A 61,343-nucleotide genomic window follows, 5' to 3' on the forward strand; every position below is an offset into this window, starting at 1 on the left:
AAAAAATATGTTTTGGTATATCAAGGCTAGTTGTTTCATTTGGTGTTTTGTGGTGGTTTTTTAATATCTTTTTTTTTTTGTGTGTAATTGATCAAACTTTAACTTTACATTACTTTTTGTTCACTTACATCACTTAAACATAAAATAAAAAAACGCACTGGTTTCGGAAGTAACATTAATAACCCTTGGGAGCCATTTAAAACCTTTTTTACCTTTTAAGAACAATATTAGTTTTTCCCTAATGACTTCATTGCATTTCAGTAAAACTTGGATAACAAATTTCCATTGTTCACCAGAATTTCAGGGTAAATAAAAAATAAGAAAATAAAAAAATCACAGCACATGAGTATCTGTGACCCAGCACACTCTATTATAAGATAATATAGGTGGCTAACACTGTTGTCTTATATCTCATTTATTACTAATAGAGACAAGCTCATGAAAACGTCCTCGAACTTCGATTTCTGGCGAACTAATTTCACGAGGATTTTACAGAAGGATTTCAAATGCGGCATTCATTCATGCAGCCCTGGGAATCCTCCTGTGTGCGATCCCCGGGCACTAGAGGTTAATTAACCTCTAGTGCCCAGGCATCACAGTGGATTTCCAGGGCTGCATTCATTAATGCAGCCCGGGGACTCCTGTGTACGATTCCTGGCACTAGAGGTTAAATGGGGACAAGTCTCCCTATTCAAAACCTCTAGTGCTTTCTGATTGGCTGAGGAATAGAAAATCCTTTCCTCAGCCAATCAGAGAGCACTAGAGGTTTTGAATGGGAAGACTTGTCCCCATTTAACCTCTAATGCTGGGGATCGCACACTGAGCTGATTAATGAATGCAGCCATGGCTGCATTCATTGATAAGCACAGCCCGCAATTTTTTTTTAAAATAAAATTCTATCTCGTTTGGCGAATTTACACTGGCCGTTCTCGCTTACAATTTCAGTAAGCGAGAACAGCAGAATTCACCGCAAGGTCGAGTTTTAAAAACGCGCTCGCTCATCCCTAATTACTAAAAAAGAAAACTCAACAGCTAAGGTCTGATTGTGTGATTTTAGCACAGTGCACAAGGGTGGAAAACAACAAAAACAATTAATTGGTGTTAACCCATTGGAAAATCAAAAAGGGGCACGGTGCTCACACTTGCACCCATTGAGTTGATGATAACCATGTATGCTGGATATATTATTTGAGACGATACGATTATATTTGCTAGACATTTGATTTATGAAAGTCTAAAAAATTAGATTGATGCAGCTACCATAGTGTGTCCTTCTGAGGAAGCCTTTGGGTAAAACGCGTCAAGGACGCTAATATGGAAAATGTCAGAAATTAAATTGATAAATGTCTGCATATGTAATGTATAGTGGAATAATTAAACATACATATAGGCATATCAGGGGTGTAGTGCGAATGTTAAAATGTACCCAGGTAACATTTTTTTGGTTATTTAGAATATAAAAATTCATTTATCATGGATCCCTCTTTATTTATTGTAGTACTTTTTTGAAAAGTTTAACTCCATGGATAAAAAAAACGCATTTAATTTTACCAAGACCATCAACACAATTTGTTTAGTTGACTGAATAATCCCTATTATTTTGTTTGTGTATAGGGATTTCCAATCATTTTCCATGGTGTGCTGGGGAAAGATGAACGAGAAGGAAACAGTCCATCCTTCTTCAATGTCTCTGAGATTGAGGTTCTCATGTCTTATCTCAAGTCTCTGCTAGAGACACAGAAAAAGAAAGGAATAGCAAGGATCTCACCCAAGGAAATTGGTGTAATTTCCCCATATAGGAAACAGGTACAGTCAATAGGCTGGGAGTAAATTGACATCTTATTTATCAGCAAAGTATATGCTGTCCGTTTATGCCAGCCTTTTGTTGAATTTCTTTAATGTTCATTAAATGCTGGAGAACTATGAAGGTAAAATGATCAGTTTGAACCAAATATTTTGTGTTACAAAAATGTTATTCAACAAGGGTTGTCAGTCCTTTTGTATATAAGGTACAATTTAAGTTGTTCTGCTAGCAAAAATGGGTCCAGTTGTGATGTTAATTAGAACCAGTGATCTCTTTAAAAACTTTTACAAGAATTCACTGCTGTGCTTTGTGTACTAAAGGGGGTGCCTCTTAGGGGGGAGTTACCTTTTTGTACTCCTCCCTCAGTTCCATTGCCTTTAGAAATTAAAAAACTTTTTTTGGTGCTACTGAAGAAGTACTTTTGTAAAAGGCTTTTTATATGGTATAGGTGGAAAAGATTCGGAAAGCAGTAGACAAAGAACTTAAAGCTGTTCCGGAAGTCAAGGATCTTAAGGTAGGACAAAAATAGCATTATTATGGAATGTTGCAGCATATTTTCAAACTGCCAGCCCTCAAAATTTGTGCTCATGTATATGTCACTTTGGGGTCTACCATTAGAGGATGCTAATGTTCTGCATATTATGTGGTGTGGGCAATATTTGGAAACTTGTGTGACATACATTTCCCCCCCAACAATGACTTTAAAAGAATGTTTTTTATAATAAACTGAAGTATAGGTGGGAAAACATGCTTTTAAAGTTGTAAAATGTTTGGTTTATTTACTGGTAACGTGCTCCCATAGGTCTCTTTGATGATCACAATTTTAGTGATGTTACGAAGCTTGGAAAGGGCAGCTTTAAAATGTTTTTTTTCCAGCTACATTTTAATTTTGATTTCCAGAAAAACAGCCTCATTTGTTTTTTTGTTTAACACGTGCACAAAAATCCTTCTGGCTTTCTTCTCTCCAGCAATTTTGGTGACATTACCATAATTGGTGGCATTGCAATTAACTTAGTTGGCTTCCGTACATTTTTCTGCAGGATAAAAGCTGGTCTAATTTTTGTAAAAATGTTGGCATTTATGAAAATTAGGAAACTTGAATTCTGTATTCTTACAACAGGTTGGATCTGTGGAGGAGTTTCAAGGTCAGGAACGGAAGGTGATTCTCATATCCACAGTACGAAGCAGTAGGGATTATGTCAAGATTGATGAACAGTTCGGTCTTGGTTTTCTGACAAATCCTAAGGTAGATATCTATGTTTTTTTTGTCAATACAAGCTGTGCTGCACCTGGTTTTCTAGGATGGGTATTTTAGCAAACATTCTAAAATAAAGTCAATCATCCTAATGTATTCATAAAATTAATTATGGTTAAAAAATTATTCAGAACAATATTGCACTTCTTTAGTTTGTTGAAATCCATTGGTGGACCCACAACCTCTGATTTGCTATCACTGAAGTAGTTTTGATTGCATATTGTATGGTTGGCTTAGTTCTGTGTTTTTGTATGTAAAGAAACCTACATACCCCAAGATGTTAATGCGAGTAAAGGAGATGAAAAAGGAACTAAGAATAAAAGGAAAACATGGATGGAAATACAAAATCTCATCTAAAATACTTTATTACATATACATATAACAGGTTGAATATTCTATTTACCTACAATTTTTTTTTTCTTTTTTACAGAGGTTTAATGTAGCCATAACCAGAGCAAAAGCCCTCTTAATTCTGGTGGGAAACCCAGTCATACTTAGCAAAGATCCGTACTGGTCACGGTAAGTATTTTAGATGCATTTTAGAAGCTAGCGGCTAGCACAATAACATATAGGTGAGAAAGTTTGAGGACTTCTAGCCCCCTAGTAAATTTAGCCAAAATGTCTTTTCGTGCTTTTAAAAGTTTTTTTGTTGAATCATTTTTGTTATACAGTATGATTTCATAACCTTTTTTGTATATGTTTTTTAAATCTGATGTATTTCTGGGGACAACTTTAAATATGTATCCCCAATATTTTAAGGGGTTTATTTATAAATGATTTCCCTGTGAATTTGTCAAAATTGTTTGCTGAAAAAGGTTCATATCAGTCTACTTTACCTATTTCAATGCATATTAAAACAATGACTTTTTCTGCCACCTAGTTGGTCAGTTGTCAAAGTGCACAGAAGTCACAATAGTAAATGCTGTTTTCCAGTGAATTATTGAACAAATTTAGGTCGAATTTTCAGGGGAGTCAATGCTCCCTTCTCTAAGTGTACATACTAAACCCAAGGGCTGTTTTATTTAGAGCTGGAATACATATAGCTTGGACCAAAACCTAGGGCCCTGGTGGATGTTCAGAAGTCCCTGCCACAACCTTCATGCTTTAGCAGTAAACCAATGGCCTGTTATTAAACACAAAGATACGCTTGTTAGCATTTGGTATGTGATGATGATTTTTATTTTCAATTTGTCAAAGTACTTTTTTTTTTTTACTGGGTATCTTTCAATATGTTTTTCTAGCCATATTATTTGTTTCTGGGCTCAATGTACAGAACTTCACCTGCTTATTTTTTCTAGGTTCTTGAGATTCTGTTCAGACAAGGGGGGCTATGCTGGCATCCAGGATGATATCTTTGAGGATATCAATGAAATAGAGTTTACAGAGTTCTTTAGTAACCTTAATATAAACGAGCCACCACCTGGTAAGTATGAACAAAGTATTCAATATTTATTTATTTTTCTTTTCCCAGTCATGCCAACAGGGAGACAGATCTTTGTAAGAGATAGGATACCTAATGTAAACCACTTGCCAAAGGCAGCCTTTTTTCACTCAAGTAATAAACTGCACAGCTGTCCAAACAAACACAAATGCACATGAAAAATCTTCCTAAAAGGGTCCGCTGTATAGAGAGAGATTTATAGGTTTTTAGTGATGACCTCTTTTTAAACTTCTACCTGCCTTGCTTTCTTAGGCTGCAATACTTTCACTAAACCAAAATATTTATTCAGCCGTAGAAAAGAAAGTAAAGTAAAATGTGCTCAGATGCAGTGAAGAGATGCACACAATGCATGTCAGACTATAAAGCGCATGCAAATAAAACAAGTGACTGGCAGATGTGAGCTGATCATTATTTCATGACCACGTTTCTATTTGCACAAAGGCCTACCTTGATTGTGGTTTTCCTTTTAGTGATATCTACAAGTATTTTCCTAACCTTTGTTTATTTGGATGTTGGTACCTAAATTAAAAACTGTAGTGGCCAGCAGAGGGAATATATGAAAGTGTTTTTGGACTGGTATGGTTTAGCTGGACAAGAATTCTTTAAGTGAAATCTCTTGAGACAGAACTGCCTCTTTGACTCTCGGGTTAAAAACCTAAAAATAGGTTTTGTACCTTAAAAAACAAAAAAAATGAATAGTTATTTCTGAATTGTTTGGGGCCCAGGTAACTAAAATTAAGGACCAATTTGTTGTGTAGCAGTCTGAGACTGTTGATACTAAGCCCCTTAACTCTATAAATGTCATATATGTATTTATTATGATTTTGCATGTGTATCTCCCGATATACACTTCAATCTTCATTGTATTTTACAGTGGAAGAGAGTGGTGAGAGTGCCGTGCAGCAGCAGGCAGAGCCAGCCTGGAGGAGTGAGCACTAACCTACCATCCAAGTTACTCACAGAGTACCTACAGAAGACACCCTGAACTTGGCTGCAAAAATATAATCACAAAGTTCTTCAGACAGCTGTCCTGTCATTGGGACTGCTGTTTTTATTTGATGCAGATTGTCTCCTGATATTTGAAAAACTTGAAGAAACTATTTTTTTTCTGAACAATCTTAAAAATGGCTCAGGCAAAACAATGTAGGTATTTAAAATGAGGATGGGTTAATGATGTATTTACTACATAGAAGAACATGTTGCAACATTGGGGGTAGGGGTGGATACAAGTAGTGTTGAGCACTGATTCCTAAAAACAACATACTCTTGGCCTTTAATCATGCTGCACACACATTCATTTTTATTTTATTTGCACTAGAATAACCTTAGGTGATGGTAAAGGTGTAACCTAGGGTAAAGCACCAGGGTAATGGCCTAAGCAGAAAAATTTCATGTTGATTGTTGCCACTTCTTGCTCTGTTTTTTTCTTTTTGTTTCTGATTCTTTTCATGTTGATCAATAAAGCCATCCCCTCCTTAAAAGGGGTCTCCTGTTCATGGCTTTATTAGAACCAGTTTGAGAATTCACCTAATGCATCAACTGCAGGGTATATAATCCATTTTCCAATGTAGACAATTCTTTTTTGCAGCATGGTAAATGGAGGTACTATCCCTGCCTTGTCACCACACCTGGTTGTTACTGAAAGCACTGTTTATATCAGAGCTGGTATGTAGCCCTGCACATAATCACAATTGTTTTTATAATGATTCCCAGCTAGCTAAGAATATCTCTTTGCAGAGCAATGGGGCCATTATATGATCCAAATTTTCTCCTTTAGTATTTAATGTAAAATTGATGCACTGATGAAAAGCCATGTAAAATCTTTGTGAATAGGTTTCTGTTATAAGTTTATCTATTTTTGTTTTATCATTATGTGGTACCATTGCAGTATCATGAAAGCCCATAAACATTACTTTACAGTGTATGTCCATCCATTTTTTTTTTGTAAAGACCAAGATAGGGTTAAAACCCTAATATTAACCCCAAGTTATTTTTGTGCTGTCCCTCCACTGTTGGGGAAAATGATCTTCCTATCCTAAACCATAAATCTATTATTTCCCAGTTAATGGTTGGTGCCCAAAACATTTGGGGTTTCTCTTACTTATTGCTCTAATGACAGACACTCTTTATGTAGAGATTCTGTAGACAAGGAGTCCATGCTTATCTCACAGAAGCATTATTATGTTATCTTTTTGAGACTCTTGTCTGAAGGATGGATGGCGAGCTTACCATGACCTACCATGACATACGTCACATGATCACACCAAGCCTGAGTCTGGACAGCAATATCTAATCACCAGGGTAGTTTTTATATTTTGTACTGCATTTGTTCTAATGTAATTTAATGTTAAACACCCAATTATTGGTATTTTTTAAATCTATGGCAGGGAATTGAAAATAAATGTAAAATAATATTGAAATTAAAATATTTTGTAAAATAAAACTAAAAAGTAAAATATTTGTTGTATACTAATAATCTGGACTACCTGGAAGAAGACACTTTTTCATTGTTTTTGTTTGTGGCTACATTGTATGTAAAGTATGGGTTATAAGGCTTATTTGTTTTCATTGTTATACTGAAACTTGAAAATACATTTTTATATTTGTGCAAATTAAAGAATAAAATTAATATTTGTTATTTTTGCTGAGTTACCTGTCTCAGTACAAGACATACAAGTATTTTTTTTTTTTAGCTGACGTTATTCCTGAGTGATATCCCAATACAGTTTTGGGTTCAGTCTACCACATTAGACTGGTTTATTATTTCCCTGAGGATCAGCTTTAAGATACAAGACTTCAATAAAGCAGCTTGAACCAGGAAGCTTTAAAGAGCTCGATGTATACAATGCAAAAGATCCAGCTAGGACTTGGAGCTCTACAAACAGGTACCACTCTCCATCTTTGGTTTTTCTGTGTAGTATTTGAGCGTTTTTAGTGTTATGGGAATAAGCTGATGGGCACACCATTTTTAACTGGTATTACAACTACAAATATCACAAAAATAATTGTAATGACATTTTTCTTGCATTAAATAAATAAAAAAAAAAGAAAAGCAAAATGTTGATGCTCATACGAGAGAGAGGGACCAGAAGTTCAGGGCACAATAAAACACTGGCTGTCAGGGCTGGAGAAAACTTTCCATCAGCATCAAAGACAATAATATATTATACATTTTACTCATCTGGAAGAGCAAACACAGGATACAACGTTTACTCTATTAACAAGGAAACAGAATATTTCAAAAGCTCTAGTACCATCTAGAGGAGATTGATGATCACTGTATACCGGCCTTCTTAGTGGCTGTTACTTAGTAAAGTGTAGAGACAAATTTATAATCCTATTTCTGTGCTATTTGTAACATAATTAAACCTTGGAACTCAAACATTCCAAGGCGCACATGAGATTTTAACATTTAGGCAAAGCAAAAAATATCAGGATTTAGTTAGTGTTACAAATTTGTGATAAAACAATGCAAAAGGAAGTGCAGGTGTCCAGGTTTATGGTATCGATCATGACTGCTCTTTCTTTTTTTTTTTGGATATGCTACTTGCCTCTTGGAAATTGAATACTTGATGGTCAGTGACAAAACAAAACAAGACAAACAAAAAGTCAGAAGTCCTTATAGCTATTCCTGTTCCAGGTGAAGAGGATTGCCATATAAGCCATCCAGTTCTAAAAGAAAGATCAGAAATATAAACATCCGTTTGTCACAGGAAAAGGTTCATTTAAAGGAAATCTTAAGGTTTATAGGCAAGGACATACTTGACCAGTGACAGACCCTGCCAAAAAGGAAACATTTTAGTGCCGACCACCACCAGTGACAGAGCTTGCATCGGTGTCAGAATAACCCCACAGTGCAGAAACCATAAGTGATAGACTACTCATAGTGACAAACCCCCTTTCAGTGACCTTACATGCCTGAACCTCTGTCCTAGCACTGATTCTCAACTTTCCCTGAACTATTGGGTGCTTTAGCATGATGTGGAGATATTATTAGGTGGGTAGGGCTAAGCTAATGATTTTTAGAAGGAAATGAAGACAAAAGGTACAATAACATACATAGTAAATCATCCTTTTTGCATTAGGTCTACTTTAAATCTCTCTCTAACTTGAAGACAGTTAAAGTAGAAGCATTAGTTATATAACAGAGTGTTCAAAATGCCTGCAGCCTTTATGTCATGGCCAATTCAGAATTTAATTTCTAGTGACAGATTTTCTTTTCTTTTTAATTGTATTGATTTAATTACAGATCTGTTTCAGATGACTGCTCTCCTAGTGTACAGAGTGAGTGCAATGACAAGGCTCTTTGGAGATTTAAGCTAGGTACACAGGTGCAATAATTGTCATTAGAAAATGAATGACTAACGATTATGCGCGATTATTTTGAACAATCTATTATTGTTGTGCACAATTCACAATTACTATTGTGCACAATTCTGTACATGCTGTGTCGATACAATAGTTCAAATATAACCCACCAATAATATACACTCGCTAGATAGGATCGTTTTAGGGATGCAGGAGGTGACATGTAAAGGAGAAAATGTACTGCAGAACAACCCACAATCACTGAACAAAAGATTGCAAACAATCATCGCCCAATCAGATCCGCTGGTCGGTCGTTTCCAGAGACATTTCTCGTTCATCTGCGTCGTTATGCGCTTTTTTTGTTAACGATTATCGGACGAACAGTCGTTAAGTCATTTGTTTCCAACGATAGTTATTGCACATGTGTACGCAGCTTTAGTGATGGCCCAATAAAAGTGATCAACTGCACAACCATTACATGTAACCCCTATGAACAAAACTAAACATATTTAAACCATTGTTAGAATTTGTTATATCTGTTTGCTGCAAATGAAAAAAAAAACAATTGTTGCTCTTGTCCTGTGTCTTAACAAAACTCTTGTGAGTAGTACAATAGACCCTGTGCAGGACTAACACTGCTTAGTCCAAAAATATGTTGAGTGCTGTCAACCCACAGCAGTGCTTAAAGTGCAAGTAAATTCACCTTTCCTTGCTCCCTCAACATCACTTACATATTATCTGGTCCCCTTCTGGGTTCAGGATCTTTGGCCACCTTGACTTGCCAGGCTGGAACTCCAGAACTGCTGCACATATGTGGGTTATTTATTTTGGCACTAAGAATGTATTCCAAGAATGTAAAATTGGCGGAGTATGTGAAGCTCAGAAGATTGGAACATACTGGTAAGTTTGTGGTACCATTGAAAAGACATAACATTTAAAGAACTTGCTTGCCACCATTTTTTTTTTTCAAATTGAATTCTAATTTAACCTCTCTGGTGGTATTCCCGAGTGTGGCTCAAGGTGAATTTTCCATACCCAAAGCGGTAACCCCAAGCTACAGTCGTAGTGGAATTGCCAGGTAGTTTAAAAGTCCTAAATGGTTCCCTTGTTCCAGCGGCGTTCTCCAGCAATGCCTATCATCTTCTTCCCCCGGCGTGTGAACGTTGGGGATGCGAGGCCAGGGGAAGCAGATGCTAGCTGGGCATCTGCTCGCGAGTGCGTGGCTAGGAGGTGGGAAATTTGAAATACTAAGTGTTTTTCAATGTACCACTTTTATATTTAAAAATACTTAGTATTTACACCACCAGGGAGGTTAAGAACCAAGACCCACCAGTTTCTGCAATTGCATGGGCTTTATTCATGTCCATTGCTGGCACTGCTTGCCTGGTCCAGCTGCCTTCTGATGACATTCTCATGGTGATCATTCTTCTGCAAACTAAGAGGATCTCAATTTGGACAGTCAATTGGAAAGTGTGCACATCTCTGACCAGGCACTCTGCTTCTTTTCCTTACAAAGAGGACTATTGGTCTTCTATTGTGTGACCTGCAACCAAAGTGAAAAAAAACAGAGAAATGTGCATGTATTGGAAATATGTACTGCGTATACTATTGAAAAAAATTGTTTATTTTTTGCTGCCTGTGTCACAATGAGCCAATTTTACTTCCTGCCTGGTGCACAGGGGGGAGACTATAGTCAGCAACAAAAACCTACATGGGTTTAATGCTTTTATATTGTAAACATTTTTGACTATACATACACAAATCCAAAATGTATCGATTCATCCAATGGTACAACTAAATACAGCACCCATTACACCAATCCTCAGCTTTGGAGTCAAGTAGCTGCAAATGCAGCCCTACTTGGGCTTTGGAAATAAATGCCAGTGAGCCAAGGCAGGCACCTTTTGGCTTGGGAAAAACACTAACCCAAACATTAGATACATTCAGCTTGATTTAATAAAACTCGCCAAGACTGGAAAGGATTTACTTTCAACAGTGAAGCTGGGTTCGGGTAAGGATTTAAAACATTTGCTTACAAATAGCAAATGACTTTTAAGGAATCTATTCCAGGTTTGCTGGATCACCCAGCTTTGCTGAAGAAAGCGATTTATTAGAAAGGGAAGATTAAATGCCTAAAACTAAAGAAAGGGGTTGCAGATTTCCTCATCTGCAGATTTCCTAAAAGGTAACATCCAGGGAGTTTAGGCTTTAATATAAGCCAACAGTACACAAGGACATAAAGCAATGCTCTATAATACTGTAATATTTTATATGTATTATTTTACCCCTTGAAATAATTTTTAGGTTTTGTAGAGTCCCTCCTAAAAAAGATTGTACTTTAGTGCTCATGGTACAAGATGCAGTTTTAAATAAAAGAAACAACAAATGTGTGCACCTAGTATATCCAACACCCAGGGCATATAGATTTGTTGGAAAAAAGTATTTCCAATAATATTCAGAAAAATGTGGTCTGAGTAGACGGCAGTGAAATTCATTTTTTTTATTGTGTTTTCGTCATTCCCTGCTCTTTTCTTAAGCAAAGGACACACAAACAATAAGAACTTGGTATCTTTCATTTCTACTTCTGCTATGTATTATTAGGCCACATAATCAGAATAGAATTTGCAGAATATTTTATTTTTGATCAGCTACAAACTCTAGTTTCTAGTAACTATGAGAACTCAAGTTAATATACCCCTTAACCAGAGTAGTTTAGGGAATAACCTACAGCCCAATCTAGATATTTTTCCATGATGTCATGAGAGTGGTTTTTCCTCAGGGCACGCAGTGAGAAGAGGGATTGATAGGATTATTAAATTTAAGGTTCAAGCAGATGTAAGGCTAGGTAAACACGTGCAATAGTTATCATTTGAAAATGAACGATCAACGAATTTTCTTGATTATTTTGAACGATCGTATTGTGCACAATTCTGTACATGCTGTAACGATAGGATCGTTCACAATAATCCACCAATAATGTACACACTAGATTCGATCGTTCGAATGCAGGAAGTGACATGTGCAGGAAAAAATGAATAACAGAACATTCCACAATCACTGAACGAACGTACATACAATAGATTACGAACAATCGTCGCCTAATCAGATCTGCCGGGACGGTCATTTGTTTCCGGTGAGATTCCTCGTTTGTCGGCGTCGTCGTGCATTTTTTTTGTTAACAATTATCGAATGATCTGTTGTGGATCGTTTGTTTTCAACAACAATTATTGCACGTGTGTACGCAGCCTAAATGTGAGGGAGAGATATTCGAGCCAATCAGATTTCTTGCATACACATGTGGTGACAAAAAAGAAAAGATAAAGTCATCAGTCTTTTGCTGCTCCTTGGCATAATAATCAATTCCAAACTGTATTGAAGTTGTGTAGTTGTCTTTAATGAGTGTTTTGAGAGTAAGGTAAAAAAACATTTAGTATTTGTCAGCATTAAAGTTTTAACTGTTACTACTAAAAGACAGGGCAAAGTCTAAAATGATGGTGGTAGGTTCACCTTAATCAATCCAGTTGTTTCAGCAAAAGCTGGTAGAAATTGCTTGGAGTCAACATCTTATTTTCCTTTAAAACCCATTCAAATTATTATGTTGTGGTAACGTGGTGCCATTATTTTTGAATCACACTTGAATACACCTCAACAATGTGATTTTGTGCTGCCAGCATCACAAAAATAAAAATTGTGACTTCCTCTTGTTTTTATGTGCATTATGGTGTGTTGGCTGTCTGGATAAATGGACCACAACTTAGTGAAGATGTAAAGAAGTTTTAAATGTCATTTGTCACCCCAAATAATTCTCTATTATTGCTACTCCCAGAACTGCAAGCCATATAAAGAAGTTTACATTTCCACCCCTCTTGTGTTTAAACTTCATGTCGGTTTGGTTTGCAGCACAAATGTTGCTCTAGGAACCCATCCATTGAGCAAGAAGAAACACACAAATTAAAATACCAGTTTGCATTTATTTTTTCATTGTACATAGGTTTATTTTTCTTTACATTCGAAAAAGTCACGTGTGTCGACTTCCATCTTTTACAGGCAGTCAAGGCAGAAAACAGAATACAAAACGGACAGACAAACAAGTAAACAAAAGTTATCTTACAATTAGAAGCTTTATTTTTATAAAGAAATTTCAAAAGGCAAAAATTGTAGGACACAAGCTGAAGGTCTCGAGAAGATAAAGCTAAATCTGAATTTGTTTCTTTCAAAGCATGGAAAAAAAGAAAAGGAAAAAGAAAAAAAAACTTTCAGTAGACAAAGCACAGACAGGTGGGTTTTGCAACACAGTAAAACCATCTATCAAAATGCTGGTGTATAATGTGTGCATTGTTTAGCAATAGTACAGGGATAAGGTTTGTTTTCACGAAAGCAGAAAAGGGAGGAAGCAAATGGTTTACAGGACAAGTCTGATAAATAAAAGAATAGATGTTACCCCCCTCCAATATTATAGTGACTTAGACGCTGGTACATGAACATGGCAGAAAAAGTAAGTAGGTGCAACTGTACCTGTGTGTAAGAAAAGCCTATATGGCCTAAATATGAAAACTCTACAAGACTTCAAAAAAATCATACATCCTGAATATATTATTACATCACCAATAGAAAAAAATCTTGTGCAGTGGTGATTGTGGTAGTTACGATAGAGGTATTAAAGTCAAAATTCATGTCAATCAACTTCTTGATTGGTTTACTAGGGGAACTTATATAATTAATTCAAAACACAAACTTGTACAATGGAGATGATCAAGCTTCATGAATGGAAAGTGAAGGAAAGGAATATAACCAAGATGCCGTGTTCTTTGTTTTAATCAGTGCTAAAAAGACAAGTTGAAGTGCTTTCTTATGTACTTAAGACCGCTCTTTCCCCAAATCTTTCTATATGAAGCCCTTTGTGAGATTTTGGCACAATTCTGTTTAAATAGCAACAACATGCAAAGAGCCTAGACTAAACAATTAAACAATTGCTCACCCATGCAAATTCATTAGCTTATGCACACACTTATGCTAAGTAAAATTGTTTTATTTTTTTTCATCTTGAATTTGTTTTATCATGATGGTTGTAATGTCCATTACCAAAAAAATATATATGTAGTGAAAGTGGTGCAAAAGGGGCAACTTCAAAGGTTATTGTTGCAAAGTGTCTAGAATTTGTTTTGAGGAAACCAGGGCAAAAGAACGCAGCTTCTTTTAGTAGCATCTCATTGCTCTACCTACAGGCAACATAAGTTTACACAAATTCCTATCACTGGGGTGACTATAGCTGTACCAACACAGCAAACAGGTCCTTCCTAATCTGTTTTAGAACGTGCTGGAAATACATACAAAGAAAGTTACAGTGATTGCCGAATGAAGACCAGCAAGACACATTCTTTGGCTTTGGCTTCACTGAAATGATAACACCAACACTTTCTTCAAGAGAATCAACTGCACCCATTCACAGTCTTGGTCAAATTTAATTTCCTTCAACTGCACCCTTTTACAATCTTGGCAGAATTACTTTCCCCTAGACAGTGTGTGGAACTCCCAATTTCCTGCTTCTATTGGGTACTGAAATGGGATCCCATGCATCAATTTGTCATTGCACAGGAGGGCCCAAAACACATATTTCAAGAGATTAGGTATAGTACATACCTGCCTACTTTAAAATACCAGAAAGAGATTGTGATATGCTATATGGGGTCCTGCCCTATAGGCTACATACCTCCCACTTAAATGACAAAGCTACACAACACCATCACGATAATTGTCATTATGCAGGGTAATGCCAAACAGAAATTATGACTGGAGTAACAGAATAGTGCAACTTGCTTGTAGATAATATTGTGCTATGGAAGAATTACACATCATGTACACACATACCTACGAGGTCTACAATGCCTTAAGGAAAACCTCGCTCGATTGTAGTTTCTATTTGCTGCCATACAACACAAAATGGCATGGAGTCCTAAACCAGGCCTTTGGGAAGGGGATTTTTATGGAAGGTGTAAAAGATCTAAAGGAGATCAAGAATATGGCACGGAAAAATCTCCCAAAATCCTATATGTGCTTTTCACTTCCAGAAAGATATTTTTTTTCAGGAGTTTGGATTAGTAGCGGGTGCAGGAGGCACTGCATGTACATTCAATGCTTCCTGAAGACTTTTCCGCACACCCAAACCTGCCAAACTCTAGATAGATGTTTAGGTGTGAAACAAATGGAAAAAAACAAAGAAACAAGAATACATACATTTACAGTACAAACGGTGCATATAGCTTGTTGCTGCTGGAGTCTCTGGCATCAAATAGCAGGTGCTGCAGCAGCAAATACAGCTATGCGCTTTGTTCTTCTCTTGGTCTTCCCAAAAGGATCTAAGACTTTGCTTATAGGATGGAACAACGTTGCTTCTTCCTGTGTTTCCGGACTTGCAAGGCTGCTCGTGTTGCCATTTCAAATACTTCTCGCACACCATCCTTTGTCTTGGCAGAGCATTCAAGGTAACCAAAAGCATTAATGCGGTTTGCCATTTCCCGTCCATCTTCTGGCTTAACAGGCTCCTGAAAAACCAAAAGCATTCATTATTTTTACTCAATAAATAGATGTTTACACTAGTTTCTTACAGTTAGCAGTCTCAATAAAACATCAGGCCATTAAATAGGTTCTCATTTGCTGCCATTGTCCTTTGCTTTGGACAAAATGGGGAAGGCAAAGAACTATTACCTGTTTTTTTCTGCAGTCTTCCAACTGAGGGGAGCACTCTTAATATTCCCTTAGTATAGGAAGCTATTGAAAATTCTTCCAGTAGGGTGGGGGTTTTTTGTTTGTTTTTTTATTAAAGAGGTGAGACGGTAAATGCTATTAATATTGATATAAAATCCACCAAGTCTTATACACACAGAAAAAGTAAGGTCCAAGACACAAAAAAATAAAGCCGATATTCTTGGATTTACCCACACCCGCTTGTTTGAGTGGATTACTGTCCATGTAGGGAAATACAATTTTTCTCAATTGCCTTTTGTGATTTTGTAGGAAACAGAGAGGTGTAGCTAACATGTCATAATCTGCCTGTATGTCCTGGTTTACAAGGATGTTATTTTAAAAACACCCATAATGCTCATTTAGCCTACAAAAATGCCAATTCGGAGTCAATTCGTTTTAAAGGGACACTTGGTGGTGTTTAAAAAAAATGAATGGGTGCTTTAGAGTGACCAAGGGTTGCATTATCTTTGAAGCTCAAAAACATCTCTTTGTGTACTAGCATATTAAAATCATTGAAAATTTCTACATGGTCATTTAAATGCACTGGGCCTCAGTGTTATCTAAACATGAAGTGTACTGTTGTAGTCACTTGTAATGGGACCTTACTCCAGCAGAAATGTGCTAAAGAATCAGTATGTCTCTGTGTTACGAGTATTTACTATCTAGCCAATCAGCAGGCTTGAGAGGTCTTCTGATGCATGCAGGGAGATGTATTATTTAAAGTGCACCTAAACCGAGAAAACAAAAAACATTTCTTTAGTTTAAGCACTAAACTACAGGGTACTTGCGTTGTGTCTCTTAGAACCCGACTCTGTGTATGGTGCTGCTGCACACAGAGCCAGACGCTGGGGATAATGTACACACAGGAGTCAAGTCATCCAAACAGTGAAGAAGAGAGCGGTCTCCAGAGAAGTCGGCCATGGAGCCAGTCTGTGAAGATGGCTGCTCAAATGCCTGCAGCAATGACAGTACCTTCGTGGGCGACTGCGCAGGTTAAATATCTGCCATAATAGGCAAGTACGCTGTTGTGCTGGTCATCCCTCGTAGCTTTCTGCCTGGTGAGAATGCTCTTGTAAGACCTATCTATCTTTCTCTCAGGCCTTTAGGAATATGGACCACAGCACCAGGATAACCTTGTTATGTTGCCTCTTATTGATGTTCCATGTTGGCCTGGAAATAGCAAGTTGGCAGCTGACGCCATGATGTAGGTGGTGAATGACTGGTTGAGTGGAAGGACTGCACAGGAACACACAAGGGGTCTGTCGCAGAGGGGAATCTGTCCCTGGGGTGACTTTCGAGGAGAGGTGGGACTGCCAGTCTGAATCTGTTAAGTGGGCCGTCACTGAGTTAGGGAGTCAAATAATGTGATTTGTTTAGAATGCTCGTATGCAACTTTTATCTATATTTTTTATTTTTAAAGCACCATAAACCTAGAACTAAAAGCAGCTAGGCTTATGGTGCATTAAAACAAAAAATTGTTGGGCATTTTTTCTGGATCACGGATGCTTAAAAATATTTTCACCAGGACTGTCATGAACTAGGAAAGTTTGGGAACCATTTCCTTATACTTTTCCCACTTTGTTGCTCTGTTCAATGCTCCAATGGGACCAGACAAGACAAAAATAGGTTAAATGAATAAACAATTTTTAAAAAAATTGGTAGCATTTCTGCTCCCATACCCGTTTTACATACTCGTCCTAAGCATTGGTTTTTAGAAATGTAATATTTTTAGAAAATATTGGGGTGCAGGTTACCCAGAACATCCGATGGAAAACTTTGACCCATACTAACATGTTGCTAATGCCTACCTAGATGTGCAGTAATGTAAGTTTAAAGTCTAACAACTCACCTGTTTCATTTTTGTTAGCTCCCTTCTAGTGTGTTCATCATTTCGGAGATCCTTCTTGTTACCAACTAAAATAATGGGCACATTTGGACAAAAATGTTTTACTTCTGGTGTCCACTTCTCAGGAATGTTCTCTAAATGACAAAAAGAGAAAATAAAGTTGGCGAGTTCCACATAAAAAACCTTTAACACCTAGCAGTGTGATCCAAATAATCCAAAAGATTTAAATACCAGAATTCTGTAAGTCATTACTGATTTTACTTTGAAACTATGCAACTTAAAAAGGTATAATCGCTTTGCATGGACATTATTCTTTAAAAAAAAAATTTTTTTACATCCAAAGAAAAGTTTGAAATTGACATTTTTGTGGCGCTGACTTGCAGTGGGTGCCTGGATATGGCATACACGAACAGGCGTTCTTTATTACCAGATTTAGGAGAATATTGTGGGCAAGCTTTCAAGGATCAGATGAACATAAAACTTGATATTTACTTATAGACCAGCTTCACCTTTTTGCCCAAATCATTCTTCCCTCACAGCCTTTCAATATACATTTTGTATTACATAGTTGAAGGGGCCGTAAAACGGCACTGTGTAAAATGACACTTGCCGAGTTTCTGTTAGTGTCATTAAAAAAGTTCAATGTAACATTTATTTATTGCCTTCATATGTATATCAAAGATGTGACATTTGTAATGAATTGAAGAAGATCCTCAGTGCAAATATAAGGCCTGCTTCTGTGCCAGCTTCTTCTACCCTAGCAAGTAGGAAAACACAACTTTAACAAGGATTTCTTTAAAAAATGACTTAAAAAAAAAAAGATTCACCTCTGCCCTGGACTGAGAGGTGTGGATGAAGTCACCACACTTTACTGCCGCCACCAAAGCTCTTAAAATCCCATGGTAATGCATTCCTGCAATGGGCTGGGATGCATTCGCATGGAATTTCAAGTGCCCAGCTATCCCATGAGGCAGGAGTCATGCACGGGGATAATCTATGCTTTCAGACAACTGTAATAGAAGGATGGTACTTCTTTATCTTTTTTAAAATTTTTTTCATTGGATTTGTTACCTCCAGTGTAGTTTGGGCTCTGGGTGGCTTGCAAGTCCACTTACAAGAAAAAATAAAAACCCTTATCAACCTTCTGGGTTCCTCCAGGGTTAAAAGGTTGAAAAATGAGTCAGCCGAATAAAAACTCTGCTGAATCATTCAGGATGGTGGAGTCTAGCTAACAGTCTCTGGGCTTTTCCATGTCTACACAGTTAAAGCTGTTACAGGTAAAAAACAACATGTATGATACACATTAAATATATATTCTTAAGCAAAGGTTGTTGTTGTGATTATTAAGCAATGGGTTTATTGATTTATTAAAGCTCTCCAAGGCTGGAGAGGATACACTTTCATCAGGGAACCTGGGTGATCCAGCAAACCTGGAATGAATTTATTCAATGTCATTTGCTAGCAAATGTTTTCAATTCTGGACCAGATCCATTCCAGGTTTGCTGGGTTACCCAGGCTCACTGATAAAAGTGTGTCCTCTCCAGTCTTGGGAGAGTTTTAATAAATCAGGCCCAGTGTCTCTGGAGTATGCTGATGGTAACAGAATCACAGAAAACCTATCATGAACCTATTTACTGGCATTTGCAAAGCATCAGTGGTTACTGAAGGCAGGGTTATTTTTTTTTCTTTCAAGAGCTGGTGATAGTGCTTAGAAAAGGTGTAAGGGTAAAGATAGAAATAAGTAAACAGTGAATAATTAAAGGAGGAGGAAAGCAGGGCAAAGCAATGGTGAAAGGGTGAAACAGGGCAACAGTTTACTATTGGTAAAAATCATAGTTATTATAGATATTTTACAGATTTAAAAGAAACATACTTTGAGATATTCAGATTCATTCATCACATTTATAGATACATAGATATTTTCTTACCTAAGCTGTCTGGGCTGTCAATTGAGAAACACATCAGAATAACATCAGTATCAGGGTATGAGAGTGGGCGCAGTCTGTCATAATCCTCTTGTCCTGCTGTGTCCCACAGAGCCAGTTCCACCTACATTAAAATAACCTAATTAGTTTGCACAGGAGGAGAGGAAGGATTATAGGATTAGGAATGAACAGTAGAGATAAAGAGAAAAGTGGAACTTGAGAGGTGATCAGCATTTAGCATACACAGATTGTATAACTGGCACATATTCTGAGAAGAATTGGACAGTCAAGCTAAGAACCATACAATTAACGTGTAAAGTGTCTGGGGCCAACTCATTGCACCTTTTATTTGTGCAGAGCTATATTACTATAAAATGTTACAAATGATCCAAAACCAATTGTGCCAATTTAATACAAATACGGTTTAATTGGAATTAGATCCGGCCCTGGCTTGTTCCTTTAGGCTCTTTGTTCAGTTGATCCTCTACTTTGCTTTTGTCTTGTATAAGCTTTACTGTAAAAAAAATGTTTTACATTTGAAATGGTGGCACATGTTTCTTCCACACAGCAGATCAGACTCATCAGATATGGGAAAACTGGCTGCAATACCAAGGAGTCATCAGAAGCCACTGTAACAAGTGGATATCCACAGCCAGATCAAAGGTTTATGTTAATGCCTCATGGGTCACACATTTACCTTCTACTGCTTACTATTATAAAATTAAATTGATATAATCATACTTGTCTTTTGGAACGATTTGAGAAAAGCTCTCCTTTCAGAGTGAACAAGTGCATGCAGCTCATTGTGATAGGATTCTAGTGCGGACATTTACATTCTTTTCCTGTGTTCTGCTGAACATACTTGGATCATTCCCCTGTCTCACTAACACCAAGTCACCATGATGTCCTTCCAAGTCATTGGTGTTGGTGCCATAATGACTCAAATGTAAAGACTATTTTAGCTTCAAATGCAATGTCAGCCAGTTCCTCAGATAATACTCTGCAGTCTACATTGCTTTACAAAATGCACACATGTTGTCACTTAACTCATTTGTTGCACTCAAGGTGACCTCAGCCTCCACTTCTATAAAATAAATTATAGCTACAGGTACAAAAGCTGAACAAATCCCGATTCAACTAGCTACGTACAAAAGCTGAACAAATCACGATTCAACTAATGTTCATAATATATTGTGTGGTTATAAAAGTTGACTAGGACATAACTACCAAAATAAAAACATGGCAGAAGGTGCTATATGCTAGTCTCTGCCAGAAAAACTATTTCCATTATGCCCTTTATGATCCTTTAATCTTAACCACATCAGCAACCTTTACCACTACTGGCTGCGATTTATTATTCTGAATCTTCATTATACTCCATACATAAACAGGTCTCCTAGGAGCTTTTACCATTACTAACCACACAATGACTCTTACTTTAACTCATCATCAGTATATAAGCAATATATTGCTTTGTAAAAGTGTTTACCACTACTATCCACACATTGCTTTTACTGTAACTCATAGTCTTTATCACATTAGCAATGCATTGCCATACAGCCACAGGCAGTTGTTTTGCCATTGCAATTGCTGGCATCGATATCTGTCTTTAGTACAGCACAAGTGGTTCCTGTGGCTGTCTGAATCTCTCTTCGACCCGTCTTTGTATATGTTGCCCCTACCAGGCATTAATACTGCCAAAGTATCCCCCGTGCACAGGCTGGAAGCCCCTTTGGTACAGGGAGCGGCTGAGCCTACCAGCAGCACCTAAGGCTGGGTCTACACGTACGTTTTTAAAAATGCATGTGAACGTTCCTAATGCGTTTATATTCCTTTTTTATGCAGATTTTTTAGCGTTTTAAAGCTTGCCTTTAAAATGCTGGAAAACGTCTTTACCGTGTTTTCCTGCGTTTATGTTTCAAGTGCTAATAAACGTGGGAAAAACGACCCATTTAAATCAATGGAAGCTTTTACCCACATTTATCCTGCGTATTTGGGTGTTTTCCAGCGTTAACCCCACGTTTTAATTTTTTAATTGTTGCAAGCAACGTTATAGATAATGCTCATAAAGATGCCTCAAGGAAACGTCCTGGTGTAGATTAGCCCATTGGAATGCATTGGAATTTCAAACATGGGCTTTTAAAGCTTGGGGAAAACGTCCATGTAGACTAAGCCTAAAGGAAAAAGACTTGACTGGCCACATTCATGACTGCCATGAAACTGTGCAGGTATGTAAACCAACTGAATACCAATGTTAAGGTTTATTGTTGGGCTGGAGGGTTTATTTCTGGCCTGAATGGGGGTGGGGGGGTTATTGCAGGCTGGATTAGAATTACAATTTATTTTAGACCATTGACATAGGGCCTGTGATGAGCAGAATTCAGGGTGCCAAGCTTCTATAGGCTCCTGAGATGTAAATCTGGCCCCGTTATCAAGGAGACCTGACCAATGTCATAGGCACAGAATTAAGGCCTAAGGTCCATTATTAACCAAGAGTCACATTACATACACAAGCACATTTGGATTTTTATATATAATATGTATACAATTAATATATACTTATCACCTAGCAGAATGTTACTTATCTAGCATCTGCCCAATTTCAATACTGTTGAATTAACAATAGCTTTATATTTAAATTTCTACATACAGAGTTAAAGAAACACTCCATTGGTCTTACCTGTTTTCCATCTACTTCAATGTCCGCTATATAGTTTTCGAAGACTGTTGGCACATAGACCTCAGGAAACTGATCCTTGCTGAAAACTATCAGGAGACAGGTTTTCCCACATGCACCATCGCCAACTATCACTAGCTTCTTCCTAATCGCTGCCATTGCTGGAAAAAAAAAGACAATTCTCATTAATTTACAGAACTGCTACAGATTTAAAATATAATATAAAACAAATGCTCTGTACAGAAATTGTTACCCAGTATTTCCAGGTACTGGGGGTGAATGTGGGTTGTTACCCTATGATGGTGCCCATACCGAGCAGCTGATAGCTATACCAAGTACTCACATGACTGGGGAAGTGACACCCTGCTAGTACACCAGCTGTTTGGATAGATGTTGGGAAGGGTTAGAAAGGTTTTATAGTTGTATACAATATGAAGAGATTTCTTCCTTCCTACTGTGTGGTCAACAGGACACCATATGAAGGGCACACATTGACAAAAGTAACAAACCTTTTTACTGCTTTTTTATTGTGGAAACCTTTTACATGTGGTGTTTGTGATTGGAAATAAAATTCAACCCAAATCACTTCTTTCTGACCCCCATGGATAGCAATGACAACCATTCTCCAATCTATCTAAAACTGGGGAGAAAGCATCAAAAATCCATGAACACAACATGACCAAATGCTAAAATTTGAACAATTTTACCCTAGATTGAAGTGCCATACAATATGGGCATTTAGATGGTAAGTGGTATCAAATAGGTGATGGTTTTATTCTTGCTATACAATGTGTGTTAAAGTGTTAATAAATTAAATATTTATTCTGTATAGTTTGTATTTATATAGATGCAACTACACATTTTATTGACGAGGTCAGTCAGATTAAAAACAACATCCATTCTAATGATTTCCATCATTCACAATGCATAGTTGTAGTAGGCAGCAATCCCAAGGTAAACTCTGAATCACTGCACTGACTACCACCATGACTGTATAAATAAACATTTATACAATTATTCACATATGTATTCATCATTTCTAATTCAGAGCCAATGGAAAGTTTATGGTTTGAGGTTAGGTCTTTATGTTCACAGTTCCAAAATACTCAACAAAACATTGTAAATGTACATGTATTTTAAATTTTGCAAAGTGCTGGGTGTCAGATCATCCATTTGTCAGCAGAACAGCAATAGGAGCAGCCACTTTTGGATTGTTTTTCGTTCTTCACTACTTTACGAGACACTGACTTAGAATGACTTAGAATAAGTTCATGTACAAAGACTTAGAATAAGCACTCATCTAATAAAGCAGCAGGACACTGCATATTCATAAGCTTGTAATGTGTCAGTGACCCACTGACAAACAGTCTAACAACCTTGAACTGACAACAAGTGAGCCATTTGAAAAATAAAAAAAAAGAATGAATACATTTTCCTATTGCTGTCCCTTACTTACAAAATGGCACATGAACAAGAGCAAATGGCAGAAGAACAGTATTTCAATGCTCCTGAAACTGTTAGATGAACGGGATTCTCTGGACACTGCAGCTCTTAAGCTATGATCACAGCCCAGGAGTCATGGAGGACAAAAAATTCAAATTTGTACAAGATCGTTCATTACTATGTTCTGGTGGAATAATGAATAAACAAGGACAGCACAGTGAGGCAAAACTCACTTGTCACCCCCCCATACAATAAATCTGGACAAAGCTGCATGTGCAGTGCTCCCTTATTGTCTTACCACTAAAACAGGCCTATAGGCCATGTTCAGAATGTTTGAACATTTTACACTGGGCATTTCTGCTCTGTTCAATGCTTCTTAGATTGTAAGCTCTTCTAGGCAGGATCCTGTCCTCCTCCTGTGTCACTGTCTGTATCTGTCTGTCATTTGCAACCCCTATTTAATGTACAGCGCTGCGTAACATGTTGGCACTATATACTGTTTATTAATTTCCCATTCACTATGGGTGGCCATGGTTTAGGGGTGGCACCTCACCTCTACAATAGCCATCTGAACATAGCCTTAAGGAGAGTGAAGATAAGCAGTGCGGTTGACAGGACAGGTAAGTATATCATTTCTTCTTTGCTCATTTACATAGGTGACGGTTATTTCATAACAGATATACAATGGGACAATATTCTGTGCTGGCATTAACAGTTGGGAGTTAATGATGGCTGACAACGACCATTATTCAACAAAATTTGGCAGCAGAGATTTGTAAGTGGAAGTAACCAAAAAAAAAAACAGTTGCTGGGTGTCCTATGCCCCAAGGCGAAAGACAAATACAAAGAAAACAGCTTCAGCAAAGTTGTCCGTGTGTAGCTGGGGAGCAGCAAGAAAGGACATGGAGCTTTTCTAACTGGCTACCCCCATCCCATCCAGAGATCAGTTTGAAAAAGGCATGATGAGACAGCTTTTTTAGTAATAGGTTCCCACCATGCCTTTTGAAACTGATCTCTGGGTGGGATGGGGGTAGCCGGCACTCATCACCTTTCAGTGTAGTGGATTCTTCAGTGATTTAACAGGAAAATTTGCAGTGTCTGCATCCCTTTAGAACCATCATACCCTTTAATAAGAATCTCATAAAAAATGATAGCACTCCTTAAGGTAGCAATATTAAACTGACTTGGAAAATTACAGTGATTTCAGATTGAAATTCGAAAGGTAATTTTTTTTAACAACATTAAATAACAAAATGGCTTGTGTAGCAGTTTTGTATGCCATAATAATGTAACACAATTGGAGCTTTTATAAAGGAAAAGGAAAACTGCTAGGTGATCTGGTTGTTTAGCATGAATAGTGCCCATGGAAACTGCTGGTGCTTTATAAATACTATTTGATTATATGAATACATATACATACTCAATGCAAAAAAAAAAAACAAAAAAAACTTACTACTTCTATGTAATTAAGAACATCAAAAGAGACACTGTCGGCTTGCCTACGCAAGGCAGGCATGCAAGGGGAAGTGTCTCTGAACTGACCCTCCTTAACAGGTAAGTGTTCTCTTAAAGTTCCTCCAAAGCTGTCAAGAATATAAACGTGGCCTAGCAGCCAATCACTAGGTCTAAGCACTGTGCGTTTTTGGAGAGTGGACATGATGTTAGCACCCCCCAAGAGCTTACACAGCTAAACAATCTGATGTCACAGCTCCCCTGGGTCTTCACAGCCAGCACCAAGATGCATGGGTATACAAAAGTACAACAAAGATTTGCTTCCCTTGGGCAGGGTTGATTGTATGTGTATGTGTAGGGCAGCACGGTGGCTCAGGGGTTAGCACTCCGGCCTTTGCAGCACTAGGTCCCAGGTTCGATCCCCAGCCAGGACATTATCTGCATGGAGTTTGCAGGTTCTCCCCGTGTCTGCGTGGGTTTCCTCCGGGTACTCCGGTTTCCTCCCACATCCCAAAAACATGCAGTTAGGTTAATTGGCTTCTCCCTAACAATTGACCTTAGACTACATTAATGACTATGGTAGGGACATTAGATTGTGAGTTGCTTTAAGGGACAGTTAGTGATACGACTATGGACTATGTACAGCGCTGCGTAATATGATGGTGCTATATAAATACTGTATAATAATAATACCCCTGACCACGATCTAAAGTCGTATGGGGGGATAAAAAAGCAAGAAGGAGGAGATTCCCCTTTTATTCAACTTTCTCCATTATTGGTTGGCTATTTTATGAATATTATTTTTTTCCTATTATATATTATTTTTATTTAAAGATTTATGTCAGGGAAAAAAAGAAGGTTGTCCTAGTTCACCTAGTTCATGTTACAGCCATTTGAACCTTCTTGCAAAGCTTATCTTGTGCAATATATATTGCTTTGACAAACTGAGATAACCAGTTAACTACCAGTTTTCTTATCAGACACAGCTGTGGACTTTAGCCAAAGTTGTAACTGTCCAGTAATGGGGGAGGAACTCAGGACAAGTAATATATGCCAGTAAAAGCTAAACAGGAAAACTGCTCTATATTTCTTCTCCAGTAAAGTCTTACACAATATGTACCAAAGGCAGCAAGTTGCTAGGCAATTGGAAGAAAACTCTTCTACCTATAATGTTTACCCTGTGAATCATTTCTTTGTTTTCAAGCATGATGCATGCTAAGATCTGATTTAACTGTCTTAAAAAGATTTATATCATTTCAGTATATTTTCACACTGACTGCATATTAGCGGATATCAACTAGACAACATCAAGTTTGTCTGGAATTTTATTCCCAGTTTTACTTAATTTTGTGGTGGTTATGTTTATGATAGGACACCAGGCATATGTTATTTTGCACAAAACCTTTCATCCAACCTTTAGGTTATTCCATTTGCGGTTTTGAAAAGCTAATTTCGGTACACAAGATAGGGGTGTGGCAGGGGTATGCCATTTGCCTACATACTTTGAGATAAAAGTTGCCCCGCCTTTGCTTTCACCAAAAGTCGGGAGGGACCTTTAGACAAGTTGGCTATGATGATACAAAATGACCAGGAGTAATCAGACTAAAGACCAGAAACTTGGAGAAGGCAATATGACTAAAAAGTGTAGTGCTGAAGTATTATTAGCCAATATCTAACAGGTAAAACTTTTTAGAACACTGACACTTTTGAGACAACCATTATTACAGTTTCAAGATAAGGGATAGGTTTTCCAAAAAAAAAAAAAAAAAAAAAGGGAATTCCTGCCTAGTTTGTAAGTGGTCAAATTTCTTCAGACCATACAATTCAGCCAGTAGCAAGAGGAAATGTGGATCAGCCTGGGGTGAGTGATGTGCATTCATAACATTCCAAACACATTCTTTTTGAAAGCTGATTAGGTTCTACTTATAACACTTTACTGATCTAACCTATCAAATTCTCCCCCTGTCACAAGAAGCTCAGTGTCTGCTCTGAGCAGGAGAAAAAAGTTGTTAAATAATCAAAGGCCACCTTTATACAGCATACAAAATTGGGTTGGTTTAGAGAAGATTTAGCTATCACAATTTTAAGAACAATGAAAATTCTCTTTTGTTACAGTTGGATTTGTAACTTTAAATGGTTTTTCAATCTCCTCATCTCTATAACATAGCAGGAATTTTTCAGTAGTCATAGGGTATGCCTAATACCATTGTTTGAGAGAACATTGTAAAGTGCAATGGACAGAAATGGTTTTCCAAAAGCATCAACAGGTTATAATACTTTTATATTCCCTATGTTAACAAGACCTAGAAGGAAATGTTCACAAGTTACCAAAAATAAATCTATTACATACAAGCAGATTTGCCCTCTCTGTTCAATGAACTAACTGCTAATCGATTCAACTTCAATTCAAAACAATGCAAACAAACATATGATATTATGGACTTCCAAACTTTGGGGATGGGGTGAGCCATAGGATAGATATGATCTCCAATTGGATTTGGTGATTGTTCTACAGCAGTCTGTTTGCAGTTTACCAGTTTGTTAGTGCATAATCATAGAAAGAGCAGCATTGCCTAGAATAATGAACAATTGCCTGTACAGAATGAACACAAACAAGACCACAGACATGACAATCTGACTGTACTATATTCAATGGTTAAGAAACAAAGTGGTCCTGAACTCTACAAATAAAGATTTGCTAGAAATATTTTGTAAAAACATAAGCTGTTCTTAGAAAATACCTTGATAACAGTTTATTTTTTATGTCTCATTAAAAATAGCAGTCCACTACCTTGCATATCTGTTGCCTACAGCCTCATTGCTGTGTATCCACAATTTGGGAAGGCTCTGGTAACTATTCCTTTGCCCTCTTGTCTTTTTTTTCTGTAGCCTCCAACACATGCCAACATCTTGTGCCAGCTAATGGAAAAGGGCAAGTACATGCCAGTACTCCCTGCGAGAATATTTGTGAGATTTGGGACCATCTTTGCAAAGACACTGTCAACCTGCCCTACATTGGCATGCTTTGTACAAACTATATTTTTGGAACCCTAAAACAGTTTTCTTTTACTTGCACCACCACCTTTTTTAAGCTTCTAATTATATAATTATGTGACCTTTATGAAGTCTGTAATTTAAGGCTATAAAATGAAATTGCATGTAAGACACACATTTTTAGACTTACAAATGTATACTTGAATGTTCTTAACTCTAAGCAAAAAGACTTTGCTTTACAAATATGGATCCTCCAACTTTTTATCTAATTTAGTAAATGAGGAAATTATGTATGCATCCAAACCAGTATACTCATTATGATATATATATGATGTTGTAGCTCATCCTCATCATGACAGTCAACAAAAAGCAAAGAAAAGGTCAACAAGTTCATAATTCTAGTCCACAGATCATGCATATAACTAAAAGCAGAACAGTAAAGATGTCTAGTATAAAATCATTTTGTATGAGTTGGTATATATATATATATATATATATATATATATATACACACTCTATATGTACTCTAGAAATTGAACATATACATACATATATATATATATATATATATATATATATATATATATATATATATATATATATATAAAGCTGTCATGTAACACTGGCAATGGAAATAAATACTTCTGGCATAAGCCTGAGACCATGTGTTGAGAGTAGTTCTCTGCTGGCACTTACCATCTGTATAATAATTAAAGGGGTTTTCCATAATCATATGACATTTACCAGCTTGTTCTTTCTCATTTCTATATATCCTCTGAGCCAAGAGCAGTAGGTTGATAAGAAATTATTGGCATTCTATAAAACAGATACATAGTCTGCTTAAAGTAGACCTTTAACTTCAAGAGATACAATTAATAATAAATAATTCCATTAATAATAAATTGCTGCAATAAAGTGGGAAAAAAAAACTTGTGGGAAACAAAAAGTTAGCAAGCATACTTTGATTATCCCACAACTTCTGCACAGCAAATGGTGACATTGTAATCTTTCCAGCAAGATCCTAAAACTGTTGAGTCCTAAACCTTTCTTTAGCTCAGTGCATTAGTATCTTAAGAGATTTGGGATCCTCAGTGTTCCCAGGAAAACCTTAAAGATTGCAATGCCACTTTTGCCACAACAGGCAGAAGATAAGGTAAGAAATTTATCAAATGTTTTTTACCCACATTTTTTTCCTTACTTTCTTTAATGCACTGATTATTATGGGGGTGGGGACCCCGATATTATAAGTGTACCTTTCTTTTTAAATCATTGACTACTTGGTAGAACAGCTTAACAATTTGTACTGTATTTGTATTTAAAAATGATAAGTTTAAAGCTGGATAGAAGGAGAGGGATGACCTAAAAAATTTTTTTTTTTTACCTTGCTCAGGACAAACACACAATTAAGTTATTTATTACCCTGGCTTATGCACACACACATCAGGAAGGTTTCATCAAGGTATCATCACCTAGACCAGACCGGTTAGGCTATGCTTTATTTGCATATCCTACTTTCATGTGACACATACACTTTAACTGCTTCAGTGCATTTTACTTTCTTATTTTAAATAAACCCTATACAAAAATGATTGTTTATAGAAAAGAAAAAGTTTACATGAAGGAGTGTGAAGTTGATCTCCAGTACAAACATCTACCCTTCCACCAGCATCATTTTCGGAGACAAATTGCTTACACTCCTACCTACAGCTGACTTCAGTTACCTTACTCCTCCTATTAATCTAAAACACAGAGTTTACAGTTTTAGAAACTGGGATTGAAGGAAGACATAATAATACCTTCTGTTTCAGGATCTAATATGCTGACCATATATTAAGATAACCCAATTAATATAATGCGCTCAAAGAAAAGTTTAGGAAATTACCCAAAAAAGGAAAAGTTAGTTCAGACCTTATTGTGAAAAGGAATAGATGGACCTGCAAGGTTTGTAAATCTTTCATGTTAAACTTACTGTAAAACATGTTTTAGATGGGGTATTACTTTAATTATATCATTCGAATTAAAAAACTGGGGCCAACATTGTACATTATACTTTACTTTATCAGGGGCAATGCAAAATTAACATACATATTTACATATATAAAAAAAGTAAAATCCATTTTAAAAGTGATGTTACCCCCATCATTACATGGACGTCATTAAAGGCATGTTTTTTTATCTCAAGATCAAAATCATTTTTTCTTAATAATGTATTAAATATTTCATTTCATGAAACTGGAGAATGTCCTGGATTTTAAATTCCCTGCAGTTATCCAAAAATAGTATGTTTCGCATTTGAATTACAAGAAAGGATTAGAAAATGTCTCACAGAATAAGTCTGCTAATATGATCCGAGAAATAAATCAGTAATAAAAACGAGACATACCAAAAAGATGGCAAACCTTTATAAATGTTAATATAAAATATACCCCAAGCTTACGAAAAAAAGATGATGATGGCTTCTGAACTGATCACCATAAGCCTTCACAGATTTAGGCAAACAATGTTTTGGCGGCTTTACATCAGATTAGACCAACTGATCCACTAACTGGATCCACCCACCGTACACAACATTGAGATAAGCACTACAAGGCACAGTTACACAACCACTGGTTGTGTTTAGCAAAAGGGCATGGGAGAGGAAACTTTGGACATATTTTATTAAATGTAAAAAAGATATTGTGTAGTTTTCCATATGTATAGGAAATTACAGTACATTCAACAGCCAATGGTGTAAAGATTAAGGGTGTGGGGGAAGGGGTTTGGTAAAAGCACAGTTATTCAAATACTGGATTGGCTAGTCATTCATAAAACGCTCACATTCAACAATTTCCATCTTGTGTAGATGAAGTGGGTTAGAAACATCAAATCTCAATTTAATATGACAAAATGAGATTCTTTTCACAAAAGATATATGTAAATCAAAAATAGTGTTGACATTGGAAATAGAAAAATCACGTTTGAGGATATGCTTGGTAAATCAGTTTTTCACATTTTGTGGTGTACAATAAAGGAAATAATACAGAAATACAGAAAATTATTGAATTTAGATACATTTTATGATAAGGAATAGTGGGGTTAATATCATTAAACCAATATTCTTTTGTCAGGGGCAATGAAATACAAACATTTAATTTTTTTGTAATTATTTACAAGCTATAAATAATCTCCCCGTAGGGAAGCCAAGTCACATTTGTTCAGCTCAAGAGTACTCAACTACCCAAGAGGCAAAGCCCGGAGTTCTGTGTTACTAGGGAACCTATGCCATAGTGCAAAAATTGAATGACTTTTCCCTAGCAGTTGAGTACAATAGGGCAGTAACAAATATTATGCAAGTAGCTCACCATTGAGACATATAGCATTGCGGACACAACTGGCTTAGAAATAGGATACATTTAGAGAGACAGAGGGGTTGAATACAAACTATGAAGAATAGAAGCATGTGTAAATTTATCTAACATTTTGGGAAACATGGATTTAACATTGCACCCCATTTTCCGTTGTCAAGATTTTTAAAAGGCGGCTGGCTTTTGAGGTTAGAAGCTTGGAATAGTGGCATAATATTATGTTGGGAAAATGAAGTATAAAGGTAATGTGTTAACAGGCATGTATCCAACATCCTATTCATTTTTTATATTGATTGTATGATGCTGTATAGTGTTTGTAAGGTCAGATTTATCTTTTAGTTGTTGAAAGGTTTTAACATTTTTTAAAACGTGTGTTAAAACGTGTGTTATCCCAACTTGTGATCAAAACTCTGTTTTAGGAACTGTTTGTAATTTCCTGAAACATTACCCAAAATAGGTGTATGTTTGTTAAGGATAAGAACATTTTATTTAGGTATTTTCAATTCCTAAACTTTAATAGCTTGTGTTAGTAAATTGGTATGTGTCTTGCATATTGGAGAGAGGTCTTATAGGGAGAGAAGACCCCTAGGAATGATCTGGAATGAGGTTAGAAGTTTCAGCGGAGTCAGCTCATGAGTCAATAAAGTAATAAATCCTTATTTGGATACACTAAACGTTTTTTAGAGAATGATATTTTTAGTAAATTTCCTTAAATAATTTCCCACCCACTGGGTGCAGCCTGCCATACAAAATTGCCTTCCTTCCCATGAAATTTACAATCTGATCCAGCCCGATGCAACACAGCCTTAATCAGGAAAATGCTGGAGCGAGGGGATTTATATGTGCCACAGCCCTGTACAGATCTCATTTATAGAAATCATATCACAATAGTAAGAAAAGGACCTGGTGGGGACACTTTGAGCCAAGGCTTGTGCGGCACCAGGGCGGAATCAATATTGCTAGAACAGTGAGAAAGTAAGTATTTTACAAGGCGGGCTGTGCCCTATTAATGTGTGTTTTGGTCCGCAGTTACCACCAGAAAAATCAGACCTGAGAAATGCTGTACAGCCATCACTGAAATATATACATGCCGAAGAAGTGGCTGTAAGGATGCTAACGGAGATCAACAAAGAATGCAAAACTGTGAAAAGAAGTATTTTATTTTAAAATAATATTACCAATAAAAAAAATTCATCCATGTAAAGGATAAAGAACCACATTAGATATTTTAGAAGGCTAACCTTGAAAGGCATGGAGAATAAAATATGAAATGCTTCAGCTTTTGCACAGAGATTCAAAAATGCTCTGTAAACATTTGTACGTAAATGATAAAACTTTGCAGCTGAAAAAAGTTAATTAAAACAAAACACAAAAGCCATTATCGTGCTGATTTAAGATTTCTCCAGGAATGTGCTGGATATGAATAGGCTTTACAGCCTTTTACTTAATCTTTATCACACCAGCCATCAGTGTAAACAAAGCCAAGTTTCCATAGCAACCTTTGACAAGCTCCACTGGAGCATAACATGCCCTGGTCTCTATAGTATGCATCACTCCTACACCAAACCAATTCTTCCTTGTATCCCTCCCAAAAACAGAAAGGTCTAAATAACATGAATATATTTGAAAAAAATGTAATTGCAGGACAAATAGCATTGTCAATGGAAAAAATAAAAAATTTACGGGGACAGTCCCCAAAACTTGGCCTGAATGGTATGATGTAGAAGTGTGGTGTGAAAACACTGCAATGTCTGTCAGAGAGGAGATAGCAGTAACAATAGGTGCCAATGCTCAGCTCTATACAAATTCCCGGCCTTACTAAAAACTTGTTAAACTTGCTCTTCTCCATTATCAATTGGTCAGGTTACAAAATAAAACATCCTACATCAGCTAGTCAGAATCAGCTGAAAGCATAATAGTAAAGAAACCTAGACAAATATAAAAATATTCTTCACATTTATTTTGCATAATACCCCTGTGTTCTCCCCAGCCCCTTTTAGCTGGGTGCACCACCCGGCACATTGCAGTAACCACCCGGCTGTTTTTGGATGGTTACTGAAGAGTTGGGTCACAATGCACGGGCTGCCACCCACCTATAAATTTCTTCCCACCCAGCTAAAAGAAATTTCTGGGTTGAGCACTGTACCCTTTATATGAGTTAAGAGTCAAAGTGAACACAAATTAGGAGAACCCTCACAGAAATGAGAGATGACGGAGTTAAGAGTGACTCAGTGTTCACTCATCCCCTGATGGGAATGACCAAAGTGCAATTTCACATTTCAAGCACTGAGCAAAGTTCTTAAAATAAACCTGACATTACGAAAAGAAAAGTATGTCATTTCAGCACATAGCAAAAAAAAAAAAAAAATAATAAAAAAGCTTTTTTGCGTACCTATGCATTGCCCTTGACTGTGGTCTAGTATAACAGCCAGACAAGCAGCATTTTATGACAGAGAGGTATTCAACGGTAGTCCATTTTTTTATTTTTTTATGACAGCTATCCCTAACCATTCCTATTGCATGTGTCAGAAGGTGGAGCAGTGACCACAAAGATATACAATAGCGGTTGGGGAAAAAACATATTACATACAGCTGACTTCTGAGAGATTCTCTTGATTACATACCTAGGCCATTTATATTAGTCCTTACCCTCAAAAGGTAATAGGTATAGTCCAGCATGTTTTAAAGAACCCCTGAAAAAACCGAGGAAGCCCTAGTATTTACTATATCTATATTTCATGATAGTAAATGGAAATGTAAGGTGAAATATAAACAACATAATAAAGTAGATACTTTTAGGCAGATTTGACACCCAAGAATGCTCTGCATGACACAAATAATAAGCAGAAGAGAAAATCAGACCATGAATATGGCAGTGCTGCCTCACCATGAAGAAACACCTGCTTGTGTCTATGGTCAATGTAAATTTTCTCCCTTACATAGAGTTAGGTGCCGTGTTCTTCTAGGTCCAAGTAAAGAAGACTGCCATACATTAGGGATCTACTTATACCAGTGGTTAGTGGAAAAAGGGCTCCATTACATTGGTGGTCAGTGGAAAGAACGCCCTATAGAGCTGCCTAAAAAATGATTGGTGTCAGTATTCACAGAGCAAGGGGACCAGCAATTTAGAGGTGCCTGTGCCAGTCAGCCCTGATGTGATGCAGGGATATTTTACATCTGTCCTGATAACACTTCACAGGACATAGGTTGTTCATACTATACAGTATTACTACTAACCAATACAAAGATTCATAGAAACTGTATTGTGTTGCATAAACTCCGACACGTTTCACCTTGATAGGCTTCCTCAGGGATAGGTCTAGTAAGAGTACTTTACAGTCTGTACAAACATATAGAAAATAGTACAAATAATATTTACTATTGAAATCACTTACAAAAGTAATTAGAAACACGTCGGAGTTTACGCGACACAATAATGTCATTTCTATTAATCTTTGTATTGGTTAGTAGCATTACTGTACAGTGTGAACAACCTATGTCCTGTGAAGTGTTAACAGGACAGAGGTAAAATGAAAAAAGTAAAGTGAGCCTCAAACCTCTTTCTTTTCTCCAATTTATACATTGCCAGCAATTAGGACAAATGCAGCAGGAAATGCCCAGAGAACAGCTTCAACTTGTAAATGTATCCCAACAATTTTTACCTTCAACTGTGATACTGCAGTGAGGAGCTAGTTTAACAACTCAATGAGAAATGATCATAATGCTTGTTAAATTCTAATGCTGGATGCTCTGTTCTAAATGACCTAGGCACAACATCTCTAAAAGTTTTCTGGGATATAAGGCAGCAACACTGTATTGTTGGGAAAGTATCAATGTAAGCGTGCAAGTGTAAAGTGTTGCATGTAGAACCTCACTGGGCATTTTGCAAACCAATAGACAGTTTTCTGATAGGAATAGATCATGGTAAAATCTTGCAGATATTTACTTTTTGTTTTACATTTATATAGACATTTAACTCTTGTTCCATATCTACAGTCTAGTAAGTTTACCAGCTTGCAGATAAGTGTAAAAATAAAACAAATGGTTTCTTTCACGGTAGTACATCAAAGAAAGGTTTTTGTTCAATCTATTATAGTAAAATTTAGCATAGGTTCATAGAATTATGCTGGAGATAATACACATTTCATTATTTAGCCCTCTAAAAACACAATGTAATCTTGTTATCTAGTTTCTACTGTTCATTAAGCACCAGTGTAAGCTCTCAAGGGCACCTTCAGGTTGCAGTCAGTGGACCCACTAATGGAAATTCTTCCTTTGTTAACACCTTCCATTATGACCATTTCTCAGGCTTCAGATAAAGACTTGTTAATGTGTAGAAGTCTGTGGAGTTTACCCACCTATACAGAGCATTAGTAATAAATTAGGTAAATGTAAGTACTATTTCAAAAGGCAATAGCAGGTAGAATGAAAATGGCCATGTCTATTGGTAAATTCAGTCTGTAAGCCAGTGTGATTGTACTAATCCTTACATATGTCCAATGAATAAAGGAAACTGGTCCTTCTAAAAATGCTAGTTGCCCGATTGTCATGATGATTGTTTGGCTGAAAAAAAAAATTCAAATTTTTCTTGAGTTATTATTTACTCCATGCTGGCACCAGGTTTGTGAGTTAACAATAAAGCAGCCAGATACTGCCAAGCAACAAGCACTTTCAGCCATGGAGCCATCACATGCACATATGTAACTTAGAAGTAATGATGTAAGAGCTGGCTTAGCAGACAAACATATTAGATTTATGTACTAAAGGAGGAGAGGCAGCTTACTATGGAAACAATGCTTACTGAGCTTTGTAAAAAGAATAACACTTTTCTATCAGCCCATTGTTTCCAAGCAAAAATCTCGTTTTTTAAATAACCCTCACAGTTGGATGGCTACTCTTAGGGTTTACCTTATTTACAAACATTTGCTAGCAATAAAGTACCGTATTTTTCGGACCATAAGACGCACTTTTTTTCCTCCTAAAGTGGGGGGAAAATCAGGGTGCGTCTTATGGTCCGAATGCAGAGGTACAGGGGCATATTTTTTTACTTACCTGTGTCCCCGCCGGTCCCCGGCTGCGCCGATCTCTGCCTGTTCTGTGATCCAGCGTGCGGCACTTGTGCCCGCCCACGAAGGCGGCGCCGATTGATTTGATGAATGCCGATCGGCGCCGCCTTCATGGGCGGGCACAAGTGCCGCACGCTGGATCTCAGGGGAACACAGGAGGAAAACAGACAGAGGTTGACAGCAGCCAGTGTCTGTGTTCCTCCTCTGTGTTCCCCTGTGTCCCAGCGTGCGGCACTTGTGCCCGCCCACGAAGGCGGCGCCGATTGACTTGATGAATGCCAATCGGCGCCGCCTTCATGGGCGGGCACAAGTGCCGCACGCTGGAACACAGGGGAACACAGGAGGAAAACAGACAGAGGCTGACAGCAGCCAGTGTCTGTGTTCCTCCTCTGTGTTCCCCTGTGTCCCAGCGTGCGGCACTTGTGCCCGCCCATGAAGGCAGCGCCGATTGATTTGATGAATGCCGATCGGCGCCGCCTTCATGGGCGGGCACAAGTGCCGCACGCTGGATCTCAGGGGAAATCAAATGAATTTTTTTTTTCTTGTTTTCCCGTGCGGAAAACCTGGTGCGTCCTATAGTCCGGAGCGTCTAATGGTCCGAAAAATACGGTAAATCTTCCCAAGTATACAGATGCAGTATGTGAAAGTGGGTAAAAACAACTTTAAAGTGCAGAAATCCGCACGTCAAAAACACTACTTTCACTGCACACACCTAACCAATGATGAACTCCTAAAACCATGAAATAAATAATAAATAATTGCTTCCTAATGGATCCTCAACATAGTATTGGGTCCTAATAGACAAAGGAGATTGCAATAATTGTGCAGTGCCAAATAGTAAAGATGAAGAGCAGGGAGGGAGCCAAGTATTTTTCCAGGCAGACTGCATTAGGGGGGTTCAAGCTTATGTGCTTTGTTGTGTACCCATGAATTTGTATCAACTAAAACATTTACTGCTTGAACAATAGACTGATTTATGAAAATTGGAGCTAAAAAAGTAAAGCTGCTGTGCACAGCATAGTTAAAAAGATTAGACCTAACTGGTTATCAGCAAAGCTATACATTTGCTACAACTTTCCTTTTTCCAATTTTCCTAAATCACACTTTGACAACAAGAGCTTAATAAATTCAGTCTCCGTTCCTTCTTTACAAAGTTGCATTCTATTTGCTAACCCGAACCAAGCAGCTTCTCTTTCTCCCTTTTATCCTGATGAATACATTCCTATTCAGGATCACCATTCACTCCTATTCAAGATCACCACTATTGTATACTTCCCCAATAATATACCAGCGGAGGGGTATTTTGGGAACAGACAGGTGCCATTCATCTTACTGTTAAAAGACTGTACAAAGGTCAGAATTTTGTAGCCTGAGAAAGCCATCAAGAAACTGTCTTGCATGTCTAAATTAGAATAATTTATATTTTGGGAATAGGAATCATTTTGGTAGGCTGTATTTCTTTTTAGACCTAAACATACATGTGTGAAACACTTTTACACTTGTAAACCACCAACATACAATGCAGCACTGTACAATAATTAGGGTTTGCAGATGACAAACTAGGATGGGGAAGAAGGAAACGGAGCCCAATAGAACTTACAATGTAAGAGGTGGGGAAGCATCCAATAGATAGGGGGAATTAAAAGTGGCAATAAATGGCGAGGCGAGTTTGAATATGTGGGGTTTGACGGCTTGTTTAAATGTGGTAGCCCAATGGGGTGAGGGAGAGAAAACCAGACTGTGGGGACAAGCCTCTAGAGAAGTGTTGGAGCTGAGTGTTGGAAATACCACTCAATCTCTTGTTTTGTGTCAAATGCACAGAAAGAGTTACATGAATATTTTAGGAAGAAAGTAATATATGAACAGTGGGACACTTAGCAAAGAGTGGCTTTTATTTCTAATTTTATCCAATGTGTCAACTATTTCCAGCTATGCGAGAACAAACCATGCAGGCACACCCAGTAACACTGTCTGATGGGAAATCTATCTTGTTTTATGTTCTCAGAATGACAAGTAACTCAAGAAGTTAAAGAAAAACAAGTATCATAACTAGTATACAAAAGGAAAAAAATGGTCAGTCACCTACTTGTCATCTGCAGTAATAAACTTGTAAGTTTCTCCAATATTACATATGTGTTGGTAGAACAAAAAAATGTTCATAACACAAAGTTGAATTTAACAAATAACCAAACCCAAAAACAAAATAGTAAGCTATCGCAGCTTACCTGCCTTGGATCTGCATTAATTGTCATTTTTCGGGCTAAGAACATTTTCAGCAAACATACAAAATACCTTGATTTTAAGAGTCCAAAAGACTTTTAAAACAATGTTAAGATTCTTCTGTAAACTAAATGTAATAGACATGACGGATGGCAGACATGTTTGCACTTCTTCGGAGATAACAACTACAGCTCCATCAATTCATACAGTGGAAAAAAGACCATACCAATAACATGGCAAAGAGAATTCCTAGAAAAAAGTTCTCCACTTTTCCTACAGGTATCAGTTTTAATAGTGATATAACACAGTGCATTCACGTTCCTTCTTCAGGAAACTTGTGTTTCATATACAATGCATTCATGTTCCTTCTTCGGGAAGACTTTTGTGTTTCATATACAAATTAAAGTTGAATCATATCCATTGGATGAAGACAAATCTGTTTCGTGGATGGGTTCGCCGGAACGTCTATTCTGAGTGTACACTTCCTGCATATGGAACATACAGGGGAATTCCACAGTCACAACCCTCTCATCCTGCCTCCTCTAAGAAAATGCCTCGGCATTCTATTACAGGATACAATTTCCTGAGAGGATGTGGAGCAGGGGGATTAGAAAGAAGCCTCATGTAAAAGGCATGGAAACTTTAAAATGCTGTCTTTCTCCATTTGCCACCAATCAGATTTTTAATACAAAGTGATAACATGACAGTGACAAACATAGGAGCAAAAAAAAAAAAAAAAAAAAAATTAATTTTTAAAATGTATTAACTTTTAACAATAATTGGTAAACAGCAGGGGTGATTTGTAAATCACCTAAAAAAAAGTTTAGATATTTTTTTCTTTAAGTGCCCCGGGGGGGGGGGGTCCATCATGCAGACAAGGTTTACCGTGATCTAGAAAAAAATAATTCATGTCATAACATGTGCATTGCTCTCTCAGTGTGACAGGCTGGGAATACAGAAAATGGACAGAATAACACAAAAGTAGTCCTGCACAAAAAAGACATACACCTCTGGAATAAGGGGCGGGAAAGTAAATTTTAGACACAATCGTGGATTATAATACATTAAAACACAGGGATCTTGCTTGTTGTTTTGGTTTGGTTCTGGATACAGCAAGGAACCATTTTACCACTTGTTACCTACTGTGAGGGCAGGACCTAATGAAAACAAGTTTTATCATTTATGAATTTATAAATGAATAAATAAGTGCACATTTACTTCATTTTGTTTTCTTCAGCTTTCTCTTTCAGTTTGCAGGACTGGGCTGACAGTCTTTACAAGGCTTTCTTCATCAGTCCCAGAGTCCCACAGGCATATCACCTCCTGACAAGCGTTGTGAACATAGAGGAATCAGAATGCGAGTGGAGTGTCTATCTACTAGTAAACAAAGCTCCCAATGCGCTTGGCGTATCTCAAAGATAGCCAAGTCTGTTACATAAAGCTGGCAGCAGCTCCCGATGTGCCAGCCGGATCTCTATGCCAGAGAAGTCCTCTTACAGTAGTTTGGGTGTGAGCAGCTGGTTACTTGCTGGCAAGCAGGCTCCCTAAACACAGGAGATGTTGCCAGGCTTTGGTAATGGGCTCTGCCAAGTCAGGGATGCAGCCCACAGACCTTGCATTGGGCACCAAGGTTTTAAAATATATGTAAACCCCATTTCTACTTTCATAAAAGTCAAAGAAGTTTCACAGGAAAGTTCCAATATTTTAAAATCTGCAGCTTTCATTATGATTTTGCCTTAAAGGGTCACTCTGCTTTGTCCATGTCCCCAATATGCTCCTGTATTGCTACACAGGTTTCTGATAGAAAATATGTGTTACTCTTTTAATTACTTTACACAAACAAAGTTCACTGTTGGCACATTCAGGAAATCCTTCTGGAAAAATGTTATGCAGCAATCCCTGCAGTACATATATGTACACAGTAAATGGCTATAAAGAATTTGCAGGTCATCATCAATACAGATGAAAATCAAGTAGTGAGGACCTAATCCTTAACAATGTTCTCTAAAACAAATGCAGAAAGTTTTACCTGGAGCTCTGCTATGAAAACTGTTGATAGCAGTCCCATATACCTGTATGATTTGCCCTGTGGGCTCCCAGAAAATAATCTCCTAAATCCTTTAAACAAAAATGTTAAAGCGCAGAGCTATGTGTTATTAATACAAAGGGTGAAAAAATGCAGAGCAAGCATGGGCAAGGCTGGTAGAATGAAGTCTAGCCTGGTTCTTGGAGGAACCACTCATTAGGAATTCACAAGCATTTAGAGCACAAAAGATATGGGCAAGCAGCAACGTGCACCATAAACTAAGTACAATAAAAATTGAGTCAGAAAAATTCTGTAGCAAATGACACATATGAACATAATTTATCTACGTATTATGACAGAATATGAAGCAACACGATGGAGATGCCAGAATTATGACCGATATTAGACTTGGCACTCCTCACTCATAACAAAACAAAGCCCGCCATTTTTAAACTGGAATATTCACACAATATCAACAAAATCAGCACTTATTTCCTCTGCTAAAAAAATGAGTATTTATGTTCATTCTATCTAGGTCAATAGTGCTGCACTATACCATGTATGTTCAATGTTTATGAACTCTTTATATTTATCCAACAAGGGACCGACTCCTTATAAAAATGGTAGCAGTTGGGCTGTATGAGCGTACAATTTGGAAAAAACATGCAGATTAGGGAAATCTGAGATGAAACAGCATATATGTTCTACAATCAATTCAAAAAGCATGACAGCCAGGCAACTTTTATTTTCAAAGGAATAAAAGATAGAGACACATTGACAAACTTCATATTATTCTGAGAATGTTTTCCTCTACAGAAACCTGTATTTCGAGGAATGTGCAGGTTGCCATTGTTAACCTTCTCTGCTGTAAGATTATGAAAATTACCACTGCTGAACTCACTGTAAAGAATGCCAAAAGTGAAGTTGATCTTTTGTTTTCAGTAGTTTCAGTCCCGTACATGATAAAAGAATGCAGACAACTGTGTGACAAGTTGTAAGGTAATTTACCGGAGCTGCATACTTAATCTGGGTCAATGATTCAGAAAGCAATAAAGTGAAACTATACTTAATTTAGAAAAAAAAAGGAGGGAGCAGGTTTAATAAAACTTACCTGCCTATTGGCAATATTTTCCTTTATGTACACTGAGCGGCGCATGTGCAGAAAAGTGAACCATGTTGGGTATCCTCTGCATGCATGGGAGTTACATCATTTCGGCCTGGCCAACAAAAACGGCTAAATATCGGGAACCCAGAAAAGTACCAGGGAGAAGATTTTGGAGCCCACGATAGAATGAAGACAGGTGAGTGTAAAATAAATAAAAAGGGATCTATAAGGTATGTTTATTTTATTGCAAAATGAACATCACCAGCCCCTTCGGTATATAAAGGACCTGTCTGCTCACATTTTATTTCCTAATATACATTCCCCTTTAAATTGGAAAAATCTGCCTAACTTAGTTGTGACTCCGGACACAATATTTGACTAGTTCTGGACACTAAGCCATAAACAGCACAATTCCTTGCTAAGATGAAGAAATATCTGTGTGCATTCGCAGGAGCTACATCATCCCAGGCCAATAAAGATTGCAGAAGAAGTAGACCATGCAAAGACCATGCAAAGGTGACAGGAGCAACAACACTGCAGCTGTCGCTGTGCTAGCAGGTAAATTTGATAGTGATGTACAAATAATATAAGCAAATTTGAACATTATGACAAAAGCCTGGTCGCTGAAAGCAGAGTTTACATCTGCTTTAAGAGCAGAAGATCATAAGACCTGGTTGCCCATCAGTTTTTTTTAGAACCAAATCAGAAATGGCAGCTTACATAATCTCTCAATGAAAGGTCCACTATAAGGAATTACTTATTATAAATAACAAGCCTATTTAATCATGTAACCTGTTCTGGAAAATGTAGGCTACTCTGCTGTTGAACATGTTATTTATGTGGCTGTAGGTGCAGAAGCTAGAGAAAGCCAGGATATAAGCCTGTTTAGAAGACGGTTATGCTTTCTCTCAATGCGGGTTTCCTTTAAATATAGCCTCCAAAAGAACACGCTGGGAAAACAGACATGTGGATGGGTGCGGCTGACAAGAGACAACTACAGACTCTGCTTACCAGCCTAGAACAGGAGCGTCATGCTAAATGTTAACACAATAACAGCTTTATATATCCCACAGCTCCATAAAGGAACATGAACCCCACATGAAAAGCCAGAAAAAGTCCAATATTACCAAAGATTACTAGTTCTACCATAATATGATTGATCTGACCCACAGTTAATATTATGAACATGACATATGACTACAATGAGTGCTACAGACTAAACACACTGTTTATTAACATTCATACAAAAAATGTCATCTTAACTAAGCAGAAGTCAATGTAAACAAAAACCGATATCACTTTTAGGTACACAGACATACAAGTATGTATAGGCAATGCCGGGTAATAATGGGTGTATTGGGCTGAACAGCTAAGTACACACTACCGCATTCATTGCACACTGTGTCATGTTGTGCCAACTCGAACATTGCACGCAACGCTTGAATCACACTAGACATTCACTTTAGGGCTACTCCTGTTAGCAGCAAGGAGTGAATATTGACAGACATAACATGAGCATAGAAGAAACTCAAATTCATATTTTACATGTTTGACTGCAGACCCGTTATATACCAGCATTGCTTTCGTGAACATAATTAGAGATGCCAACCAACTGGTATTTTACCAGCCTGTCATATAAAAATGGGCTAGCAGTCTCCCCCAAAAAGATGAATCCTTACACTAATCTGCACATAGGTCTGGGAGGTGCCATCAGGGTGAATAATGTCATTAGTCAGACAGGAGTTAGGCCTCCTTCAGATGTGTGGTTTAAAACCTCATAGTTAGCAGCTTATGGGTGCCCCTACATGAACCCAGTCAATCACAGAACTGGGTCAATCACAGCATTTGATGACTTCTCTGTCATGCAGTGTTAGGATTATTGGCCATCCCCAATCCTCTAGCAACAACCTCAGCTCACTGGTCAGGTCAGTGGAAATGTATGGCCTAAATGCAGCTAGAAGCTACATGTCACGTCCAGGAAGCGTGCCACAAACAACCACAACGCAAACCTATGGATAAAATTGTTCCAAATGCTCCCATACAGTTGAATAGGAATGACTGGTTATGTGCTCCTAAACCCTCAGGCTATGCGCAGACTGTCTCACTACTATTACCCAGAACTCAAGCATCCCAAAGGCCTGATTATCACTAAAGTAAATACAGACAGTTGCAATTTTTATTTTTTACTTTTCTGTTTATAGGAAGTGCAAGGTTGCAGAGCAATTTTTGTAGCGCATTTATGCAGTGTGGTCTGCATCTGAACCAGTTCTGAATGGAAACACTTTGCAACCACAATATCAACCAGTTCCAAAACAGTTAAAAGTGATCAGAAGAAGACGCCCTATGATGTAAGGGGGGAACCTCAACACAGCGCCAACTCTTTCAATGTCATGTCAGTACTGCCTTTTCACCACTTCTGGGCACACAGCGGTTGGAAATAGGTGGATAACCATGCAGTTGTCAACCACCCATCCTAGCATTAGTAGGTTCTCATTCTCTACTCAGTTATCAATCACACTGTAGCAATGTAGAAAATCACAAGGTGAAAGTATTGTATTGATATTGATCTAAGAGATTATGTGTACACACCTACTAGGGAATAAGAGAATACTGAACAGGTGTCAGAACTTACACAATAGTACGTTTTAGTCCAAAAAATAAACACTGACCCTGGATGATGTCATACCAAAGATTGCATCAACCTTCTAGGAAAAATGTAGAATAATGCATGGTTGGGAGAAGTTCTATTAATTTATCTAGTGGTTTTACACTTTCACATTACTAAGGCTACGTACACATGTGCAATGGTTCTCGTCCAATAACCGTCTCAGGGCTGATATTGGACAAGAATCTGGCGTGTGTACAGCACTCGTCGTCTAAATGACTGTCCTTGCGGATCCATGGATGAAGAAAGATCATAATGAAAGTGAAGGGGAGAGAGCACCCAGAGGATGCTGCTCTGTCTCTCTCCCCCTCCCCTCTCCATGGAGCAGAATGGTGCTGTATGTATAACACTCATTCATGCATCGTGAGGTCCTTAGTCCTTGGAAAGGATCATGAAAGATCCTTTCCAACCACAATTATTGCACATGTGTATATAGCCTAAGTGTACATGCAACACAATATATGTCCAACATTACATCTGCTTTAAAATACCAATAAACCAAAAAGTTATTTCTGTATGATCTGTTTTATGTAAGGGCGTTGCAATAAAGAGAAAATATTTGCAGATCCTGCCAACAGCTTAGACTTCCTTATACCTTCATCAGTGTTGCCACCCATATGAATTAATCTGAATAACGTTTATACAAACAAAAAGAAGTCCTGATGGTAGCCTGCCTACAGATAGGACCATGCAAAATGATTGAGACAGAATCGCTCCTACCTGTCCCCAGAGACCACCAAACTCCTTGAACATGCTCTTATCTCTTGTTTGGACTACTGTACCTTCCTCCTCTCTGGTATTCCACTAACCCGACTCTCTCCTCTACAATCTATTATGAATGCTGCAGCCAGACTTATCCATCCTTCCCACTGCTCCTCTTCCACTGCATCTCTTTGTAGTTCACCTCACTGGCTTCTGTTTCATCTTAGAATCAAATTCAAACTCCTGTGCTTTGCCTTCAAATCCCTCCACAGTTATTGTCCCACTTACATTTCTGACCTGGTAACAAAGTACTCCCCCAGCCGCTCTCTCTGCTCCTCCAATGACCTACTAATGACTTCCTCACTCATAACCTCATCACACGCAAGAATACAAGACTTCTTTAGAGCTGCCCCAACTCTCTGGAATGGTCTTCCTTGTCCTATTTGGCTTGCTCCTACTTTCTGCTCATTTATAAGAGGATATATTATTAATATTAATAATAGATCATGTTATCTGATTTAAAAAAATAATGCATTTTTAAAATTCTAGTTACTAACTTACTGCAATATACAGATAAATTCATTTTGAGATTATTCACAACTAGTGAGGCTAGAGGGGCATGGGTGTTTTTTTTCCTAATGCTTGTTTGCAAAATGCGGGTGAAAAATACAATGTGAACCAGTTAGAACGGCTTTGCATGCCGCGCCTGTACATAAAGAGTTAAAAAACGTTTGACTACTAGACACATACCATGGAAATAAATAGCAATGTTAGAACACAACCTGTTAAACAGGTCCAAGAACATGAGATAAGCGAGTTTACGAATAAGCACCAAGATGATCATTCTGCAAACATGCTGCAAGAAATCATACACCTATAATACACTTATAATAGCCATTCTGTTCTTGGGATTAGATACAATTCCAGCAATCAGCCTTTAGCTCTGTGCAGGGCCTAAATCTGGAATTATTATCCAATCTGGCTGAAAATGGCCGGACAGAGAGAACGTCATCTCTTATGTATGGGCAGTATGATTTATTGATCAATTTTTCTGATTGATTTCAGAAGCAACTCGATTTCTACAGAAAATAATCCTTTAAACCTGGTCTGATCATCTTCTAATCTAAATAATAAAATATTTCACACTGCCATATCGTTACTGAACACAGCAAGCAAGGTTCATTTATTTAGAGAAAGCATATATATATATATTTGCACCTGGGGAGAGTTATGATGACGTCATGGAAGGTCCATCTGGTTGTTATAGAAACTTCTGGAGGTGTTTCTAAATTAATGAGTCACCTTCAAGAATAAACTAAAATTGTAAATATGAGGTCAAAAATGCAACGATTTTAAATATCTGTGACCCTGGATAGTCAGGCATGCTTACTGATTTTATAGGGAGAACTTTTTCCTTGAAAGCCAAAAAGCTATTAAAGCTCTCCAAGACTGGAGAAAATAAACTATTATAGGAGAACCTGGGTGATCTATAACCCTGGAATGGATTCAGTAAAAACATTTTTTTCTAGTTGCCATTGTCAATAATCAGCAGCCAAAATCCGGTTATCATTGAAATTTAATTTGCAGAATGTAATCAATATCAGTGACCTCCCACTCCTAAATAGGATATTACTCAGACCTATATAGCATACAAATGCATAAAATCCTATTATTACGAGAGAAATAGAATGACTGCCATTGTTCCAGGCTCAGGAAAAGTAGAGTTGGAGTGGATTAGTGTATATCTGGCAAACAGAAAAAAGACAAACATTTTTCTATCATTCTCAGTGCACCTTTCGTTGCTTTCACTACTTTTTACCTGTTGATCCTGCACGTTTTCTGAAGGCCGCCTTGTTTCCAGTGTTGAGCTGACAAGCCTGCGATATAGCATGTCACCTTCCTGCATTCCCTCCCTAGTGTCACATGGGCAGTGGGCAGTGTCTACTTCTGTGACGTATAACCCAGCCAGACAAGGAGAGGTCCGTTGTTTTAGCAGTGTGTACACTGGAAGAAGTCTTGCTGATGAAAACCTTCTGCGATTATTGGGTTCCCTATCTATCACTAACTTAAACACTTTAAGGCTACATACACATGTTAGATGACAGTCATTTGAGATACATGGTTGTGATGATCTTGGGCAAAAATGTAGCATGTGTACAGTGGTGTCCTGATGGCCTTCATCAGTCCCACCTGGCAATGGCTTTCCTTGATTGCTCATCTCAGAGTCCGACCACTACCGGAGAATGCAAGAGGCCGATGCCAAGTCAATGTCCGATACCAGTCATGAATATGAATTCAGCTATACCCGTTGCTTAGCACTTGGGTCTATTTGGATCTTCTCTTGTATTATACACTAGCCACTAAGTACACAGGATCTGTACACATCTCTTTATTCATGTTCATATAAATTCTTCTAAGTAGGATAGATAGAAAACAAATGATAGGAGAGAGGTGTGATCATATTTGTCTATTTGCATGTTCTGTTCTGATCACAACATAGAATATAATTTTCTGTCCCTACAGAAGACAAATCTCTTTAAGTTCCCACTTGACATAAGACTCCCCAACCCTCCCCTTGTCACTTCTGTAAATGGGGATACTTATTACAATCTGACTTGCTGATCTAGACTGTAGAAATGGCTAGACAGATCTGTTGCTGTTCATAGAAGATGTGAGAGTATTACAAAGACTGCTTGTTTCAGACTGCTGCCTGTGAATTTATTCAATGCTGCATTCTGTCAAAACATTAAATATATTCCGTCTATTTATGGCAGACTCAATTAAACCGTTCCTAATTAAAACCCAAAGTTTCGTAACAAACAAAACATTGCTACCACCTGCATTAGCTTCTAAGGAACATGCCAAACATGGTAAAATGTAATGTGTAAGTAAGGAGCTATATTAGATTAAACCCATACCATATCTAGAAAATAGAAAGATAAGGTTTAGACTGGGATCTAAGCAGAATTCTTTAATTAAGGAAGGCTCCTTTGTTCCTCTCCATTATTCCGGCTGCTCTACTGCTAAATCTACTGACTCCAACTTGGATGCAACTTTGAACAACTTTTGCTCTAGGAGTCTTTGGTGAGGTATGACACCATGCTATTTTGGCAGCTGCTCCACTGCTAAATTAAGTGATGGGGCTGTAAAGCTTTTATGTTAATTTTTTACAGTTTGGATATTTGACTCTTACTAACTAAATGGTATTCTAACACGTTTAACCAATGAACCTTAAATGCAGTGGGGTCTCTGAAGAGCTATTGCACATACTGGGGTTCACCATTGTCTTTGAGATCACTAGAAAAATAGGAATATGGAATCCCACTGATGTAAGTAAGTGCTTCATTTACATTGCAACTCTGGTGACTCCAAGGGACCTGACAGTGCCTTGACACGTCATAAGTACTGCAAGTACAAAACGCACTCCATCAAATCATCACTGTAAATATGGCATACTGTTGATGACTTGTTTATGAATATTTTCCAGTTCATTGATACTAATCAAGATCCAAGTATCTGGTGGCATTGCCAATGCTAAATATTAATGTTGGTGTTCTTTCCCTAGTGGCAGCAGAACTGTGTATTTATAATGACTGGATGTGATAGCTACAATGCTACAGCTGGCACAATGTAGTGAATTACAATATGCAACTGGGTTTGTGAATAAGAGAACATGGTAGGAAAAGGGGCAATAGGAGCAACTGGATCCTGCATCTCATGCGAACTGTTAATAATTACATATGGACCATGTGCCATCAAAGCAATCAGGAACATGAAATGTAAAGGCCAAGCATACTGCTGCCCATCAGAAAACATATTCAAATATCTGTGTTTTCCAAATTTCCTGGCGCTCAATATTTTGCATACTAGGCCTCCGAGAACTGCCCTCACCTATTGCCTAAATCCATAACTAGGCCATCTAGCAGGTAATCCAGCACTAAATCTTGAATGTTAGCAAATGATCTGACAAAGACACATACTACGACATCCAGGTTTGTAACCTGAAGACGATGATCATCTGTCATTCATGCAAATACCAAAGATCACTTTGAAGGAATCAAACTCAACTAGTAGCATTGACTGGGGAAGGGTGAAACTACTCAGCATACCAATATCTCCACATAACCCTGATCTGTACAGGAAGATAAAAAAAAAGCTAATAAGGAGCGCTGCTTTTTATCAGCATTGCCTGGAACTTTAGTTACAGCAGAATGACCTAATAATGCAACCTGTAAAAATCTTTTGGAAGAATGGGCTTTCCAAACAGAGGATAAAGCTGGTGCATAATCCCACACAATGTTCAAAGTCACTTTTTTCCCCATTAAGTGACTTTCAGGGGTCTCCTTTCTCATCTCTATTTATGGACAGACCTGTACTCACCAAATGACCTGTGAATGCCAATCTGTATTTAGGTACATTGAGATCACAAGAAGTTGAAGGACATTCTTTGTCCTATAACCCTGAAAACCAGCAGCAGTAGCCAGCTGGGGAGCAGGGGGTCTTTGGGGGACAGCACCTGAAAGCAGGACAGTATTGAGGCCCCTCTTTGTTTTAGTGCTGAATAATTACATTTTGCCATTTCTCAAATAACAATTTGGGCTTGAAGCTGTTATTGCTGAAACAAATAACTCTTCAAAGTTGTGAGTATTGAAATACCTCTGCAAACATTTCAGATTTGTTTTCCAATACATTAAAAAAGGACATCAAATCCAAGTTAATAGAATAAACAATTGAAAATGAGTACAAAAATGCTTATATAGGTAATGATATTCTATAAGACGACTATATACCGTGTTTCCCCGATTTTAGGACATCCCCATTAAGTAAGCCACCCCCGATTTTTAAAAAAATAATTAAAATAAGACACTCACCCGTTTATAAGACAGCTCCGGGTATCTGATCCTGCGTGTGTGTCCTTTATGCTTGGCATAGAGTGATCAGAAGGGGACAATCAATGGCATAGAGTGATCAGAAGGGGAATTTGAACGGCACATGAGTGATCAAAAGGGGACAATCAATGGAACATGAGTGATCATGTGTGACTTTCAAGAATAAATGTGTACTGTAGTCTTCTTCATGGAAAAATAAGACATCCCCTGAAAATAAGACCCAGGGCATATTTTGGCATTTCAAAAAATATAGGAGAGTGCCTTATAATCGGGGAAACAGGGTAACTAAAACCGATTGGAAAGTAGGAAGTACTGAACTGTTGCTAACCCCTCATCAAATGGGTTTAAAATACTTTCAATGGATTTTGTACTTTTACCTAAATTCCGAAGAGTTTAGGTTATATGCCTGGACTTATCTTGAGCTGGAATCACGGACTAAGTAAAAACCTGCCTTTAAAAGATTATTGGTTTAGAAAGCAGATAGGTTGTTCTTTTTTGAAGAAGAAGAAGAATTGAAACTACTGTGTTATCTTTTAAAAGGTTTGCAATTTCCTGAACAGATATGATAAACCAGTGCAATGCGAAGACTTTTTTTATATTTATACTTCACTAGCCTGTGGCTTTCTAAGAACAGTGCAGTTTCTATTACTGCAGACACTACTTTCATATACAATCTACCGTTTAGACCTCATGGTTGTCAGTTGCATTTTGGAATTATGTATTTTTCCACCATTGTCCTTACTTTTCATCTTCAGCTGCTGTAATAAAATTTACTTGCACAATATTGCTGAAATCTCTGTCCTGGCAGTCTGCAAGAAGTACATTTCCACTTTCACAATGAACTACAGCTTCATGCAGGGAATGTCACCAACAGAGCGAGGCTGTGGTTCAAAGGTCATTTACAGGGATATCACATATAATGCAACACATGTACGCTTTGTACAAGTGCTCACTGTGTGTTAAATGTCATTTCTAATTTTTCTTTTATGGCCCATGGATTTCCAGCCTTGCATTCCATTATTTGGTTTTAGGGAAGCCAGCTGGTAAAGAAGTATGTACTATTGCCAAGGACTGTCCCTGCCTTGCGTCTTTTTCACAGTCTGACCTGCAACATGTGGGCAGTAGGTGTAGTTTAAGTTAAGGCAAAACTTAAAAGTTACATATTGTACATGGAACAGACTGGCAACCAGCCATTTATAGACGAAGGAGGACCAGCAGCAGCAGATCACACATTTACCTTATATAGGGCTTGATCATTCCTACAGAAATATTGATCAAAGTGTTGGAATGTATTTCTTTAGGATGTTTTTTTTTTAATGAAAACTATTTGAATGAGCTGTTTGTTTAATTTAAAAGGTTTGCAGTAAAGATTTCTAGGTGATCCTGCCAGCATTATGAGCAGTGAACTATGTCAGCAGCATAGGTTGCAAGGTTCCCTAGGCACCCCCTTCCCAATGACGCACCCTACAAGGCCATCTCACCTGCTTACCCTGGCACAGCCCTGCTTGTAAAGCGAATAAACTCTATCTGGGACTGGTAACCTGACTATGGAGATTCAGCTAATTTAGACCTTGTGGAAGATAAGAGGCTATTTAAAGATGGACCCCAGGCAAACAGCTGAATACACATGTGAATGGTCATATCTACAAAAGGCTTTTAACCAAAGGTAATACTCCTATACCAAAAATAATTAAAGAAAGGGGCTAAAATCCTGTTGCCAGTATTGCCTTTCCGGTTCCTTGCATATATTCTATTCCTCGGTGATGACTTGTGTAGGGACTGCCATCTTGGTAAAGGCAGGACATTCCTTTTTTTAATGCCAGTGCTTCTAAAAGTGCAAATGTACTACTGGATGTGCATAGGCATACCAGGAAGAACCGTTAATTTGCTGGAGGAAGTTGAACTAAACACAAAAAGTCACCAGGAGGTAGAGATTTTGGAAAATAGACATGCCAAGTCCATTTTTCCAAAAAAATCTAACCGCTCCTGATGGTTTCTTGGTTTATTTCACTACACTGTGCATGCCAACAATGCTGGGAATAGATTTAGATGTCCGAGACATCTAGGAGGTAAGTCTACTGTGGCTACCCACTGGCCAAAGAGGATTGTGGTGGACCTGGAAGATTCACAGTAAAGATGGGGATGCAGCAGTGACAGGATCCTGGACCTGACATCAGTGCTGGATAATTAGAAAAAGTGTGTGCCATAACCAGCAAGTATGTTTTGTATACTTGCCAAATGATGTGAATGCCCTGCCAACACAGGTTTAGCTCCATCTATTCTTCTCTCTCCTCCTATCCAAAGTAGCTATTGTTGCTGCTCCTTCTTCTACCAGCTTGTGCCCCACCATGCAAGGGTTGGCAGGTAGCTGATACCAACACAACGCCAACACCAACACAGATTAAGGTACTAATGCTAACTCACTGTTCCCCCCAGCCCCTTTTAGCTGGGTGCACCACCCGGAACTTTTCGGTAACCACCCAGCTGTTTTTTAGGTGGTTACTGAGGAATTGGGTGACAATACAGGAGCTGCCATCCATCTACAATTTCTTCCCACCCGGGTTAAAAGAAAATTCTGTTTTGAACACTGTAACTGTATGTACAAATCTAATTTTAAAGGCTTGCACAAGTACGATAGGTGGGTTTGTTCCATCTCCCTGCAGTTCAGCTTTACCAAATCTGAAATATCTCTAAACTAATCAAGTGGGTTTTACACCACTATCATTTTTCAGCAGCAAGCCAAAGCAAGAACTCTTCACAATACTGCTGAAGAATAAAGTGCTCATATTTAAGTTTTGAGGTGTGTATTCATTCTAGCTTGCCAACAAGAAGTTATTTATTCTCATCTGCCATCTATCTGGAAACCACTGCTGACACTGGGTACATAATCCAGCTGACAAACAAGCAAACATTTGATGTTCCTGCAAATTATATCTCTGAAAAAGAACTATTTTTGCTTGCCTGTGGTATGATTTGTGGAAGTCTATTGAGCTGGTATGGCAGATATACACAGAACGGAGGATACAGAGAGATGTAATGGTAAAAGAAGCCACTCACAACTCCAAAAAAATTCTAAACTGGTAAAAATGAAATAAAAATTTGAGATATTGATCTAAAATTAAGGAGCTGTCAAGAACAAAGCAAATGTGCAATATATTTTTGCAGCCTAAAAGGAGAATAGGCAATATGCATATCAGAACTTACTACCGTAAAATATGCCAGCACTTTTCCCTTTCTTTACAACATGCCTATTAGCAGCAATGTATCTAAATCCAAGCCATTTTATATTGAATTATTGTGTTATGTAGGTGTGTTGTTATTCACTTTCACAGGCATACAGGTGAATAACAAACTTACTACTTCTCAGTGCACCTTGCTGTCATGTCAGGTCAGGTCACAGAATATTAAATGTGAGAAATAATAAGACACACATAGGTGTGTAAGAGCCTTTAATCCCTTTAATATTAAATAAATTATGATGGTTTTAAATGTTTGTATTGTTAATATTTACAGTTATTTAACAATCACAGACAAATTATTCCTCCCACTGCAGCGGGTATAGAAATATTCAATATGTGTTGTAATATCAACAATCACGCGCACATATGTTGACTGTGTGTGTGTGATAAGACATATGTTACAACTTATATATAACATTTAATAACATACCAGGAGTCTATTAGGCAAAATTTGACACAACTGCTAGTTTACAGCCCAATACTGCCATACTTTAGTGCTATTAACAGTGAAAGCTGAAGAGTTAACCCCCATACCTTGTTGACCCTGTGATGCCAAAAATTACATTTTTACCAAATTTTGTGATTTCAATAAAGTTACAGCTGATGATCTTAACACCAAACTTCCTTTAACTGACATTTCTAAGTTTAGCTGAGGCGTTGTCACCCTTCCCTGTGAATTCTCTAGGTGGATGAAAATCATCTGAACATGTGCATAAATGTCCACAGTTTTTTTTTTTTTATGAGGACTGTACAGAGAGTGCAAATAGCATGAAGAAATCATTAACATATTACAGAAAACTTATAATATTTAGGTTATTTTTGTGGACTTTTTTTATAGTTTACTTACTGCAGGTTGTATATTTACTAGGCATACCCATTACTCATTTCACAAATAACTGATCTATTAGTTTTGGATAGTATTACATATATTATGTGACTAATATTCATGGGTATTATTATTAATAAATAATGCCCATGCAGGGCTGTACAATAAAAGGGGTTGGAGATGACAGACAGATACAACCGATAAGGAGGAGAGGACCCTGCCCTGAAGAGCTTACAATCTAAGAGAGCCCGTTTATATTTTTTGCAATACTTGCCCATACATAAACGTGAAGCTCATCACCACAATCATATAACAACTTCCAACCAACACCGCAAAACATTTATTCCATTGAATGAAAGATGAAAATATAACAGACCAAAAATTTCAAGGTACTCATTTTTTTTTTTTAAATAAATTAAACCCTGTCTGCAAAATTAACCCCTCAATGTCTGGATCAGGAAAAACCAAGAGAGACAAAAAACTTATTTAAACTGGTCGCCATGGAAACTGACAGCCATCTTCCCAAGCTGATTGTGTATGAAGTGCACCTCCCAGCCCTCGCCCTCCCCACTCCTTCAGTCCCCCGCCCAGGCCCTCATTGCCTTGGATGCCACTTGTACACAGGACACTCCTGTCCTCCCCGCCAAGGCAAACTGGTTTCACATAAACACCAGGCAGAAGGGTGTGTGTCCCTCCCAACACACCAAGGAGAATTATGTTCAGGCAATCCAATGGGATTCCATTCACATTAAAGCTTTGTGAATTGAGCCTGACAACACACAAACAAATCAGACAATTTCATATAGCGCAAAGCTACCGCTCATGTAAGAGCCAGCCGCTGGCGGAAGATATTAGGATACCTAAAGGTCCCAGACTCCAGGGGGCCCCAAAAAGTTCTGCCTACTCAAGTCTTTGGACTTTTATCAAGAAGGGGCTCAGCAATGGCAGTTTTTGTATCGCCTTTTATCTCCAATGACAACTCCCTGTAGCTGCAACCTCACCATCATAGGGGAAATGTGCTATCACAGTGCTCCCTCTCTCCAATTCTAAATTGTAACCTTGTATACATGTGTGGAGAAACCCGCTGCACCCTCATACTTACCTCTCATTAACATCTATACCATAAATACACTGTAATAATAATATTATATAGCCGAATATAATCCAACCTTGTATACATGTGTAGAGAAACCCGCTGCACCTTCCTACTTACCTCTCATTAACATCTATACTATATATACACTGTAATAATAATAATAATATTAATAATAATAATATTATAATACAATTTTAAATTGTAACGTTACATACATGGTAATAAACCCATAGTACATATGATCTCAATAAAGACAACTGTATAAAAATTGGATTGTAAATCATACCCTGCATAAAGGTTAACAAATAAATGAATAAAGGGAACATTGATCCTTACTTATGATCCTAATACAAACTACACCTCTACACACAATCCGATCTGTAAGCCTGCACACCCCAATAATAAGAGTCTACATATGATCGTATTGTATAGCAACACGTGAGATCTGATTGTATATGATCCGTGCACGATTGTTTTGTCATATCATAAGGTCTGTGTACACGGATAACCCGGCGGGCAGGCGGAGGTGGGGGATGAATTGAGCCCGGGGCTGCACATTGTATGAGATTACACGGCACCGATCATGGCACATGTATGGTGACAGGAATAAACACAATCAGTACAATAACACACAACCCCTAATACCTGGCAATGCAGGCAGGATGGCTGGCTTTGTTTACCTCCTGTGCTGTACACACCATAACCTGTGGATTGCAGTGCTATAGATCGCACACACACAGCGATCGGTACAATCATAGGAAGAAACTTGTCAGACTCCTAAACTTCATCCTAGTAATTTGCGATGATTGGTTGTATGGAGCAGACAGGGTGATGGGATTCCATGCACACTCCTAGGATGGGAGGACTTACCTGTGATCGGTCTGTTCCCTGCGATCAGATGAGACTGCAGTGTGTAAGGATCGGCCGTGTTACCTCCCTGCTCTGTAGACTGCAGCCTTCAGCCGAGGAAGGAGGGGCAGCTGTGTGCTAAAGGAAGAATTCAATCCTCCACCCCCTCAGGGTTCACCATGACATCATTGTCAAAGGATTGTGGGAGAGGAGGTGGGAAAAAATCTCATTAGCCTGTTTAATACTGGAAATTGGCCATGTTGTCGCAGAGCGATGCTGTGCTCCTACGGTAGTTCCTGCACTCAGAAATACATATGACAATTAGATCTGACGATCGATGATTATCTTACAAGGTGTTGTCTTTGTTTATGTTTAAAGTCCTGATGACAACTTTCTGTGGACACGCCCTTGCCACGCCCATAGGATAAATCTGCAGCACGGTGGTGCCAGAAGTACAGTAAAGGTAAATTTGTGGCTGGAGTTTTTATTTAAAGAGAAACTATGAACTGAAAACTGGCAAAAAAAAAATACACTTACCTTTAATCCCGCAGGGCAGTCCGATCCATCCGGTTTTACATTCATCCCTGAACCGGCGCCACCATCTTCTCCTCTTCTTGGTTCTTCATCCCACTGCCACCGATCCCACTGCGCATGTTTTTTTTTTTTTCAGTGTTGCACTTAAAAAAACTAAAATTTTTTTTTTTTAACATAAAGGGTTTATCTGAGTTTAGGTACACTTTAAGCTATCTATACACTGCAATATTTTCTATTGATTACAAAAATGTTAAATCAATGTAATAAATTGTTTTTGTTTGTAATTTTGATTGATATTTGGGCAGAATGTCAAACAGAAATTGATTGGTTAAAGTCTAAACCAACATTGTGTTATAATCAATATTTTGATTAGATACAATGAAGCAATTGAACCTAATTCAAATCAATATGGATGGATTTAAATATATGAGAACGAATAGGCACCGTCCCTTCTGCAATTAAATAAACATTCCTGTCTGATTACATTTTTTAATACTCACTGTTGAACGGTAAACGGTTCTACATGCTACGTTGCCAGATGTCTAATTAATTTTTTGAAATCACTGCTCCTGATGAAAAGTTGTTATATGTGACTGATGATGATGTTGATCCTGATAGTCAATATTCTCAAGTTTTGAGTAAAGAATACCTATCGATAGGATGAGACCTAAGGTGAGCTTCTGGAGAAAGACTTGTGACCAGCCATGAGTAGCCAGAAAAGATTTAATAGCCTCCATAATAAAGGTTTGTGTTACAGCCAAATGACAACTGATGATGAAAAGACTACTCCTTTATACATATGAAGATATTTGCATAAACATGACTATATTATATATTTATCTAAAGGTTTCAAGTTGCTTAAAGGAAACGCAAATTGTGTTCTAAGAATTATTTCTTGATGAGAAGAAAAAGATTTTTCAGTGCACCGATGAGACTGAAAGAAGAGAGATCAACGTAATAGAATAGATATAGATAAATATTCAAATAAATATATAATCAGAGTTTACCATACATTTATAACATAATTGTATGATCATATATTTATGATATAGTAATGTGTTAATTGATTTCAACCCCAAACAATTCCTAGACTATTTTTTTTTCTCTTAAAAAAAACCTCCTCTTGAGAAACATAGTTGGCTGCTTTTGGCTGGTCGGCACATCAAGGTTTCAAAAATAAAAGTCTGACTACCTGTGACCTTTGGTTAACCAGCTAATACAACCTGCCAGTCTATATATTATCAATTATTTTTTTAAAGAGATAAGAAGTTTTTATATCCTATACCTGACACTAGAGGCAAAGGTTCACCAAAAGAAAGATTCACCTGTCTACAAGGAAATATAGTGTGCCTAGCCTGGAAATTACATAACATAAGGTTAAAGGAGGAGAAAAGACAGGCTTTTATAGACAAGACATATAATTCTGTACAAAAAAAAAACTCTTGTTAAGTATCTTTTGTTTTACTAAAACTAGACATATTCCCACTGTGCTAGACCTATTCTCACACAGTACTACTATGCTCTAATTCAATCATAGGTTACAGATGTTTACAATACAGATTGTTAAAAAAAAATCATTATATCTTTCAATGGGTAGTTTTATGTTTGTTTGTTATTTGTTGTTGATAATCCTGAAAACATGAAGGTGCTAAACACTTTCATAAGACTTTATTCCTGTTTTCCAACAGTGTTCCAATGCTGCTATCCAGGCACAGAGTTTCAAGTGAAAACTATAGGTAGCTGAGCTGGAATCCATTTTGCACTGTTATCACCATCAAGAATCTCTTCCCAAAATATGTAGGTAAAGGGCTTGCTGAAGCTAGACCATGAAGAATAAATGCCCAAAAGTGAGTGTTTAAATTTACCATTGTTTTTGTCTATGCGTTTCCTTTTAATTACCTTTTGGATAAAAGGTTTAGAACAAAAAAAAGTTTTGATAGATGAATAATATTATGTTTTAAAGTAATGTATACATCAGACCAAAAAGAGGGACACAGACAGGAGGAGGAAATGGTAACAAACGGAATTCTAGTAAAGGAACAATCCCTACAAATAGGAACTTTGGGAGCCATGCACATGGACAGGGGTAGTGGGATGGGGTTCTTTGTTTCTGTAAAGTCCCATGGAGGAACAAAGAAATACTGTGGCTCACAGAATGTTTTAAAGAGCAATTGGTGGCGCAATTCTCTACCAAAATCTGTGAAAATCACAGGAAGAGGACCTTTTTTATGTGATGAGTTATCACAGATCTTAAAGCACCTTCGGTGGAACTTCAGGTCCCTTGCAACTGTTGCAGGCTATAGAACATCACGTTTTGGAATGCTTTGGTTTTCAAAGGTCTAAATATTTTTTTTCTAAAGGGTAATCATGTGTCAAATATCTTATATGGTTACATACATTGCAAATTGTAAAGATATATTGCAAGTGTTTGCAAGTTTAACTTCTGCTTTTTATAGCAGATCCTAAATTAGAATTTTTTTGTATGTTTCATACTGGTAGAGGGAACAAACAAATCCTGTTTACTGTGCACTGCTTGTGACTCACTGTTCTTTTTAAATCTTGAAAGTTAGCATCTAAGCAGCTTGCAGTTTTTTAGGCTGTATCATAATGTAATTATAAGATAATGAATGAGAGGTCAAGAACATGTTAAATTCCTTGCAGTAAGGTATTTTTGTAGTGTGTATATCACTGCATATTTAAAGCTTTTAATTCCATACTCCACTTATAGATACAATGTACAATCATTTGCATTACCAGCAATGACTTTTCTACTCATTTACTTACAAACACATGTTGAACTCTTCTCTATTTGCACAGAACTTTTTTTAATCAAAATTGCACAGGTATCTATAACTAGTTTTATGCATATTGCACCTAAACCTCTTTACAAAGTCCATGGCTAAACAGTAAACTCAAGGAGGCCATAATGCTTAATCCTTCAATTACCCAGTTGTAAACAGATGTCATTGAAGACTAGATGTCCATTGGTTAACGAGGTTATAACTCAAAATAGTTTTTCTCAATATCTTTAAGAATAGGAGTTTTTATTTGGTACTTGAATTAAATCTTTAAACTTAAACTTTTAATAAAGTTTTTGTTCTGTGTTTTGTTATAGGCTGTAATTGTATATACCAATTACAGTATTAAAATAAAGCACACTGATATCATGAGCCTGCAGTGATATCTACAGGTTAAAGATAAGTTTTTTGCTAATGAAGCCTATAGCTTTCAGGTAACCATTGTGTTAGAGCTGACATAATGAATGTATGATTGGATAACCATTCTGTTTCCCTTTCATCAGTAGGAACTGAAGCTCACTGTAATTAGCTAGCTGTCAAAAGGAAGACATAGGTATCCATATGCTAAATATGGAGAATCATGCAAGGAGATATTAATTTACAGATTGCAAGTTGAAAAAGAACCAGCAGAATTGTGTAATATTTGAGAGAATATTAGACTGCTTTTTAATTGGTTGAATATTAACTGTGCCCTTTATTAAAAACACCCACTATTAAATACGTGTCATTCTAAAAACTCAAGTAAGAAGGTAAATGTTTCACAGTTTTTAGTGAAAAAGTAGGAAGATTTTAAACGTGCGCCACTCTGTTAAGTAAGTAGCACAAAAAGGCAGCTCCTTTTAAGGAGACAAACCTATTGGATGTTGGAATTAAATAATTCAAGGATGAGCAAGATTTCCACCTTTTTAAGCTAAATTACGAAAATCCATTTTTTATATATGTTTATGTGGCCAATACCATACTTGAATTTGTTAGGAGTGCAATCCATGACCATGCATGACAATAGAAATCAGGTGAAGTAGAACTGCTGTGTACTTGATATTGTTAAAAAAAAAAAAAAACATTCCTCCTTCTGTCCTGTGTCAATGTGTCCATAATTATGCTTCACAGGGAAACATACACATACATAGCTCTTATTTAAAAAGCCATGCAAGGTTAGGCCTTGAAACTTCAAGAGCAAGAACCTTCTACCACAATTACAAAATATTTGCCTTTCCTCCCACGAGTTTCTGTACACCTTTCTATGTTTCTGTACCACCTGTTACACGTATAAAAATACTGTAATGCAAAGTATGTCCGCTGTTATATTGGCCACAGGAAGTAACCAGATGCTGGAACTCATCAACCAGGTCCATGAGAAACATGCAATTTCCAGATGGATAAACTTTCCAGCATCTTCCAAAACTACTATTTTGAACGGACAGAGCTCAGAGCAAGAAACAGGAATATGTATAGTTTTGACTGCCTATTCTAGTAAAACTTTCTAATTCTCTTGCTACTCTTGCCAAAAATAGGTCACATTTCAACAGCAGAACAATAAACACATTGCATGGACAGCTCAGCATGTTATTTTTTCTCAACATTTAATTAGTGGATAAGTGTACTTTGAAAAGTGTGTTAGGGTTTAAAATAGCTGTATATTCAGTATGTAATTAGAGTTTATTACTTTTCTGTAGCCTAATATGTTTTCCATTTACAGGTCAACACTGAAAACACTGGCTCTGTATTTTGTATACTAATGGTTCCCAGTTATGTCACTCACACCCATCCCTGTCCAGGTGGTCATCTCTGTGTCAGGCTGGACACAAATCAATAAATTCTTTATGAGCAACCAGGCCCTACAACTATGCAAGGGCTTGCAGTTACTATATGATTTGTGTTCAACACAGAGATGGCATGGAAAAGGGAGGGAGTGGATAATGTCAACTGGGCAACACCTTCACCTATCTAACCTGTATGAGGACACCAATTTAGATTCCTTTCAGTTTCCTGCCTTTTACACTGACCTTTTATAGTGTTCAGTATTTTCTACATCACTGTTCTGGAATGAAACACAGATCAAGACAGTTACCATATTTTTCGGCGTATAAGACGC

The 61,343-nt window shown here is 37.5% G+C and overlaps 2 protein-coding genes across 4 annotated transcripts in view; one reads left to right on the top strand and one right to left on the bottom strand.

The window, feature by feature from the left end:
• Window positions 1-7,461, top strand: part of MOV10 (Mov10 RNA helicase) — a 34,979-nt gene extending 27,518 nt beyond the window's left edge. Inside the window, exons 17-23 of one of the 2 annotated variants that reach the window (XR_011922663.1) lie at window positions 1,615-1,806; window positions 2,253-2,318; window positions 2,925-3,050; window positions 3,490-3,578; window positions 4,358-4,482; window positions 5,375-5,643; window positions 7,194-7,461. Coding sequence is in view for 1 of the 2 variants with exons in the window: in XM_072425778.1 (XP_072281879.1) it covers window positions 1,615-1,806; window positions 2,253-2,318; window positions 2,925-3,050; window positions 3,490-3,578; window positions 4,358-4,482; window positions 5,375-5,439 (663 nt within the window). In the remaining variant the exon portion in view is untranslated. Of the gene's footprint in view, window positions 1-1,614; window positions 1,807-2,252; window positions 2,319-2,924; window positions 3,051-3,489; window positions 3,579-4,357; window positions 4,483-5,374; window positions 7,139-7,193 lie in introns of those variants that run through there. The other variant, XM_072425778.1, reaches the window with a different exon arrangement.
• Window positions 7,462-12,759: 5,298 nt separating this feature from the next.
• RHOC (ras homolog family member C) lies at window positions 12,760-56,096 on the bottom strand. Of its 2 annotated transcripts, none has more exons than XM_072425792.1 (5): window positions 55,938-56,096; window positions 22,004-22,161; window positions 19,327-19,447; window positions 17,402-17,532; window positions 12,760-15,350 (listed from the first exon to the last, which is right to left on the bottom strand). In XM_072425792.1, the coding sequence occupies exons 2-5, from the start codon at window positions 22,157-22,159 to the stop codon at window positions 15,177-15,179; spliced, it is 582 nt and encodes a 193-aa protein (XP_072281893.1). In that variant the 5' UTR covers window positions 22,160-22,161; window positions 55,938-56,096; the 3' UTR covers window positions 12,760-15,176. The 2 variants fall into 2 exon arrangements, with proteins under 2 accessions (XP_072281893.1, XP_072281901.1); XM_072425800.1 differs by lacking the exon at window positions 55,938-56,096 and adding an exon at window positions 46,837-46,940.
• Window positions 56,097-61,343: the final 5,247 nt, after the last annotated feature.

The sequence above is a fragment of the Pyxicephalus adspersus genome, chromosome 1 (assembly GCF_032062135.1).
Source record: "Pyxicephalus adspersus chromosome 1, UCB_Pads_2.0, whole genome shotgun sequence".
Classification (NCBI taxonomy): Eukaryota; Metazoa; Chordata; class Amphibia; order Anura; family Pyxicephalidae; genus Pyxicephalus; species Pyxicephalus adspersus.

What these genes read in the sequence shown, in the direction of transcription:
- RHOC (XM_072425792.1), bottom strand. Translation starts at nt 22,159, where the DNA reads ATGGCAGCGATTAGGAAGAAGCTAGTGATAGTTGGCGATGGTGCATGT. An exon ending in TTGAAGTAGATGGAAAACAG is followed by an intron (nt 19,448 to 22,003) that starts GTAAGACCAATG and finishes ATTTTAATGTAG; the next exon opens with GTGGAACTGGCTCTGTGGGA. An exon ending in AGCTAACAAAAATGAAACAG is followed by an intron (nt 15,351 to 17,401) that starts GTGAGTTGTTAG and finishes TTGGTTTTTCAG; the next exon opens with GAGCCTGTTAAGCCAGAAGA.